The sequence below is a fragment of the Cibotium barometz genome, chromosome 37 (assembly GCF_041138505.1).
Source record: "Cibotium barometz isolate CiBa-2024 chromosome 37, ASM4113850v1, whole genome shotgun sequence".
Taxonomy (NCBI): Eukaryota; Viridiplantae; Streptophyta; class Polypodiopsida; order Cyatheales; family Cibotiaceae; genus Cibotium; species Cibotium barometz.
In genome coordinates this window covers 18,336,947-18,409,035 of record NC_141082.1, presented here as the reverse complement: position 1 = coordinate 18,409,035, position 72,089 = coordinate 18,336,947, and positions in this window count along the sequence as shown.

Sequence of the window (72,089 nt, the reverse complement as noted above, 5' to 3'; positions counted from 1 at the left end):
TCATAGTTTCTTACAAATAAACCTTGTACATTTTCAACTCTTCATCTTATGTGAGCATTTACTTATTTTTGGATACCCAAAATATCTCATATTTTTGATATTACTCATAATTTCTTACTAATAAACCTTGTACATAGTCAACTCTTCATCTTATGTGAGCATTTACTCATTTTTGGGTATCTTCTTTTACAGATTGGATTTATCTCCTCCTTACACATGGATTAATGCTATTGGCCCATAGGAATCTTAATTGGACCATAATCCAAAAATTTCTGAAAATCTAGACCCTTAGGACAAGGTCCTTTATACCCATTTCCAATAAATTCCAATTGCACATTGGAAAGTTCTTTTTGAATTTCATCATAAATGGATTTTATGCATAAGTTAGATGCATAAGAGAAATTCTTTTATTCTAAAAGAGTAATTCCTACTAAATTGAATTTACGCATAGGAAGATGCATAAAAGATTGATTTTAATGCAAAAGTGTCATTCTCATTTAAAATGAATTTATGCATAGGAAGATGCATAAAAGATGGATTTTTAATCCGAGAGTGTTAGTCTTCTTAAATGGAATTTATGCATAAATAGATGTGTAAAGGAATCTTATATCAAATATAAGAACTCTCTTGTATTCTATAAATAGGTATGAGATGTGATAGGAAGTGATAAGAGGTGTATGAGGTGTGAAAAGATGTGATAAGATGCACATGAGATGAGTTAGGATGTGATAAGATGCGTTAAGATATGATAAGATGTGTATGGGATGAGGTAAGAAATGTATGTGATGGGATAGATGTATATGGGTTGTAATAAGGTGAGAATGGATGTGATGATAAAATAATAGACGTGAAGGCATATATGATTATATGAATGGGGAATGTGGATGTGGATGTATGTATGCGGATGGGTAGGTATGGATGTGAATGTGGATGTGTATGTGTGGATGTAAGAATGTAGATGTGGATGCATGAATGTGGATGTATGGATGTGAATGTGGATGTGGATGTGTATGTATGGATATATGCATGTAGATGTGGATGTATGAATGTGGATGTGGATGTATAGATGTGAATGTGGATGTGGATGTGGATGTGGATGTGGATGCATGGATGTGAATGCGGATGTGTATGTATGGATGTATGCATGTAGATGTGGATGTATGAATGTGGATGTGGATGTATGCATGTAGATGTGAATGTATGCATATAAATATGGATGTATGAATGTGAATGTACATGTAGATGTGGATGTATGAAATTGGATGTGAATGTATGCATATAGATGTGGATGTGTATGTGTGGATGTGGATGTGAAAATGGATGCATGGATGTAGATGTGGATGTATGGATGTGAATGTGGATGTGGATGTGGATATATGTATGGATGTGAATATATGATATGTGATGTGAAGGAATCTGAAGTGACGAGATGGAAAATGATGTGATTGGATGAGTACACATATAAAAGGAATGTGGAATAAGTAAAGTGGATTGATGAGGGATAATGTGGAAAAATGAGAGTTAATATAGAAATTGTATTTGTAAACTGTTTGTAAATGGCTGTTTTATGTCAAGAATGCTGGGAAAGCATTTTGACCGTCTTGTGATTAAGGTCGTGGAGACCTAACTGATAAAGTTGCAACTGCTGACAGAGAGTCAATGGAGGACGTCTCGCGTAGCAAAGTCGGCTGAGGTCTTGACCAGCCTCGGTTCGATTAAAATGGTGAGATTCTGGTACGGTAAATGAGGGACCAAGGAAGCGGCCTATGAGTGAAGCGCTAGGTCACCTGCTGCGAAGGATCCTAGAGGGTGCTGACCATACGGTGCTCGGGCTCTGGGTCGCCTAGGATACCCACACGTGCGTCGAGGAAGATATTGGAACAAGGAGTAAGAGTTGTTTTCTGAAACCGGGCATGGATCTGGTTGATTGACCTTGCTGGTCTTCAATGGATGAGTCCATGGCTCTTTATATGGATCTGTTGGTTGATCTTGCTGATCTTCAACGAGAGTCCATCTTGATTTTTATAAGTGATTATATTGCCTAGTCTTATGGGCTAGGAACTATTGAAAAGGCCCCTGAGTGGACAGGTGGTGAGCGTTCTGGTTGCCAATGATGCCATAGATACTCTGATGAAGGAATGATGGGAAATTAAGAATAAACCGGATAAGTTGGAAGATTGTGATCAGTGATACTATGGTTGCATTAAAGGATTGTTTTAAAACTGGTTGAATCTGTGAAAAAGGCAATTTCATAATGGGTGTGTAAGTGGTGTGACTAGTTTTATTTTTGCATGAACATCCGGCTAGGGGGCCTAGGAACTCTTTTCCTTGGTACCTGGGACAAAAATCAAATTCTAAATTGAATCCCATCACTACAGTGGTTGGGCGGTTGGCTAACCCATGGGATCAAATGGGGTTAGGCTGGATTGATGGATCCGTTAATCGAGACTCAATTTCTATTATTACGATAGATAAAGTAAATCCCGGATAGTAATTGTTCTATGGATATGAATCAACGGCTGTGCCTCTTGATGGGGAAAAAAGCGTTGATTCCAATGATCCAAGTGCAAGTTTCTTCCTTGATCAGACCGAGTATTTCATGAATATTGATGATTCAATCCATTATTGGGTTAATGATCCAATTAGGGATCATTCTAATCATTCCCTTAATGATAAGCTTTATCCTTCAAAATAAATTGAGATTTATCAGTCATAGTAGCGGAGCTATGACAAAATTTTTATAAAAATTACACATAAAATAATTTCATTCAAAGCATGAAAAGAGAACTTCCTACCATATTCTAGGAATTATTATCCTAGATTAATTGAAAGAATTTTATTGTAATCATGGAGAAATTGATTTTTATGTTATGCATAATTGATAATTATTTTATTGTAAAAGTATTACTTTTATCATATTTGGATTTCATGCATAGAGGTATGCATAAAAGATTATTATTTTAATATAAAAGTGTTACTTTTATCATATTTGGATTTCATGCATAGAGGTATGCATAAAAGATTATTATTTTAATATAAAAATGTTACTTTTATCATATTTGGATTTCATGCATAGAGGTATGCATAAAAGATTATTATTTTAATGTAAAAGTGTTACTTTTATCATAATTGGATTTCATGCATAGAGGTATGCATAAAAGATTATTATATTAATGTAAAAGTGTTACTTTTATCATATTTGGATTTCATGCATAGAGGTATGCATAAAAGTTGATTATTTTAATATAAAAGTGTTACTTTTATCATAATTATATTTCATGCATAGAGGTATGCATAAAAGTTGATTATTTTATTATAAAAGTGTTACTTTTATCATAATTGGATTTCATGCATAGAGGTATGCATAAAAGTTGATTATTTTATTGTAAAAGTGTTACTTTTATCATATTGGATTTCATGCAAAGAGGTAGGCATAAAAGATATTCTTTTTATACTAAAAGTGTGATTTTCATCATAAATGAATTTTATGCATAACTTAGATGCATAAGAGAAATTCTTTTATTCTAAAAGTGTAATTCCTACCAAATTGAATTTATGCATAAGAAAATGCATAAAAGATTGATTTTTAATTCAAAGTGTCATTCTCATCTAAATTGAATTTATGTATAGGAAGATGCATAAAAGAATGGAATTTCAATTCAAAAGTGTTATTCTCATCCAAATTGAATTTATGCATAGGAAGATGCATAAAAGATGGAATTTTAATTCAAAAGTATCAATTCTCATCTAAATTGAGTTTATGCATAAGAAGATGCATAAAAGATTGAATTGTAATTCAAAAGTGTCATTTTCATTTAAAATTAATTTATGCTTAGGAAGATGCATAAAAGATTGATTTTTATTTCGAAAGTGTTAGTCTCCTTAAATGGAATTTATGTATAAATAAATGTGTAGAGAAATCTTATATCAAATATAAGAATTCTCTTGTATTCTATAAGTAGATATTTGAAGTGATAGGATGTGATAAGAGGTGTATGAGATGTGATAAGATGTGATAAGATGCATATGAGATGAGTTAGGATGTGATAAGATGAGTCAAGATGTGATAAGATGTGTATGGGATGAGGTAAGAAGTGTATGTGATGGGATAAGATGTATATGGGTTGTGATAGGGTAAGAATGGATGTGATGTAAAAGAATAGATGTGAAGGCGTATGGGGCTATATGAATGGGAATGAGGAAATGGATGTATGGATGTGAATGTAGATGTAGATGTGGATGTATGAATGTGGATGTGGATGTGGATGTATGTATGTATGTATGTGGATGTGGATGTATGAATGAGGATGTGAAAAATGGCTGTATGCATGTAGATGTGGATTTATGGATGTGAATGTGAATGTGGATGTGGATGTGGATGTATGGATGTAGATACGGATGTGGATGTATGTATGTGAATGTGGATGTATGAATGAGGATGTGAAAATGGATGTATGCATGTAGATGTGGATGTATGGATATGAATGTGGATGTGGATGTGGATGTATGGATGTGGAATGTGGATGTGTATGTATGAATGCAGATATGAATTGGATGTATGATGTGGATGTACGTACATGGATGTGTATGTAGAATAGTGAATGTGAATGTGTATGTGAAATAATGTGTTGTCGACATGAGTGAATGGATGAGAATGAGTATACATATGAATGGAATGTGGAATAAGTAATGTGAACTGAGGAGGGAAAATGTGGAAAGACGAGAGTTTGATATAGAAGCTGTATTTTATGAATTGTTTGTAAATGACTGTTTTATGTCAAGAATGTTGGGGAAGCATTTTGACCGTCTTATGGATTAAGGTAGACCTAACTGATAAAGTTGCAACTGCTGACGGAGAGTCAATGGAGGACGTCTCGCGTAGCAAGGTCGACCGAGGTCTTGACCAGCCTCGGTTCGATTTAAATGGTGAGCTTCCGGTACGGTGGATGAGGGACCAAGGAAGCGGCCTATGAGTGAAGCGCTAGGTGACCTGCGAAGGATCCTAGAGGGTGCTGACCATACGGTGCTCGGGCTCTGGGTCGCCGAAGATACCCACACGTGCATCGTGGAAGATATTAGAACAAGGCGTAAGAGTTGTTTTCTTAAAACCGGGCATGGATCTGGTTGATTGACCTTGCTAGTCCTCAACGGATGAGTCCATGGCTCTTTTATATGGATCTGTTGGTTGATCTTGCTGATCTTCCACGGAGATTCCATTTTGTTATGTGAATATATTGTCGGGTACTATGAGCTAGGAAGTATTGAAAAGGCCCCTGAGTGAACAGGTGGTGAGTGTTCTGGTTGCCAATGATGCTATAAGTACACCGATGAATGAATGATTGGAAATAAGGATTCAACTAGAGATTTTGAGGATTGTCATCATTGACATAATGGTTTCGTTAAAGGATTGTTTTAAAGTTAGCTGATGCTGAGAAAAAGGCAATTTCATATTGGGTGTGTAAGTGGTGAGACTAATTTTATATTTGTATGAACTTCCGGCTAGGGAGCCTCGGAACTCTTTTCCCTAGTACCCAGGACAAAACCTAACCAAATTCCTAATTGGATCCCATCACTACAGTGGTTGGGCGGTTGGCTAACCCATGGGACTGGATGGGGTTAGGCTGGACTGATGGATCCGTAAATCGAGACTCAATTTCTGTTATTACGATAGATGAAGTAAATCCCGGATAGTAATTGTTCTATGGATAGGAATCAACGGTTGTGCCTCTTGATGGGGAAAAAAGCGTTGATCCCAATGATCCAAGTGCAAGTTTCTTCCTTAATCTGATCGAGTACCTTTATAGGTGCAGTCGGATCAGTTTGATCAGTAATGGTCTTGACTACGTTAGAGTAAAGTGTTATCCTGGTGGAATCGCCCGTGCTTTCCGGGTAAAGGAAGTTTTTCCGGGTTTGGTTTTGGAGAAACCGACGGTTTAGTCTCTTGTCCGGATATCCGTGGGTGAGACCCCGAGTGTGGGACCCCTGTCCCACGCGAGAAGTGCTACTTCCGCTGCTAGTACCCCGAATCCGTTGCTCGGTGGGAACAGGGATCTTACAGTGACCTTAGCCTAAGGGTCTAGATTTTCAGAAATTTTTTTGATTATGGTCCTGTTAAGGTTCCTATGGGCCAATAGCATCAATCCATGTGTAGGGAGGAGATAAATCCAATTTGTAAAAGAAGATACCCAAAAATGAGTAAATGCTCACATAAGATGAAGAGTTGACTATGTACAAGGTTTATTAGTAAGAAACTATGAGCAATATTAAAAATATGAGATATTTTGGGTATCCAAAAAATGAGTAAATGCTCACATAAGATGAAGAGTTTAAAATGTACAAGGTTTATTAGTAAAAAACTATGAGCAATATTAAAAATATGAGATATTTTGGGTATCCAAAAATGAGTAAATGCTCACATAAGATGAAGAGTTGAAAATGTACAAGGTTTATTAGTAAAAAACTATGAGCAATATTAAAAATATGAGATATTTTGGGTATCCAAAAATGAGTAAATGCTCACATAAGATGAAGAGTTGAAAATGTACAAGGTTTATTAGTAAAAAACTAGGAGCAATATTAAAAATATGAGATATTTTGGGTATAATGATTCCATTTTGACACATAGGTAAGGAAGGGGAGTCCATTAAAGGAGGTGCATATTTCACATGCTTGAATGAGTTTTAAACTCATAAAAATTGAGATATTTCATCTCTCCTCTCTCCTAATTTAAGTCTAGTTGCAAAGAGTTAGCTCAGCTGACCTAAAAATGGTCAAAAATTGACCAAACTGAGTTGGAAAATTCTAGAATCAGTTTGTTTGGTTAGGAGCTCACTTTTTCCTATAAATAGAGACCTTCCCCTTTGTTGAAACTCAACAATGTTTAATGCATTGTTACTCTACTCCACCTAAGCCAAGAACTCTGAATTCATTAATAATTCACTAGTTTTTGACACTTTCCTCTTTCTTTGTAAGATCCCTATCCCCACCGCGCAATGGATTCAGGATACTAGCAGCGGAAGTAGCACTTCATGTGCGGGGCAGGGTCCCACGCTCGGGTCCTCGTTCACGGATATCCGAACAAGAGACTAATCCGTCGGTTTTTCCAAAACCGAACCCAGAAAAAACTTCCCTTACCCGGAAAGCACGGGCGATTTCACCAGGATAACTTTTTACTCTAACGTAGTCAAGATCATTACTGATCACGCTGATCCGACTACACCTATAAAGATACTCAGTCAGATCAAGGAAGAAACTTGCACTTGGATCATTGGGATCAACTCTTTTTTCCCCATCAAGAGGCACAGCCGTTGATTCCTATCCATAGAACAATTACTATCCGGGATTTACTTTTTCTATCGTAATAACAGAAATTGAGTCTCGATTTACGGATCCATCAGTCCAGCCTAACCCCATCGGATCCCATGGGTTAGCCAACCGCCCAACCACTGTAGTGATGGAATCCAATTTGGAATTTGGTTAGGTTTTGTCCCGGGTACCAAGGAAAAGAGCTCCAAGGCCCTCTATCCGGAAGTTCATGCAAACATAAAACTAGCCACACCACTTACACACCCACTTACACACCCAATATGAAATTGCCTTTTTCACAGATTCAACCAATTTTAAAACAATCCATTAATGAAACCATAGTATCACTGATCACAATCTTCCAAATTATCCGGTTGATTCTTAATTTCCCATCATTCCTTCATTAGAGTATCTATGGCATCATTGGCAACCAGAACGCTCACCACCTGTCCACTTAGGGGCCTTTTCAATAGTTCCTAGCCCATAATACTCGGCAATATAATCACTTATCAAGATAGACTCTCGTTGAAGATCAGCAACAACATCAACCAACAGATCCATATAAAGAGCCATGGACTCATCCATTGAAGACTAGCAAGGTCAATCAACCAGATACATGCCCGGTTTCAGAAAAACAACTCTTACTCCTTGTTTCGATATCTTCCTCGATGCACGCGTGGGTATCCTAGGTGACCCAGAGCCCGAGCACCGTATGGTCAGCACCCTCTAGGATCCTTCGCAGGTGACCTAGCGCTTCACTCATAGGCTGCTTCCTTGGTCCCTCATCCACCGTACCGGAAGCTCACCATTTAAATCGAACCGATGCTGGTCAAGACCTCGGTCGACCTTGCTACGCGAGACGTCCTCCATTGACTCTCCGTCAGCAGTTGCAACTTTATCAGTTAGGTCTCCACGACCTTAATCACAAGACGGTCAAAATGCTTCCCCAGCATTCTTGACATAAAACAGCCATTTACAAACAGCATTTACAAACAGTTTACAAATACAGTTTCTATATTAACTCTCATTTTTCCACATTATCCCTCATTAATCCTCATTACTTATTCCACATTCCATTTATATGTGTACTCATCCAATCACATCATTTTCCATCTCTTCACTTCAGATTCCTTCACATCACATATCATATATTCACATCCATATCCACATCCATACATCCACATCCACATCTACATTCACATCCATACATCCACATCTACATGCTTACCTCCATTTTCACATCCTCATTTATACATCCACATCCCATATCCACATTCATACATACATATCCACATACATACATACATCCACATCCACATTCCCATTCACATCTATACATCCACATCTACATCCACATACATACATACATCCACATCCACATTCCACATTCACATCTATACATCCACATCTACATCCATATTTATACATCCACATCCACATTTCCATTCACATCTATACATCCACATCTACATCCACATCTACATCCACATACATACATACATCCACATCCACATTCCACATTCACATCTATACATCCACATCTACATCCACATTCACATACATCTACATCCACATTCCCATTCACATCTATACATCCACAGCTACATCCACATTCACATCTATGCATATACATCTTCATGCATACATCCATTTTCACATTCATACATCCACATACATACATCCATTTCCACATTCCCATTCATATAACCCCATATGCCTTCACATCTAATCTTTTACATCACATCCATTCTCGCCTTACCTCATCCCATACCCATCTTATCACATCTTAATTCATCTTTTCACCTCCTAACTTATTTCATAAGCATCTTATCACCTCTTATCACATCTTATACACCTCTTATCACATCCTATCACATCTCATATCTATTTATAGAATACAAGAGAATTCTTGTATTTGATATAAGATTTCTTTACACATTTATTTATGCATAAATTCTATTTAAGGAGATTAATACTTTCGAAGTAAAAATCAATCTTTTATGCATCTTCCTATGCATAAATTCATTTTAAATGAAAATGACACGTTTGAATTAAATTTCAATCTTTTATGCATTTTCCTATGCATAAATTCAATTTAGATGAGAATGACACTTTTGAATTAAAAATCAATCTTTTATGCATCTTCTTATGCATAAATTAAATTTGGTAGGAATTACACTTTTAGAATAAAAGAATTTCTCTTATGCATCTAAGTTATGCATAAAATCCATTTATGATGAAAATCACACTTTTAGTATAAAAAGAATATCTTTTATGCATACCTCTATGCATGAAATCCAAATATGATAAAAGTAACACTTTTATAATAAAATAATCAACTTTTATGCATACTTCTATGCATGAAATTCAATTGTGCTAAAAGCAACTCTTTTATAATAAAATATTCATCTCTTATGTATACCTCTATGCATGAATTTCAATTATGCTAAAAGTAACTCTTTTATAATAAAATATTCATCTCTTATGCATACCTCTATGCATGAAATTCAATTATGATAAAAGTCACACTTTTATAATAAAATAATCATCTTTTATGCATACCTCTATGCATGAAATTCAAATATGATAAAAGTAACACTTTTATGTTAAAATAATAATCTTTTATGCATACCTCTATGCATGAAATCTAATTATCATAAAAGTAACACTTTTATGTTAAAATAATAATCTTTTATGCATACCTCTATGCATGAAATCTAATTATGATAAAAGTAACACTTTTATGTTAAAATAATAATCTTTTATGCATACCTCTATGCATGAAATTCAATTGTGCTAAAAGTAACTCTTTTATAATAAAATATTCATCTCTTATGCATACCTCTATGCATGAATTTCAATTATGCTAAAAGTGACTCTTTATAATAAAAATATTCATCTCTTATGCATACCTCTATGCATGAAATTCAATTATGCTAAAAGTAACTCTTTTATAATAAAATATTCATCTCTTATGCATACCTCTATGCATGAAATTTAATTATGATAAAAGTCACACTTTTATAATAAAATAATCATCTTTTATGCATACCTCCATGCATGAAATTCAAATATGATAAAAGTAACACTTTTATATTAAAATAATAATCTTTTATGCATACCTCTATGCATGAAATCTAATTATGATAAAAGTAACACTTTTATGTTAAAATAATAATCTTTTATGCATACCTCTATGCATGAAATCTAATTATGATAAAAGTAACACTTTTATGTTAAAATAATAATCTTTTATGCATACCTCTATGCATGAAAATCAATTATGCATAATATAAAAATTAATTTCTCTAGGCTTATAATGAATATCTTTCAACTAATCTAGGATAATAATTCCTAGAATATGGTAGGAAGTCCTCTTTTCATGCTTTGAATGAAATTATTTTATGCGTAATTTTTATAAAAATTTTGCCATAGCTCCGCTGCTATGACTGATAAATCTCAATTTTTCTAAGGGATAAAGCTTATCATTTAGGAAATAATTAGAATGATCCCTAATTGGATCATTAATCCATAATGGATTAAATCATCAATATTCATGAAATACATAAACTAAAAGCATAGAAAAAAGCCATTAATTTGACCTCAAGTATAGATTAAATTTGAATTAAGAAAAAACTTTATGAAAAGCTTCATTTGGATTGAGAATGGATCATGAGTATGACCATTTCTTGAGTGAGAGAGAGAAATTACATAAAAACCATTTGAATTAAATATAAATAAAAATTTATATAACTCTTAACTATCATTAATCAATTAACTTCAATAGCATTCATCAAATTATGTAACTCTTCACTACCATTCATCAATTAACTTCAATAGCATTCAAAAACCATTCCAATTAAGCTTCTCAAGCTTGAGAGGGGTTGAGAAGAGAGAAACCTTGAAAAATTAAAGAAAAGATCAAAATTCACCATTTACCTTACAAATTGCTTGATTCTTTGTTCACGGTAGAGGCCCCCAACCAATCAATTGGTTAAGTATGTTGATGGAGCCACCAATGGGGATTGAAGAAAGAGGGAAGCTCCAATTTCTTCAATTTGGAGAGAATTTTAGAGAATAGTAGAAACTAGCATTATTTCAGCATAACTCTAGTAAAGTAAAATTCTTTCCTTTTTTTTCAAAGGTTCATGTTCTCTTTATAGGAGAGGGAAGCTCTAACCAAAGCTAACTAAATTCTAGAATTTTCCAGATTCAATTTGGTTGAATTTGGACTAGATTTGGATCTGGTTTGATTACTTTTTGATTCGGTTTGGTTCTATTTTGATTTGGTTTGGTTTAAGAGAGAGGAGAGATAAAAATATCACATTATTTTTGAGTTTAAAACTCACTCAAGCATGTGAAATATGCACCTCCTTTAAAGAACTCCCCTTCCTTATATATGTGTCAAAATGGAATCATTATACCCAAAATATCTCATATTTTTAATATTGCTCATAGTTTTTTACTAATAAACCTTGTACATTTTCAACTCTTCATCTTGTGTGAGCATTTACTCATTTTTGGATACCCAAAATATCTCATATTTTTAATATTTCTCATAGTTTTTTACTAATAAACCTTGTACATTTTCAACTCTTCATCTTATGTGAGCATTTACTCATTTTTGGATACCCAAAATATCTCATATTTTTTATATTACTCATAGTTTCTTACTAATAAACCTTGTACATAGTCAACTCTTCATCTTATGTGAGCATTTACTCATTTTTGGGTATCTTCTTTTACAAAATTGGATTTATCTCCTCCCTACACATGGATTGATGCTATTGGCCCATAGGATCCTTAATTGGACCATAATCCAAAAATTTCTGAAAATCTAGACCCTTAGGCCAAGGTCCTTCATACTCATTTCCAATTAATTCCAATTGCACATTGGAAAGTTCTTTTTGAATTTCTGTTTTTGGGGAACTTATTTTAATAAGATGAGAAATTTTTCTATCTGTAAATATTCAAAATCTGAATATTCTCTCTCTAGAATATTCTCTCTCTCTAAGTCAAAACAGTTAGAAACAAGGTCTTTTATATTTCTGAAGAGGGGATTGATTACAAGGGAAGATACTGGACAGTTGGCTGGGGAGGAATCTTACATTCTTCAATCCCCATTGGTGGCTCCATCAACATACTAAACCCATTGATTGGTTGGGGGCCTCTACCGTGAACAAAGAATCAAGCAATTTGTAAGGTAAATGGTGAATTTTGATCTTTTCTATAATTTCTCAATGTTTCTCTCTTCTCAACCCCTCTCAAGCTTGAGAAGCTTAATTGGAATGGTTTTTTTTGAATGCTATTGAAGTTAATTAATGAATGGTAGTGAAGAGTTACATAATTTGATGAATGCTATTGAAGTTAATTGATTAATGATAGTTAAGAATTACATAAATTTCCATTTATGCTTAATTCTAATGGTTTTTATGTAATTTCTCTCTCTCACTCAAAGAATGGTCATTCTCATGATCTATTCTCAATCCAAGTGAAGCTTTTCATAAAGCTTTTTCCTAATTTAAGATTAATCTATGCTTGAGGCCAAATTAATGGCTTTTTTCTAGGCTTTTAGTTTATGTATTTCTTGAATATTGATGATTCAATCCATTATGGGTAAATGATCCAATTAGGGATCATTCTAATCATTCCCTTAATGATAAGCTTTATCCTTCAAAATAATTTGAGATTTATCAGTCATAGCAGCGGAGCTATGGTAAATTTTTTATAAAAATTACACATAAAATCATTTCATTCAAAGCATGAAAAGAGGACTTCCTACCATATTCTAGGAATTATCATCCTAGATTAATTGAAAGATATTCATTGTAATCATAGAGAAATTGATTTTTATATTATGCATAATTGATTTTCATGCATAGAGGTATGCATAAAAGATTATTATTTTAACATAAAAGTGTTACTTTTATCATAATTGGATTTCATGCATAGAGGTATGCATAAAAGTTGATTATTTTATTATAAAAGTCTTACTTTTATCACAATTGAATTTCATGCATAGAGGTATGCATAAAAGTTTATTATTTTATTATAAAAGTGTTACTTATATCACAATTGAATTTCATGCATAGAAGTATGCATAAGAGTTGATTATTTTATTATAAAAGTGTTACTTTTATCATATTTGGATTTCATACATAGAAGTATGCATAAAAGATATTCTTTTTATACTAAAAGTGTGATTTTCATCATAAATGGATTTTATGCATAACTTAGATGCATAAGAGAAATTCTTTTATTCTAAAAGTGTAATTCCTACCAAATTGAATTTATGCATAGGAAGATGCATAAAAGATTGAATTTTAATTCAAAAGTGTCATTTTCATTTAAAATGAATTTATGCATAGGAAGATGCATAAAAGATTGATTTTACTTCAAAAGTATTAATCTCCTTAAATGGAATTTATGCATAAATAAGTGTGTAAAGAAATCTTATATCAAATATAAGAATTCTCTTGTATTCTATAAATAGATATGAGATATGATAGGATGTGATAAGAGGTGTATAAGATGTGATAAGAGGTGATAAGATGCTTATGAAATACGTTAGCAGGTCATAAGATGAATTAAGATGTGATAAGATGTGTATGAGATGAGGAAAGAAGTATATGTGATAGGATAAGATGTATATGGGTCGTGATAGGGCAAGAATGGATGTGATGTAAAAGATTAGATGTGAAGGCATATGGGGATATATGAATGGGAATGTGGAAATGGATGTATGTATGTGGATGTGTGAATGTGGAGATGGGAGTGTGGATGTGTGAATGTGGAGATGGGAGTGTGGATGTACGAATGTGAAAATGGATGTATGCATGAAGATGTATATGCATAGATGTGAATGTAGATGTAGATGTGGATATATGTATGTGTGTGGATGTATAGATGTGAATGGGAATGCGGATGTGGGTGTATGTATGTATGTGGATGTAGATATGAATGTATAGATGTGAATGGGAATGTGGATGTGGATGTATGTATGTATGTGGATGTGGATATATGAATGAGGACGTGATAATGGATGTATGCATGTAGATGTGGATATATGGATGTGAATGTGAATGTGGATGTGGATGTGGATGTATAGATGTAGATACGGATGTGGATGTATGTATGTATGTGGATGTAGATGTGGATGTATAGATGTGAATGGGAATGTGGATGTGGATGTATGAATGTGAATGTGGATGTGGATGTGGATGTATGGATGTGGATATGGATGTGTATGTATGAATGTGGATATGGGATGTGGATGTATAAATGAGGATGTGAAAATGGATGTATGCATGTAGGTGTGGATGTATGGATGTGAATGTGAATGTGTATGTGAATTAATGTGTCGTCGATATGAAGAAATGGATGAGAATGAGTACACATTGAATGGAATGTGGAATAAGTAATGTGGACTAAGGAGGGATAAAAGACGAGAGTTCAATTTAGAAACTGTATTTTGTGACTGTTTGTAAATGACTGTTTTATGTCAAGAATGCTGGGGAAGCATTTTGACTGTCTTGTGGACTAAGGTCATGAAGACCTAACTGTTAAAGTTGCAACTGCTGACGGAGAGTCAATGGAGGACGTCTCGCGTAGCAAGGTCAATCGAGGTCTTGACCAGTCTCGGTTCGATTAAAATGGTGAGCTTCCGATACGGTGGATGAGGGACCAAGGAAGCGGCCTATGAGTGAAGCACTAGGTCACCTGCGAAGGATCCTAGAGGGTGCTGACCATACGGTGCTCGGGCTCTGGGTTGCCCAGGATACCCACGCGTTGTCGTGACGTGGACGGTGTCGCTGGGAAAGTACGAGACTTCTAGCTGTGAGAGTAGGTACCAAACTCCACAAGGAAACTCACACACAAAATTCTCCAAGGAGCATAGGACATATCCATTTTTAATGACATATACATGTGTCAGTTCACCTCAATACATCCTTGAATTCAACCTGTTAATTGCACAAAAATTGTGTACCAAGTGCTTGTGCTTTTCCAAGCATAGATTCACTGGCTCCTCTTTCCAAATCCCTCAAAACCCATCACATGTCGGCATAACATAACCTTCAAATATTTCCAACATACATGTGACCATTTACATTCCATACATCCAGTGTCATCAAATTCATCATCTCATGATATTTTTTATCACCTGAAAACCTGCTCTTAAATTCTAACATCTCACAAACAAAAGACGATATATGGCATAACTATTACATGCTCACATGATTCTAAGAAATCCCATGACTTGCACTCCGAATCCATTTGGGTAGGAAACAAAATCAAATTTCTAGATTCCTTACTACATTTTTGATGTCTTGAATCCACGCATTTTTGATGCTTTGATATCACAACACTTCATATCCAAGTTTTTCTTGATTTACAAAACCTTTAAAGGTTTTAAAGCTTTACGATTTTCCAAATCGTAGGTAGGATAATCAATAAAAATAATAAAAAAAACCCACCACTTATCGGAAAGTATTAAGATGAATTTCTCTTGATTTTTGCTAATTTCCATTCGATCGTTTTGCTGCAGACGGCGTGTAGTAGGATACATGTTTATGAAGAAAGCATATCACTGGGTAGTACTCATTTTACTCTTCAATCCAAACTCCTACATGCCATGGACAGTCGCCGCCAGCCTAGAATTAAACTCTCTGGTCGAAGGCGCTTCTGGTCGTCTTTTTTCTGCAGACCGCTCTCTGATATCTGCACCTCCCCCACTTCTCTGATTTTTCTATACTTTCCCCGCAAGGAAATCGCGCCCCCCCAACCTTTTGCAGCCCAAAAGTTGGCATTTTCCAATTTAAAATATTGCGCCTGCTTATATTCACGCAAGCCGCCACCCGCATATATATTTCCAGCTGGCGCTTTGGGAAGCTTCTCAAACACTTCTTGTGCTTATGTTACCACGTATATGGATGTCCCCTTGGGTGTATTAATCAAGGCACACGCAAGAGCCAACAACTCACTGTGCCTTTACAACAACTCTCTCTTAACATCATCTGAAATGCTGTGTGACACCCAATGCAAACCTGAGTCATACCCTTCTTTTGCCACTTTGAGTGAAAGATCTTCTAGCTGCATGTTCGAAGATATGGCGTCCAAGCTCGGCATTGCCCCATGTTCGACAAGCTCCCAACACAGTATGCCAATTCACAATATCAGGATGAAATGACATCTCCTTAATTAAAGCTACCACCTTGTCTACATGGCCTGCTCGGCCAAGGAGATCAACAATGCAAGTGTAATGCTCAAGAGTTGGGATGAGACCATAGTCATTGCTAATGGCCTCAAGGTATAACTGGCCTTTTTCCATTAGACTGCATGACTGTATGCATTTAGAACACTACCAAATGTAACCAGATTTGGCTTGATACCTTCCCCGATCATTCTGCCGAGCATATGAAAAACATTTTCACTCTCTCCAAGTTTAAAGTCTTCTTTGCATTTCCATATATGTTAAGAAGGGTGTTCCCTACTACAAGGTCTACCATATGCATAAAACTCCATAATTCATACCACACTTATGTACAGAGGCTTTGAGACCCGGCTCAGCCTCAGCTCGTCTTATTGAACCTCATTTACAATATGAACATATGTACTCAGGCATCATATAATGACTCGTCATGGCACTTAACCCCATGCATCTGGATTTGCATTTGATGGCCTCACATGCATGGTTTCACACCATAGACGTGCCATGGCACGACATCCACCCCCTCTAAACCTGCACATCCTCTGGTATGTGCCAAATCATCATCAAGATCCACATATAACTGGATGTCATCTTCTTCTTCTACATTGCCAGGAAAATCATCCTCTTCCTCTTCAGCCATATCCATGTTTTCACTATCAAGCCTCTCATCCTGAGTTCCCTGTGAATCAAAAGGATCATTGTCAAGCCTTCTTTTAAACATCTTGATCCTTTTGCCTGCTACAAGATTCTTTATCTCTGTTCCATCAAGCTCACACAGAGTATACGTGGCATTTCCATGCACATGCTTGACAATGTAAGGGCCAAACCATCTTTTTGCAAACTTCCTTTGAACAGTGAACTGGTTGTCAAGACTACTATCATACATCAGGACCCAATCACCTTCTTCAATAGGTTTTGGCCGGAGTCTGTGTCTTCTATCAAATCTTTCTTTATTTTTCAACCTTGCATCTTTCAAGCGAGCTTTAGCAAGCTCTACATCTTCAGGCCTCCTCTCCAACTGCCTTATTCGCAATGCAAGGAGGTCTTCCCTGCTCAATCCTTCCATCCAGGGCAATACATTCCAATTTGGAACTACTTCTTCAACTGGCATTACTGGCTTCTGACCATACATTAATTCTGCAGGCATGTATCCCGTCACTGAGCTATGAGTTGTACGGTCAGCCCACAAAGCATATGGTAGCAGCCTTGGCCACTCTCGCATTCTTTCTCTGCATGCCTTAGCCAAAGCTTTAATGATTGGAGGATGTCCTCGTTCACTTTTACCATTGCCCTCAGGATTGTAAGCACATGTTAGGGATAGTTTGATGCCAATTCTAGAGAAGAATTCCCTTGCTTCTTCAACATCTAGCTCACCCCTATCAGCTGTTATTTTCCCAACACAACCATACCGACAAATCACATCTTCCAAGAGAAATTTGCATACTGTTTCCGTACTCTTTGTTCTAAGAGCACGCCCCTCTACCTGATTTGTCAAATCTTCTCTTGCAAGTGCTATGTACCGCATCTGCCAAATTCCCAAAGGCATTGTAACTAGATCCACTACCCATTTGTAGTGCATGGCAGGTGGGTAGGTTGGTTGCAAGCCATCACGATGTCGCACATTTGAGTACATTTGACATATCATGCATGTTTCCACATATTGGGAAATATCCTTGTACATTCCTTTCCACCAATATTTTTTCATTATTTTGGTAAAGGTGGCCCACACACTTCGATGTCCAGCCCAGAGACTCTCATGGAATTCTTTCACAAGCTTCCCTTGAGTCTCTTTATCACATATGACTCTCTGTGGCATAGCATTCCTCTGCTTAGGATGCTTCCAGAGGTACCCATCCTTTAGAAAATAACCATATGCTTTTCTGTGGATCCTCTTAAATTCTGAGTCAGACCAACTTCCCTGTCTTGTCAGAGTACTCAAGTATGACCAATAAGCAACCAATCTCCTTCATACATTTCCTCAGTAAAAGACTCAAGTGCATTTGATAGGCAAATATGGTCCCCCTTTGCATATGCAGTAGTGTAGAACTTTGTACCCACATCATCAATGTCACTAATCATCTCTTTTTCATCTTCATACCTGGCTCTTGATAGCATATCTGCAACTGGATTATCTTTTCCCGCAATATGCTCAAACTCAGGATTTAGTGACTTGATATAAGCAATCCACCTAAGCATAGCAATATCTGGAGTGGTACAACTTGCTATCATCCCAAGAAGTGGCAAACAATCAGTTTCCACAAGTACAGATGCCCCAATAAGATATTCTTTTTCACATTTTAGAGCAGTGACTATTCCCCATAACTCTCTCTTGATCTGTGGATACTTTCATTGTCGAAAGCTTAATACCTTTGCTCCAAATCTGATTACATACCTGTGATCATTCTCATCATCTTGCCCTACTGCCCATCCTATCCCAGTAGGACTAGTGTCAACTGTAACAATCACAGGCCTACCACACTCATAATCTGCCTTCCTTAGAGTAGGTGACGATTGAAGCAGATATTTCAGCTTTCGCATAGCTTTAGTATGTCCTACATTCCACAAAAATTTTTGATTTTTTCTCAAGAGTTGATAAAGAGGATCTGCTACATGCGCATAATGTGGGATCCAAATAACATAAAAGACACATGCGCCAAGAAATCTCCTCAGCTCTGTAACATTAATGCATGTCTCTTTCATTCTTTGTATTGCATCTATCTTGGCTGGACAAGGTCGGCGTCCACTAGTACTACAAAGATGTCCCACTAGTAGCACTTCACCAACCCCAAACACTGATTTCAGTCTAGACAAAGTAAGATTCACTTCTTCAAGCCTAGATAGAATCATATCACAATCCTTTATATGATTTGCCACAAACTTGCGGCACCCCTTTGAATCCAAATCCTCATCTTTGTCTTTCTCATCACAGCCTTTTATTGGCACCATCCAGAAATGTCATAGTTATTTGTGGTATGAAGTCTCGTAAGACTTTATTTATTCCATTTATCATATGTGCCACCGAGTTGGTGGCTCCCTGTGGTAAGGTACACATCCTTACTAATCCCAAAGGAGTTCTCATTGTGGTCAAGTCCCTGCTTTGTATATCCAGCTGGAACTGATCATATCTCAAATACAGATCACCCATAGAGTATATAGCTTTCCCTGCAAATGCTTCTGCAAACTCATCCACAATCGGACTTGCTCCCACATTCCAGGTTGCATGTCTTGAATAAAGCGCAATGTCCCATTTTTCTTTGGCACAGTAAACCATCTGTTGGAATATGGAGCGCATGATGGCTCCAAAATTCCCATCCTGATCTTTTCTTTTAGTAATTCCATCAGCTTTGGCAAGAGAGCCTTTGGTACTGGAATTGGCCGCAGGTTCCAGGGCACATGTGGAACAGTAAAGATCACCATTGGTGCTGTTACACTTGGATCAACACAGCCTATCTCATGCGGCTGAAAAGCAAAGGCTTTCCCATGTTTCACAAGCATTTCCTCAAAGCATTTCTTTTCAACTGGCAACAGAAAATCCTTCTCACCAATCTTCAGCTCTTTTAGAGTTTCCTGTGTAAACTTATGCCCAATTTTCTTCGGATCTCTAAGATTCGGTTGCATAGAAGCTTCATCTATTTTCTCCTTGCTTCCTGGTGGCAAAGGCAAGGCAACTGGTTTCACCTTCTTTGCAACTATTTTGTACTTTGTATCAACATGAGCATCCATCTCGCAATTCATGTTTTTACATTCCACCCCCTCAAATTCCCGGATTATATCATACATCTCCACAGATGACACGTCTATCATCTCATTTCCACCCTGTAAGCATGCTCTTCTCATATCAAAAAGCACATCCATAGTATTTACAAATGACACCTCATCAAGCACCCCTGAAATAAACTCATTCTTCTCCAAAAGACCACACTGCTCAAGACTTTTTTGTTCATTTTGTATATGTTTACGCATGCCACGCTTCAAATCCTTGCTTTTTACAAAGACCAGTGACCCATAGCTAGAGAATCCCTGAAAATTTGCTGAAAAGTTATTTACATTGATTGAGTCCTGCGAGAACTCATTTTCCCTTGTACCATTGGAATCCCGCTTTACAATGGCACCTGGCCAAAATCCCTCATCTCCCTGTAATTCATGAATTCTCTATTTATCTTTGGGAGTGACTGTGCTCGAAGAGACTCACGATTCCTTTCATGGTTAATGCAAACTGTCAAGAACTGAACAGCTTTCTTGCCATCTTTACTCCTTATTCTCGCATATGCCGAGCCATCATCCAAAACCTTTGTTTCCATCCTTACAGCTGTAATGTAGGGTTGCCCAAGGATAAGGGGATACGATGACATCTCCTGAACAAAGAAGTTCTGATCATCTTTCACATCCCCTATAGTTACCCTTACATTTGGACATGCTGCATAGAGCTCTCCAGATGAGTTATTAGCTGCTTTAATCATCCACCCATGATCTACATCCATTGGCCACTTACATTTGTTGTAGAGATTTTTAGCCATAAGATTTATTTCAGACCCATGATCAATTAGAGCGACATATGGCTCTTCCAAATCTCCTATTTTGACAAGGGTTTCAGTGGTTGCTCTTGCCCAATGGCTCCTGGAGTAATGACTCTTTGTAAGAACTTCTTTTTCATCATCCTCTTCCACAAAGCGCACTTGTGCCCCATCAGCAGAGTGATTACATTCCACCACATTTTCCCTCTCTTCCTTTTGATGTACCAGTACTCCATGAGTCTTGGAAGTGCTTGCCTCCCCTTGTGATGGAATAGATTCAATTATGGATTGCCTTTTCCTTCGTATAATATCAATTATCTCATCATGGAATTCTTTCTTTGCAATTCCCAAGACTTCCCCTAGTGTAAATTCCACCCTGCTGTTTAGAATCCTCTCTTCAAGCACCTTTTTGAGATCTGTTGCGGCTTCAATATCAGATTGAAGCTTGTAGAGTGGACTTTTCCATTTACCCTTCTCCTTCTCATGCTTCATTTTTGCTGGCACTTCTTCCATTGATACTTCCTATGGAGGTCTGCTATCCGCTGGAGGCATATGTAATGGCCCAGGATCCTTCTTTTCACTTCCATGTGTAACTCTTTTTGATGGCCCTCCTTCCTCATTTTCCCTTTTACGCTTCTCCTCTACCTGTGCCTCATTATTTTGGCATTTAGCAATGTAGGCATGAACAGATAAAGAATCCACAGGCTCCTCCCAGCCAGTCTCAAGACGTATACAGTCACCTGCCTCATGCTGTAAGATCCCTGTTCCCACCGAGCAACGGATTCAGGGTACTGGCAGCGGAAGTAGCGCTTCTCGCGCGGGACAGGGGTCCCACACTCGGGGCCTCGCCCACGGATATCCGGATAAGAGACTAATCCGTCGGTTGTTCCAAAACCGAACCCGGAAAAACTTCCTCTACCGGAAAGCACGGGCGATTCCACCAGGATAACTTTTTACTCTAACGTAGTCAAGATCATTTCTGATCGAGATGATCCGATTACATCTATAAGATACTTAGTCAGTTCAAGGAAGAAACTTGCACTTGGGTCATTGGGATCAACGCTTTTTTCCCCATTCAAGAGGCACAGCCGTTGATTCCTATCCATAGAACAGTTTCTGTCCGGGATTTATTTTTTTTTTCTATCGTAAAAACAAAAGTTTGAGTCTCGATTTACGGATCCATCAGTCCAGCCTAACCCCATCCGATCCCATGGGTTAGCCAACCGCCCAACCACTGTAGTGATGGGATCCAATTAAAAATTTGGTTAGGTTTTGTCCCGGGTACCAAGGAAAAGAGTTCCAAGGCCCCCTAGCCGGATGTTCATGCAAAATAAAACTAGTCACACCACTCACACACCCAATATGAAATTGCCCTTTTTCAACCAGATTCAACCAGTTTAAAACGATCCTTTAATAAAACCATAGTATCATTGATCACCATCTTCCAATTTATCCAATTGATTCTTAATTTCCCATCATTCCTTCATCAGAGTATCTATGGCATCATTGGCAACTAGAACGCTCAGGAGCCGTTTCGATAGTTCCTAGCCCATAATACTTGGCAAATATAATCACTTAACAAGATGGACTCTCGTTGAAGATCAGCAAGATCAACCAACAGATCCATATAAGGAGCCATGGACTCATCCATTGAAGACCAGCAAGGTCAATCAACCAGATCCATGCTCGATTTCAGAAAACACTCCAACTCTGTTCCAATATCTTCCTCGACGCACGCGTGGGTATCCTAGGCAACCCAGAGCCCGAGCACCGTATGGTCAGCACCCTCTAGGATCCTTCGCAGGTAACCTAGCGCTTCACGCATAGGCCGCTTCCTTGGCCCCTCATCCACCGTACCGGAAGCTCACCATTTTAATCGCACCGAGGCTGGTCAAGACCTCGGCCGACCTTGCTACGCGAGACGTCCTTCATTGACTCCCCGTCAGCAGTTGCAACTTTCTCATCACGACCTTAATCACAAGACGGTCAAAATGCTCCCCCCAGCATTCTTGACATAAAACAATCATTTACAGACAGCATTTACAAACAGCATTTACAAACAGTTTACAATACAATTTCTATTTTAACTTTCATTTTGCCACATTATCCCTCCTCAATCTACATTACTTATTCCATATTCCATTTATATGTATACTCATCCCATCACATCATTTCCATCTCATCACTTCAGATTCCCTCACATCACAATCGTATATTCACAACCATACATCCACAACTATATGCGTACATTCACATCTACATGCATACATCTACATCCCTATGCATACATTCACATCCACATTCACATTCACCTCCATACACCTACATCTACATGCATACATCCACTCCACATTCACATCCACATCTATACATCTACATCTACATGCATACATCCACTTCTACATCCACATCTACGTCTATACACCTACATCTACATGCATACATCCACCTCTACATCCACATCTACGTCTATACACCTACATCTACATGCATACATCCACCTCTACATCCACATCTATGTCTATACACCTACATCTACATGCATACATCCACGTCCCATGCATACATCCACCTCCACATTCACACTCACATCCATACATCTACATCTACATGCAACATCCACATCTCCATGCATAATAAAATTCTTTTAATTAATCTAGGATGATAGTTCCTAGAATATGGTAGGAATTCCTCTTTTTATACTTTGAATGAATTTATTTTATGCGTAATTTCTATAAAAATTTTGCCATAGCTCCGCTACTATGACTGATAAATCTCAATTTTTTTCTAAGGGATAAAGCTCATTATTAAAGAAATAATTAGAATGGTCTCATCAATCCATAATGGTCTCTAATTGGATCATTAAGAAAACAATTAGAATGGTCTCTAATTGGGTCATCAATCCATAATGGTCTCTAATTGGATCATTAAGAAAATAATTAGAATGGTCTCTAATTGGGTCATCAATCCATAATGGATTGAATCATCAATGTGCATAACCTAAAAGCATAGCAAAAGCCATTAATTTGGCCTCAAGCATAGCTTAATCTTGGATTAAGGAAAAGCTTTATGAAAAGCTTCATTTGGATTGAGAATGGGTCATGAGTATGACCATTTCTTGAGTGAGAGAGAAATTATAAAAACCATTAGAATTTAAATATAAGTGAAAATTAACTTCTATAGCATTTATTAAATTATGTAACTCTTCACTACTATTCACCAATTAACTTCAATAGCATTTAAAAAAACCATACCAATTAAACTTCTCAAGCTTGAGAGGGGTTGAGAAGAGAGAATCATTGAGAAATCATAGAAAGATCAAAATTCAATATACTTACCTTATGATTTGCTTGATTCTTTATTCACGGTAGAGGCCCCCAACCAATCAATTGGTTTAGTATGTTGATGGAGCCACCAATGGGGATTGAAGAAAGAGAGAAGTGTCAAAAACTAGTGAATTATTAAAGAATTCACAGTTCTTGGCTTAGGTGGAGTAACATAGCATAAGACACTATATATTTTGGCTTAGATGGAGTAGAGTAACAAGGCATAAGATTCTATATTTTGGCTTAGGTGGAGTAGAGTAACAAAGCATAAGACTCTATATTTTGGCTTAGGTGGAGTAGAGTAACAATGCATAAGACATTATATTTTTTTCAACAAGGGGAGGCTTCTATTTATAGGAAAATTTGAGCTCCTAACCAAACAAACTGATTCTAGAATTTTCCAAGTCAGTTTGGTTGAATTTGGACTAGATTTGGACCTAGTTTGGTTACTTTTTGATTCGGTTTGGTTCCATTTTGATTTGGTTTGGTTCAAGAGAGATGAGAGATAAAAATATCACATTATTTTTGAGTTTAAAACTCATTCAAGCATGTGAAATATGCACCTCCTTTAAAGAATTCCCCTTCCTTACATATGTGTCAAAATTTTATTGCTCATAGTTTTTTACTAATAAACCTTGTACATTTTCAACTCTTCATCTTATGTGAAATGTGCACCTCCTTTAAAGAACTCCTCTTCCTTACATATGTGTCATAGTTTTTTTACTAATAAACCTTGTACATTTTCAACTCTTCATCTTATGTGAACTATGCACCTCCTTTAAAGAACTCCCCTTCCTTACATATGTGTTTATTTACTAATAAACCTTGTACATTTTCAACTCTTCATCTTATGTGAAATATGCACCTCCTTTAAAGAACTCCCCTTCCTTACATATGTGTTTATTTACTAATAAACCTTGTACATTTTCAACTCTTCATCTTATGTGAGCATTTACTCAATTTTTGGGTATCTTCTTTTACAAATTGGATTTATCTCCTCCCTACACATGGATTGATGCTATTGGCCCATAGGAACCTTAATTGGACCATAGTCTAAAGATTTATGAAAATCTAGACCCTTAGGCTAAGGTTCTTTATGCCTATTTTCAATTAATTCTAATTGCATATTGGAAAATTCTTTTTAAATTTCTGTTTCAGGGAAACTCATCTGAATTATAAGAGATATTTTTCTATCCAAAAATATTCAAAATCTGAATATTCTCTCTCTAGAATATTTTCTCTCTCTAGGTTAAAACAGCCACAAACAAGATCTCTTATATTTCAGAAAAGGAATTGATTACAGGAGAATATACTAGACATCAAAAAGGGGGTTGGGGAAGGAATCTTACATTCTACCCCACTTAAAAGACGCGAGATGTCCTCATCTCGCAACTTGGAATAATTTTGCAAGATGCACGAATATGAGACTTAGAGAAAAATTTTAATCACGATTAACCACCAAGAAAAGTCTTAAAGAGAGCAAGATTCAAAATAAGAACAAGATTTAAACTTTATTCATTCTCGGAACTTATACAGTAAAGATAGAGAAACTCTTTACACTTCCATAAGTCCGTCCAACATATGGTCACAAAAGCAGTCCTCACAAGCTGCACAAGTATAGGGTAACTCATCTATGGGAATGATTCTGCTGGTTATTGCCGCACCTATCTCAGTGGTATGAGGTGATCGAACAAAAGGACCTCTGAGAGGCAAGCCAAAAACGGGGTAAAGGCATATCTTCTCATGAGGAAGAAAACACGCCAGTAAGAAGACCCGCTCAGAAAACCCAAGATGCCTTGATCTCATGACGCAGTAGTATCGGGGACCCAAACCCAAGGCTTCGATAACCATGGCCAAGCGGACATTGTTACGAAAGTGCTGCTGTCCCCAGGGTGTTACCCTAGTTATGTTTTGATAGGTCCGCCATTTGGTCTGCGCTACAGAAGTTCCTAGGTGAGGAAAAAGTGAGCGCTCATACTGTTCTATAAAGTCTTTCTTCACAGACTCTCTTGCGTCTTGAAGGTGAGAAATCATCAGGGATAAAACTAATTCCTGTTGCCAAGCCATGAAGGAGATTAAGAAAGAAAGGAGATTGATGGGAGTAAGATTACTGTGAGCGACAAGTAAAAGTTACGACTTATATAAAGGAAGGAGCTAGCGTAACCTAGAAGCCAACGGTAACTTGCCACTGAAGTTTTACCGTCTTTCCATGATTTGTGTTTGACACATTTTTCTATAGAAGGCATTGAGAATTTTGAGATGAGGAGATAAAAGAAACTTGTAGGCTAAGTCACCTACTTTCATTGAATTCAGATACAAGGATCACAATATCTGGGGGATAACTTCTTATACTCCCCAAGAGATAAAGAACTTCTTTTGGGCCGTACTCGAATGAAAACCAAAACCGTGGTATCCAAAACACCGATTCTCACTTCTAAACTCATTGTTCTAAATCCTTAAAACAGGCGTGACTCCTGAGAAGTATTCTAGGAAAAGGGTCTTCCTTTTTTAAACAGAATTTTTTTTTTTATTTTAGAGAGGGAATAATTATAAGATCAGAAAGGAAGATTCTTACTCCAGTATACCTCGAAGGCTGGGGAGGAATCTTACATTCTACCCCACTTAAAAAATGCGAGATGTCCTCATCTCGCCAAGTAGAGGACAACTCTTTTTCTTAAGATCCAATTTATTCTGGGGTTCCTTATATTCTGGTCAACCCAACAGAACACTGGGATAAATATCCCTTATATAGAACTCATTATTAAATAACAATTCATTCAGATCATATCATTCATATCTTTAACATGATAATGGTCCATTAGACCGAAAAGTTTCCTTCGAAACATTCCTCCACGGAAATTTCAGTCAAGCAAGTTCTCAATTTGACATCCCTTAACTTGATCTACCGGTCAAATATTAACAGTAGCAATCTAACAGCACACCCATTAACCTCATAGTGATTTGCTGAATTCATTATCATCATTCTAGTTATGAATATCATTACAGGGATTCGTCCCATTCCCCCTCATTGTGGTTTCATTATATTTCAACTAATTTTTTAAAAATCAACATTTTTCAATCAGCATTTTCAATCAGCATTTTCAATCAGAATCCAAATCAATTCATCCATTCTCAAACAGAATTAAAAATCATATCAATCACATGCAAAATCATCATCTGGATAGCATTAACGGTTATAATTTCAAGTCTTAGATTTACTCGTATATACTGTCAGTAAAGAGCTGCAGTATACTCTCGGTATATACGGGTAGTCACGGTCCTTGGAATTATAAGGTAAATACTATCATGTCTAGGCCTCAAGCAGTCGGGGATTCTATATAATTGCGGTACTTCCATCTGAAGACCCAATTACCAAATTACGAGTTTCAGTTTGAATATCAAATTGTATGAATTATATCACACAATTATAACCTTTTTGTGTTTCTTGATAAATTTTTGACATATTTGTCTTCTCAGGTGATCTTTATTAACCAAAGGCTCTGATACCAACTGTAAGATCCCTGTTCCCACCGAGCAACGGATTCAGGGTACTGGCAGCGGAAGTAGCGCTTCTCGCGCGGGACAGGGGTCCCACACTCGGGGCCTCACCCACGGATATCCGGATAAGAGACTAATCCGTCGGTTGTTCCAAAACCGAACCCGGAAAAACTTCCTCTACCGGAAAGCACGGGCGATTCCACCAGGATAACTTTTTACTCTAACGTAGTCAAGATCATTTCTGATCGAGATGATCCGATTACATCTATAAGATACTTAGTCAGTTCAAGGAAGAAACTTGCACTTGGGTCATTGGGATCAACGCTTTTTTCCCCATTCAAGAGGCACAGCCGTTGATTCCTATCCATAGAACAGTTTCTGTCCGGGATTTATTTATTTTTTCTATCGTAAAAACAAAAGTTTGAGTCTCGATTTACGGATCCATCAGTCCAGCCTAACCCCATCCGATCCCATGGGTTAGCCAACCGCCCAACCACTGTAGTGATGGGATCCAATTAAAAATTTGGTTAGGTTTTGTCCCGGGTACCAAGGAAAAGAGTTCCAAGGCCCCCTAGCCGGATGTTCATGCAAAATAAAACTAGTCACACCACTCACACACCCAATATGAAATTGCCCTTTTTCAACCAGATTCAACCAGTTTAAAACGATCCTTTAATAAAACCATAGTATCATTGATCACCATCTTCCAATTTATCCAATTGATTCTTAATTTCCCATCATTCCTTCATCAGAGTATCTATGGCATCATTGGCAACTAGAACGCTCAGGAGCCGTTTCGATAGTTCCTAGCCCATAATACTTGGCAAATATAATCACTTAACAAGATGGACTCTCGTTGAAGATCAGCAAGATCAACCAACAGATCCATATAAGGAGCCATGGACTCATCCATTGAAGACCAGCAAGGTCAATCAACCAGATCCATGCTCGATTTCAGAAAACACTCCAACTCTGTTCCAATATCTTCCTCGACGCACGCGTGGGTATCCTAGGCAACCCAGAGCCCGAGCACCGTATGGTCAGCACCCTCTAGGATCCTTCGCAGGTAACCTAGCGCTTCACGCATAGGCCGCTTCCTTGGCCCCTCATCCACCGTACCGGAAGCTCACCATTTTAATCGCACCGAGGCTGGTCAAGACCTCGGCCGACCTTGCTACGCGAGACGTCCTTCATTGACTCCCCGTCAGCAGTTGCAACTTTCTCATCACGACCTTAATCACAAGACGGTCAAAATGCTCCCCCCAGCATTCTTGACATAAAACAATCATTTACAGACAGCATTTACAAACAGCATTTACAAACAGTTTACAATACAATTTCTATTTTAACTTTCATTTTGCCACATTATCCCTCCTCAATCTACATTACTTATTCCATATTCCATTTATATGTATACTCATCCCATCACATCATTTCCATCTCATCACTTCAGATTCCCTCACATCACAATCGTATATTCACAACCATACATCCACAACTATATGCGTACATTCACATCTACATGCATACATCTACATCCCTATGCATACATTCACATCCACATTCACATTCACCTCCATACACCTACATCTACATGCATACATCCACTCCACATTCACATCCACATCTATACATCTACATCTACATGCATACATCCACTTCTACATCCACATCTACGTCTATACACCTACATCTACATGCATACATCCACCTCTACATCCACATCTACGTCTATACACCTACATCTACATGCATACATCCACGTCCCATGCATACATCCACCTCCACATTCACACTCACATCCATACATCTACATCTACATGCAACATCCACATCTCCATGCATAATAAAATTCTTTTAATTAATCTAGGATGATAGTTCCTAGAATATGGTAGGAATTCCTCTTTTTATACTTTGAATGAATTTATTTTATGCGTAATTTCTATAAAAATTTTGCCATAGCTCCGCTACTATGACTGATAAATCTCAATTTTTTTCTAAGGGATAAAGCTCATTATTAAAGAAATAATTAGAATGGTCTCATCAATCCATAATGGTCTCTAATTGGATCATTAAGAAAACAATTAGAATGGTCTCTAATTGGGTCATCAATCCATAATGGTCTCTAATTGGATCATTAAGAAAATAATTAGAATGGTCTCTAATTGGGTCATCAATCCATAATGGATTGAATCATCAATGTGCATAACCTAAAAGCATAGCAAAAGCCATTAATTTGGCCTCAAGCATAGCTTAATCTTGGATTAAGGAAAAGCTTTATGAAAAGCTTCATTTGGATTGAGAATGGGTCATGAGTATGACCATTTCTTGAGTGAGAGAGAAATTATAAAAACCATTAGAATTTAAATATAAGTGGAAATTAACTTCTATAGCATTTATTAAATTATGTAACTCTTCACTACTATTCACCAATTAACTTCAATAGCATTTAAAAAAACCATACCAATTAAACTTCTCAAGCTTGAGAGGGGTTGAGAAGAGAGAATCATTGAGAAATCATAGAAAGATCAAAATTCAATATACTTACCTTATGATTTGCTTGATTCTTTATTCACGGTAGAGGCCCCCAACCAATCAATTGGTTTAGTATGTTGATGGAGCCACCAATGGGGATTGAAGAAAGAGAGAAGTGTCAAAAACTAGTGAATTATTAAAGAATTCACAGTTCTTGGCTTAGGTGGAGTAACATAGCATAAGACACTATATATTTTGGCTTAGATGGAGTAGAGTAACAAGGCATAAGATTCTATATTTTGGCTTAGGTGGAGTAGAGTAACAAAGCATAAGACTCTATATTTTGGCTTAGGTGGAGTAGAGTAACAATGCATAAGACATTATATTTTTTTCAACAAGGGGAGGCTTCTATTTATAGGAAAATTTGAGCTCCTAACCAAACAAACTGATTCTAGAATTTTCCAAGTCAGTTTGGTTGAATTTGGACTAGATTTGGACCTAGTTTGGTTACTTTTTGATTCGGTTTGGTTCCATTTTGATTTGGTTTGGTTCAAGAGAGATGAGAGATAAAAATATCACATTATTTTTGAGTTTAAAACTCATTCAAGCATGTGAAATATGCACCTCCTTTAAAGAATTCCCCTTCCTTACATATGTGTCAAAATTTTATTGCTCATAGTTTTTTACTAATAAACCTTGTACATTTTCAACTCTTCATCTTATGTGAAATGTGCACCTCCTTTAAAGAACTCCTCTTCCTTACATATGTGTCATAGTTTTTTTACTAATAAACCTTGTACATTTTCAACTCTTCATCTTATGTGAACTATGCACCTCCTTTAAAGAACTCCCCTTCCTTACATATGTGTTTATTTACTAATAAACCTTGTACATTTTCAACTCTTCATCTTATGTGAAATATGCACCTCCTTTAAAGAACTCCCCTTCCTTACATATGTGTTTATTTACTAATAAACCTTGTACATTTTCAACTCTTCATCTTATGTGAGCATTTACTCAATTTTTGGGTATCTTCTTTTACAAATTGGATTTATCTCCTCCCTACACATGGATTGATGCTATTGGCCCATAGGAACCTTAATTGGACCATAGTCTAAAGATTTATGAAAATCTAGACCCTTAGGCTAAGGTTCTTTATGCCTATTTTCAATTAATTCTAATTGCATATTGGAAAATTCTTTTTAAATTTCTGTTTCAGGGAAACTCATCTGAATTATAAGAGATATTTTTCTATCCAAAAATATTCAAAATCTGAATATTCTCTCTCTAGAATATTTTCTCTCTCTAGGTTAAAACAGCCACAAACAAGATCTCTTATATTTCAGAAAAGGAATTGATTACAGGAGAATATACTAGACATCAAAAAGGGGGTTGGGGAAGGAATCTTACACATGCAAAGCTTGCTTAGACACCTTCTTTGATGCAATTAATTCCATTGTTGATGGCCAAAAGTCTTCATTCTCATAATCTTCATCATTCTCAGATCCCTGCTTTGATTGACCAGCCTTTAATCCATAGGTTGCTGCCTCAACCATAGAGATGGCATGACTAGCAGCCATATCTTCAACCAGCTTTTTCATCCCTCCCTTCCCAAAGTTTGTACTCAATGGAAGTCCAGTCTCTGTAAGGTGGATTTTCCCATCTTTGAAAAACACAAGTTGATTTTTAAGGGCTTCTTTATAGCTAGCACAATCTTTCTTTGCGTGTTCTGGGTCATCACACCATATGCATCTGTATGTAAACCCTTCTTTACTTTGAGGCCTTTGCATAGACGCCTGCCCTAATGGTAGCCCCTTTTCTTCAATCCTGGACATCTTCAATTTTAAGTCCCGCATGCCCTTAATAAGTTCTTCCATCGGCCCTTCTACCTTTGGGATTGCAGCAGTTGGTTTTGGTAGATTCTCAGGGGTAACAGCAGTTATAGGAGTTCCCGAGCTCATCACCATTTTATCCCTCCTTCGTTGCCGCTTTGCTAGCATAGTGACCGCATCCTCAACATCATTCCAATCACTCTTTAGTCCCTGCTCTGTATCCTTGTCCTCAAGGAGAATTTCCAGTTTTTCTTGGAGATCTTTCCCAGCTGCTTGTAAGAAGAGCTCTGTTTTTTCTCTGTCCAAAGTTGTGCGCTCTATCCTTGACAGCTGGGCATAGCGCTTCTCAAACTCTCTTAGCAGCTCTGTGGGTGGCAGAAATTCCCATTTTAGGTTTTGTGACCCATTCCAAGAAAGTTCGTTTGGTCACTCGCTTAGAATCCTCCATGAAATATTCGTCCTTTAAAGCAAGCTTGAACTCCTCCCAATTTCTGCCACCATGTGCTGTCTGCAATCCTCTTATGCGCTCTCTTATTTCAGGAACACATACCAGCTCAAAACTTCGAACCATATCCTCCTCAGTCACCCTGTTTAGCTCCATTTCCTTTATGTAATTGCGCAGGTACTTTGTGATATCCTTTCCATCAAATTGATCCACCTTTTTCACAATTGATTGTAGTGCTTTGGTTGTGGAAATTTGTCCCCTCTCAGCAGCTTGCTGCTGTTGCATGTACATAGTAAACATCTGAAACATCTGCATAACTCCGGGATCAAAATGAACCCCCTGACCCTCAGAATTCTCAGCCATAGCTTCCCTGTATATTTCACCACACTCTCACCCCAGCAGTTTCACGTCGGGTTCACCAAAGAGCTGTCGTGACGTGGACGGTGTCGCTGGGAAAGTACGAGACTTCTAGCTGTGAGAGTAGGTACCAAACTCCACAAGGAAACTCACACACAAAATTCTCCAAGGAGCATAGGACATATCCATTTTTAATGACATATACATGTGTCAGTTCACCTCAATACATCCTTGAATTCAACCTGTTAATTGCACAAAAATTGTGTACCAAGTGCTTGTCCTTTTCCAAGCATAGATTCACTGGCTCCTCTTTCCAAATCCCTCAAAACCAATCACATGTAGGCATAACATAACCTTCAAATATTTCCAACATACATGTGACCATTTACATTCCATACATCCAGTGTCATCAAATTCATCATCTCATGATATTCTTTATCACCTGAAAACCTGCTCTTAAATTCTAACATCTCACAAACAAAAGACGATATATGGCATAACTATTACATGCTCACATGATTCTAAGAAATCCCATGACTTGCACTCCGAATCCATTTGGGTAGGAAACAAAATCAAATTTCTAGATTCCTTACTGCATTTTTGATGTCTTGAATCCACGCATTTTTGATGCTTTGATATCACAACACTTCATATCCAAGTTTTTCTTGATTTACAAAACCTTGGTTTTAAAGCTTTACGATTTTCCAAATCGTAGGTAGGATAATCAATAAAAATAATAAAAAAACCCACCACTTATCTGAAAGTATTAAGATGAATTTCTCTTGATTTTTGCTAATTTCCATTCGATCGCTTTGCTGCAGACGGCGCGTAGCAGGATACATGTTTATGAAGAAAGCATATCACTGGGTAGTACTCATTTTACTCTTTAATCCAAACTCCTACATGCCATGGACAGTCGCCGCCAGCCTAGAATTAAACTCTCTGGTTGAAGGCGCTTCTGGTCGTCTTTTTTCTACAGACCGCTCTCTGATATCTGCACCTCCCCCACTTCTCTGATTTTTCTATACTTTCCCCGCAAGGAAATCGCGCCCCCCCACCTTTTGCAGCCCAAAAGTCGGCATTTTTCAATTTAAAATATTGCGCCTGCTTATATTCACGCAAGCCGCCACCCGCATATATATTTCCAGCTGGCGCTTTGGGAAGCTTCTCAAACACTTCTTGTGCTTATGTTACCACGTATATGGATGTCCCCTTGGGTGTATTAATCAAGGCACACGCAAGAGCCAACAACTCACTGTGCCTATACAACAACTCTCTCTTAACATCATCTGAAATGCTGTGTGACACCCAATGCAAACCTGAGTCATACCCTTCTTTTGCCACTTTGAGTGAAAGATCTTCTAGCTGCATGTTCGAAGATATGACGTCCAAGCTCGGCATTGCCCCATGTTCGACAAGCTCCCAACACAGTATGCCAATTCACAATACCAGGATGAAATGGCATCTCCTTAATTAAAGCTACCACCTTGTCTACATGGCCTGCTCGGCCAAGGAGATCAACAATGCAAGTGTAATGCTCAAGAGTTGGGATGAGACCATAGTCATTGCTAATGGCCTCAAGGTATAACTGACCTTTTTCCATTAGACGTGCATGACTGTATGCATTTAGAACACTACCAAATGTAACTAGATTTGGCTTGATACCTTCCCCGATCATTCTGCCGAGCATATGAAAAACATTTTCACTCTCTCCAAGTTTAAAGTCTTCTTTGCATTTCCATATATGTTAAGAAGGGTGTTCCCTACTACAAGGTCTACCATATGCATAAAACTCCATAATTCATACCACACTTATGTACAGAGGCTTTGAGACCCGGCTCAGCCTCAGCTCGTCTTATTGAACCTCATTTACAATATGAACATATGTACTCAGGCATCATATAATGACTCGTCATGGCACTTAACCCCATGCATCTGGATTTGCATTTGATGGCCTCACATGCATGGTTTCACACCATAGACGTGCCATGGCACGATAGCGTGCGTCGAGGAAGATATTGGAACAAGGAGTAAGAGTTGTTTTGTGAAACCGGACATGGATCTGGTTGATTGACCTTGCTGGTCTTCAATGGATGAGTCCATGGCTCTTTATATGGATCTATTGGTTGATCTTGCTGATCTTCAATGAGAGTCCATCTTGATTTTTATAAGTGATTATATTGCCCAGTATTATGGGCTAGGAACTATTGAAAAGGCCCCTGAGTGGATAGGTGGTGAGCGTTCTAGTTGGCAATGATGCCATAGATACTCTGATGAAGGAATGATGGGAAATTAAGAATCAACCGGATAATTTGGAAGATTGTGATCAGTGGTACTATGGTTTCATTAAAGGATTGTTTTAAAGTTAGCTGATGCTAAGAAAAAGGCAATTTCATATTGGGTGTGTAAGTGGTGTGGCTAGTTTTATGTTTGCATGAACTTCCGGCTAGGGGGCCTTGGAACTCTTTTCCTTGGTACCCGGGACAAAACCTAACCAAATTCCAAATTGGATCCCATCACGACAGTGGTTGGGCGGTTGGCTAACCCATGGGATCGGATGGGGTTAGGCTGGATTGATGGATCCATAAACTGAGACTCAATTTCTGTTATTACGATAGATGAAGTAAGTCCCGGATAGTAATTGTTCTATGGATAGGAATCAACGGCTGTGCCTCTTGATGGGGAAAAAAGCGTTGATTCCAATGATTCAAGTGCAAGTTTCTTCCTTGATCTGACCGAGTATCTTTATAGGTGCAGTCGGATCAGTTTGATCTAATGGTCTTGACTACGTTAGAGTAAAAAGTTATCGTGGAGGAATTGCCCGTGCTTTCCAAATAAGGGAAGTTTTTTCGGGTTCGGTTTTGGAAAAACCGACGGATTAGTCTTCTGTCCGGATATCCGTGGACCGAGTGTGGGACCCTGCCTCGCGCAAGAAGTGCTACTTCCGCTGTTAGTACCCCGAATCTGTTGCGCGGTGGGAACAGGGATCTCACAGTTATGCCTTGATCTCATCAGACAATAGTATTGGGGACCCAAACCCAAAGCTTCAATAACCATAGCCAACTGGACATTGTTACGAAAGTGCTGTTGACCCCACGGTGCTACCCTAGTTATGTCTTGATAGGTCCGCCATTTGGTGTGAGCTACAAAAGTTCCCAAGTGAGGGAAAAGTGAGCGCTCATACAGTTCTATAAAATCCTTCTTCACAGACTCGCTTGCATCTTGAAGGTGAGAAATCATCATGGATAAAACCAATTCCTGCTGCCAAGCCATAAAGGAGATTAAGAAGAAAGGAGATCGATGGAAGTAAGATTACTGCGAGCGACAAGTAAGAGTTACGACTTATATAAAAGAAGGAGCTAGCGTAACCTAGAAGCCAATGGGGTATCTTACCACTGAGGTTTTACGGTCTTTCCATGATTTGGTTTTGGTACATATTTCTATAGAAGGCTTACATGAGATACATTATGAACTTTGAGATGAGGAGATAAAAGAAGCTCATAGGCTAAGTCACCTACTTTCTTTGAATTCAGATAAGGCCCACAATATCGGGGGGATAATTTCTTATACTTCCTAAGAGATAAAGAACTTCTTTTGGGCCGTACTTGAATGAAGACCAAAACCTTGATATCCAAAACATCGATTTTCACTTCTGAACTCATTGTTCTGAATCCCTAAAACAGGTGGGACTCCTGCGAAGTATTCTAGGAAAAGGGTCTTCCTTTTTTAAACAGAATCTTTCTTTTATTTTAGAGAGGGAATAATTATAAGATCAAAAAGGGAGATTCTTACTCCTGTATACCTCGAAGGCTGGAGAGAAATCTTACGTTAAGCTTCTCAAGCTTGAGAGGAGTTGAGAAGAGAGAAACATTGAGAAATTATAGAAAAGATCAAAATTCACCAGTTACCTTACAAATTGCTTGATTCTTTGTTCACGGTAGAGGCCCCCAACCAATCAATTGGTTTAGTATGTTGATGGAGCCACCAATGGGGATTGAAGAAAGAGGAAAGTGTCAAAAACTAGTGAATTATTAATGAATTCACAGTTCTTGGCTTAGGTGGAGTAGAGTAACAATGCATTAAACATTGTTGAGTTTCAACAAAGGGGAAGGTCTCTATTTATAGAAAAAAGTGAGCTCCTAACCAAACAAATTGATTCTAGAATTTTCCAACTCAGTTTGGTCAATTTTTGACCATTTTTAGGTCAGTTGAGCTAACTTTTTGCAACTAGACTTGAATTAGGAGAGAGGAGAGATGAAATATCTCAATTTCTATGAGTTTAAAACTCATTCAAGCATGTGAAATATGCACCTCCTTTAATGGACTCCCCTTCCTTACATATGTGTTAAAATGGAATCATTATACCCAAAATATCTCATATTTTTAATATTGCTCTTAGTTTTTTACTAATAAACCTTGTACATTTTCAACTCTTCATCTTATGTGAGCATTTACTCATTTTTGGATACCCAAAATATCTCATATTTTTAATATTGCTCATAGTTTTTTACTAATAAACCTTGTACATTTTCAACTCTTCATCTTATGTGAGCATTTACTCATTTTTGGATACCCAAAATATCTCATATTTTTAATATTGCTCATAGTTTTTTACTAATAAACCTTGTACATTTTCAACTCTTCATCTTATGTGAGCATTTACTCATTTTTGGATACCCAAAATATCTCATATTTTTAATATTGCTCATAGTTTCTTACTAATAAACCTTGTACATAGTCAACTCTTTATCTTATGTGAGCATTTACTCATTTTTGGGTATCTTCTTTTACAAATTGGATTTATCTCCTCCCTACACATGGATTGATGCTATTGGCCCATAGGAACCTTAATTGGAACATAATCCAAAAATTTCTGAAAATCTAGACCCTTAGGCTAAGGTCCTTTATACCCATTTCCATTTAATTCCAATTGCACATTGGAAGTTCTTTTTGAATTTCTGTTTTAGGAAAACTTATTTTAATAAGATGAGATAATTTTCTATCCAAAAATATTAAAAATCTGAATATTCTCTCTCTAGAATATTTTCTCTCTCTAGGTTAAAACAGTTAGAAATAAGATCTTTTATATTTCTGAAGAGGGGATTAATTACAGGGGAAGATGCTGGACATTTTGAGACACTGGGGAGGAATCTTACATTCTCTTCCACTTGAAAAACGCGAGATGTCCTCATCTCGCAAACTGGGGGTAATTTCGCAAGATACACGAATATGAGATTGAGAGAAAATTTAATTAAGATTAACCACCAAGAAAAGTCTCAAAGAGAGCAAGATTCAAGACAAGAACAAAGATTTTAACTTTATTCACTCTTGGAATATATACAGTAAAGATAGAAGAACTCTTTACACTTCCATAAGCCCGTCCATCATATGGTCACAAAAGCAGCACTCACAAGCTGCACATGTATAAGGTAACTCATCTATGGGAATAATTCGGCTGGTTATTGCCGCACCTACCTCAGTGGTATGAGGTGATCTAACAAAAGGACCTCTGAGAGGCAAGCCAAAAACGGGATAAAGGCATATCTTCTGATGAGGAAGAAAACATGCCAGTAAGAAGACCCGCTCAGAAAACCCAATATGCCTTGATCTCATCACACAATAGTATCGGGGACCCAAACCCAAAGCTTCAATAACCATAGCCAACCGGACATTGTTACGAAAGTGCTGTTGACCCCACGGTGTTACCCTAGTTATGTCTTGATAGGTCCGCCATTTGGTCTGAGCTACAGAAGTTCCCAAGTGAGGGAAAAGTGAGCGCTCATACAGTTCTATAAAATCCTTCTTCACAGACTCGCTTGCGTCTTGAAGGTGAGAAATCATCATGGATAAAACCAATTCCTGCTGCCAAGCCATAAAGGAGATTAAGAAGAAAGGAGATCGATGGAAGTAAGATTACTGCGAGCGACAAGTAAGAGTTACGACTTATATAAAAGAAGGAGCTAGCGTAACCTAGAAGCCAACGGGGTATCTTGCCACCACTGAAGTTTTACCGTCTTTCCATGATTTGGTTTTGGCACATATTTCTATAGAAGGCTTACATGAGATACATTATGAACTTTGAGATGAGGAGATAAAAGAAGCTCATAGGCTAAGTCACCTACTTTCATTGAATTCAGATAAGGCCCACAATATCTGGGGGATAATTTCTTATACTTCCTAAGAGATAAAGAACTTCTTTTAGGCCGTACTCGAATGAAGACCAAAACCTTGATATCCAAAACACCGATTTTCACTTCTGAACTCATTGTTCTGAATCCCTAAAACAGGTGGGACTCCTGAGAAGTATTCTAGGGAAAGGGTCTTCCTTTTTTAAACAGAATCTTTATTTTATTTTAGAGAGGGAATAATTATAAGATCAAAAAGGGAGATTCTTACTCCTGTATACCTCGAAGGCTGGAGAGGAATCTTACATGTTCAAACTTCTAAATGAATTGAACAGGGTCTGTTGTTCTGTCGTATTTGCCCATAATTTTGAAAGTTTGTACGGCCATATTTCTATATGAGTCATTTAGGCCATATGTGAGTGCTCTTGTTGGAAGAGACTCACTGAGTCCTTGGCTACCAGCCTTTCTAGACTATTCGGTATTTCAAGGTGTGGGCATCTAGGAAAGGGTTGGTACTTATAGAATTTGCAAGAATGTTAGGTAAAGGACCAAAGCATGCTGGTGGGATCAAAGTCATAGGGGGTGTAAAACCTGATGACACGCTTTTTATAGGCATGGTCAATGGCATGGGGAGGTGAATTGGCAGCGTGGATCTCAATGGCTCAAAGATGTCAGCCATTGGGTTCAGTCCTTGTGTAATTGCAGGGCAATCCCTCTATTGTGGCCATGTGTAATTGTGAGCAATCTCTCTATTGTGGCCATGTCAGAGTTCCTAAATGCTCCTTTACTGAGCAATCATAGTTTTTTTTTTGTGTTTTACTTTCCCAGAGCATGTTACAGCCTCAAGAGGCTTGGTGTACTCTTCGTTGGATCAAACGGGTGTCCGTTTGCCCTAATTAGCTTAGGCGCTATACGCACGTGTCTTACAAATATTTTTCTAGAAAAAGCGTATGCTAGGGACGTCCCATATGGAAGAGGAGGTCCTAAAACCTATTTTCCATCACTGTCTCAAGACGAAAAAAGTTTCCAAGAAATTTTTTCCCTGTTTTGCAGCACGTTTTTGAGGATGTTCCAAAAGGAATTTTGAAAAACTCTGTATGAGAGAGTTGTAGTATTTTTGGAGTACTACAACTTTGTTTCCTTGAGCCGTCCATGATGTTGTTGTTTAGACCCTCCAAAAGTAGCTCGAATATGGCTCTTCGTCATTTTTACAATTTTTCGTGGTTTTTGGGTTGTTTTTTGCCTCGATTTCCGGGTCAAATTTTGAGGTTGCTGGTCGGAGGCCAAAATGATCAATTTTGACTTTGGACGAACAAATCCAAAGTCGAAGAGCTTGATGTCAGCTTTCCGATGAGCCCTAGAGCGCCTTCATCGGATACAGAGTTTAGGAGATACATGCATCCAAATAAGGGTGGTTTCTAGAGTCGCCGCGTGAACTTTTTTTTTTGGCTGCCGCATGAACTTCACGTGAAGAACTCCACCCGTGAACCGGACTTCACGTGAGAATTAAATTTCTTTTTTTTTTGGCCGCAGCCTGAACTTTTCATCACGCCGTGAAAAACTATTCACGCGTGAACCGGACTTCACGTGAAAATTAAATTTCAATTTTTGTTTTTGGTCGCGTGAACTTCTGTTTCACACCGTGAGAACTCTTCACGCGTGAACCGGACTTCACGTGAGAATTAAATTTCTCTTCTTCTTTTTTTTTTTTGCTCTGTGAACTTTTGTTTCACGCCATGAAAAACTGTTCATGCGTGGATCGGACTTCACGTGAAAATTAAATTTTGTTTTTTTAATTATCGCGTGAAATTTTTTGCAAGCTGTGAAAAACTCGTTACGCATAAATCGGACTTCATGTGAGAATTAAATTTCAAAAAAAAATTACCGCGTGAACTTTTGTTTCACGCCGTGAAAAACTCCACATGTGAATTGGACTTCATGTGAAGATTAAATATTTTTTTTGGCCCCGTGAACTTATGTTTCATGTCATAAAAAACTCATGCATGAACCAAAATTCACGTGAGAATTAAATTTTGATTTTTTTGATTTTTTAAATTTTGTTATTATTTTTATTTTTCCCACGTGAAGTGCTAAGACGTGAAACACTGAGGCGTGAAAGACCATATGTGAATGTCATGACGTGAAATAGCAGACGTGAAAGTCATGACCTGAAATAGCAGACGTGAAAGTCATGACGTGAAAATCTAAGACGTGAAAGTCATGACGTGAAAGTGCAGGCGTGAAAGTCATTATGCAAAGATCCAAGACATGAAAGTATAGATGTGAAAGTCTTGACGTGAAGATCTAAGACGTGAAAGTGTAGACGTGAAAGTCATGCCGTGAAAGTCCAGGGGCTGACATGGGCCATGACTTCAACTGTGTTTGCACTTGCTAAGGATGGATCATTTATGATTTCTAGAGGGCTGACAAGAACATTGTTAATTTGTTCTTGATGTGCTCTTAACTCTCCATATTTGATCTTGAATTTGTTGTTGAAATGATGTCCAGGCAGTAGGGAAGACTGTTGATTGTTTGCTTGTACACACAAGCTCTTGTGTTGGTGTTGGATGCCCGAGAGTGGTTGAGGGATTTGCTTGCTCTCTCTTGGGCCTCCATTCTTGTCAAACTATAGGTGAAGTTGTTGGGGTTGAAGTTGGTGGTGATGTTTTCTTCACATTGTTCGATTTTGGCAACCATATGATGGAATTACAATCATAGTATCCTTGTTGTTGAAGTACATGCACAAGCACCCATCTTTGATGAACAATGTAATTCAATTGCGGATGCGCTTGGTGTTGAGGCTTTCTTTGTGCAAGCTTAGGCGACTTTGTGATGCTCTTGGGGACCCAAGCTTTGGTATTTCTTTAGTAGTACCCTTGTGCTTGCAGTAATTTTTTTGATACCCACACTTGTTGCATTGGTGGAGTTCTTTGAGGAACTCACATAGGCATTTGTGGACGGTGTTATGGAGTACTTTTCTTCTTCCTTGGCTTTCGAGTGCTACGTTGAGGAAGAGGTTTTGACTGTCGAGGCACCCGAATGTGATTAGCACCCTTGAGCTACAAGTAGATGCTTTTCCACCCACATTTTGATATTATTAAGATATCTCGATTGTGGTTGTCATGGTGGAGTTTTCTTTTGGGGTGATGTGGAAGGTTTGGGGCCCTCCTTGTCTTTGGTTGGCAGGGAGGCTGCAGTTTTGAGACTCATGGGCATTGTTGATGATGAGATTAGAGTCTCTTGTTGAGTGGCTATCGATACGAGGCCTTTGAGCATGTGGCTATCGATACGAGGCCTTTGAGCATGTGGTTATCTCCTTTGTTGAGGTTTGTCGATGAAGATGCATAGGATCTCGGGCCTTTCCTTTGAGTTCCTTGTTAGAGTTAGATGGTTGGCTCTAGGAAGTTCTTCAAGAATAGCTGCTAATTGTGAGGTTTTGGCATCAAACTTTGAAGGTGAGGATAGGATTGAAGGAGTAGATGCTTTATTGGAGTCGGTCATTGACACAGATGGTAGGTCATGGTGTAGATGGGATTTTGTGGAAGAGGCTATATCCTTTTGCGTTCGACATCATAGATATCCATTAAAGTTGGATATTCTTCCTCGTACTATGGTACTGTCAACTTCTTGTCATTGACCATCATGATGACTCTATCGCTAGCAAAGCACACTGGTGCTTGGGCCAGCCAACAGTCCATTTATGACCCAAGATTCAATATGCTTCCAACACATACTCAACCAAAAAAAGCTTGCAAGTGGGGGGGTTAGTTTCAATATACATTGTATGTTCAAAGTACCCCAGACATGGCATGTTCAAGTCTTGTGTAAAGGTAATCCTTTCAGGATGTGCCGTGAGTGTTGGTTGACCTAACAAATTCTATAGATCAAGGGTCATGAGATTGTGTTCTTGTTTTGGATAAAGCTATGCTTGATCTGTGGTGATTTCATTTGAAATTTCCAATCCAACCAAAATCCTAGGGATCTTTTTAGTAAGATATGTTTGAAGTTCCGGCTCTTGCAAGGTTTCTTCCTCCCGTAATAGAAATTGTACATTGCATGTAGGAGTGTTCCAGGTGACTGTTTGCATGAATTCATCTAGTGAATACAACGATTCACTTATCCAAGGTCGACCAATGATGACATCGTACTCAAGGGAATCGAGGGTGACATGAAATGTAGATTCCATATCGTCATCGATTGTTCGAGTAGTGTATCTAAAGTAACCTAGAGCTTCAATGTTTTGTTTATTGCATGCAGGAGTGTTCCAGGTGACTGTCTGCATGAATTCATTAGTGAATACATTGATTCACTTATCCAAGGTCGACCAATGATGACATCGTACTCAAGGGAATCGAGGATGACATGAAATGTAAATTCCATATCGTCATCAATTGTTCGAGTAGTGTATCTAAAGTAACCTAGAGCTTCAATGTTTTGTTCATTGGTTCCTTTTGCAAGACCATTGCTTGTCGGGGTGAGTTCAGGTTGTCCCAATGACACCCAAGTGTCTATTGTCATGATGTTATTACTCAATACGTACAATGGCACACTTGGCCCTCTGACACTTCTTAATGAGGGCTCTTTGGAAACTTGCGAATCCTAACATTCCTGTTTTATGTAGTTTGTTATGACCTTGTATAACTCTGGTTGACCCATTAAAGGTGCAAGTGTTGATATGATTTTGGCTTTATGAAAGAAGAGCATTCCTCCGTATGAGGTTTTGAGAGACTGTTTTAATCTTGTAAGGGAATTATCAAATTCCGTACGTGATTTCTTGAGCCTATAGTTTGTATAGTCTGTTTTAAATGACTGTTCCGTAGGGAGTATGTCTTCCTCTTGAAAGGGAAAGCGGTACTCCTCTAGGTTTTGTATCTTGGTTGCTGTTTGACTTTTGGCATTATGAGGCTTAATCACAATCGGTGACTCTGTAAGACATTCAACCACACTAAGCATGCTCTCTTGAGCTCGTTTGTTGCATTCTGCATATGTCATGTGATCATTATTATCCATTTGGGGTGGTTGGGCGGGTTCTAGTTTCGTGATTGGTCTATGTGGTGCACTGAGTGAAGAGTAAGAACTTTTCTCATCCTCACTTAGTGATATACTAGAACTTGCTTCATTCTCTGACTTCCTTTGGTTTGTCAATTTTTCACTATGTTTACCCATGCGACGGGATCGAATTTTCTTTTGGGTTTTTGTATCCTGTGTCGCACATATGGGTGTTGAAATTTGTGTGGTGGTCTTTGATGTGGATGCTTCTGCATCATGTATATCTTTTTGGCTCTTTTGTATTTATGTTCCCTTTTGGATTTATGTCCTTTATAGACTTGCCACATTGTTCACCATCGCAAGGTGTCAGTGACTATAGGTATGGAAGTATTCTAGTCTGTGCAGTTTGCCACCTTGTGAGGTCCATGACAATAGAAACACTGAAGTGTCTGATTAGCTACCTCGTGAGAAGTTTCTACCCTTTGGATTGTTTTTGTTTGGTGCACGGGAGATGGAGGTTTTGAGTCCATTGTGGATGAAGCGAGACACTTTTTACTATCATGGTCAAAGGTTTTACAATACATGCAATATAGAAAACCAGGTGCCTTCTATGCACAATGAGGATTGGGATGGTCATAGTGATTGTATTTAACACAAGGAATTTTTCTCGTAATTTTTATAGGCAATAAGGATGTCTGATTTTGAAGGTTTTCTTCAAGATGTTGGCTGTAAGGTTTTAAGCAAGGCTGCATAAAATTTTGGAAATGCCAATTCAGAGATCGATCTTTCTTTTGCCATTGCTTCATATGGTTTAGATGAGTAACATCTCGTAGCATGATCATCTTCTAGCATGTTGTCATCTAAACGTATTGCTTCTTTATAACATTGATCGAATGTTTCTGGATTGGATACAATGATCAAGTTGTGTAAGTTGTTATTCTTTAAGCCCATCATGAAACATCTCCTCAATTGAACATCGTTAAATTTTTCCCATGACTCACAACGTGAGTCCAAGAGTATTATCCGAAGGATAAAATATCTAATGGATTCATTTGGTTGACGTTCAATTGAATAGAGTTGTGTTGTTGCACTCCACCAATCACCTTGTTTAGAAAAATCATGTATAAAGGTTGATTTCAAAGTTTTGAAGTTGGTCTTGATCACTGACATCAATGCGATGAACCATTGACTAGCTTTTCCCTCTAAGCATAAGTTCAATGCATGCACCTTAGTGGGGCAGTTAGGATTTCCAAAGGCTTCACATCTCTGTTCAAACTCTTAAATGAATTGAACAGGGTCTATTGTTTCGTCGTATTTGCCCATAATTTTGGAAATTTGTACGGCTGTATTTCTATATGAGTCATTTAGACCATATGTGAGTGCTCTTGTTGGAAAAGACTCACTGAGTCCTTGGCTAACCCCTTCCTAGACTAGTCAATATGTCCAAGGTGTAGGCATCCACGAAAGGGTTGGTACTTATAGAATTTGCAGGAATGTTAGGCAAAGGACCAAAGCCTGGTGGGATCAAAGTCATAGGGGGTGTAAATCCTGATAACACGCTTGTTATAGGCATGGTCAATGGCATGGGGAGGTGAATTGGCAGCGTGGATCTCAAATGGCTCAAAGATGTCAGCCATTGGGTTCAGTCCTTGTGTAATTGCAGGCAAACCCTCTATTGTGGCTATGTCAGAGTTCCTAAATGTTTCTTAATGAGAAATGACAGATTTTTTTTGTTTTTTATTCTTTCCCACAACCCATTACAGCCTCAAGAGGCTTGGCGTACTCTTCGTTGGATCAAACGGGTGTCCGTTTGCCCTAATTAGCTTAGGCACTATATGCACGTGAACCTTACAGATATTTTTCTAGAAAAGGCATATGCTAGGAACTTCCCAGATGGAAGAGGAGGTCCTAAAACCTATTTTCTATCACTGTCTCAAGACGAAAAAAGTTTCCAAGAATTTTTCCCTGTTTTGCAGCACGTTTTTGAGGGTGTTCCAAAAGGAATTTTGGAAAACTTTGTATGAGGGAGTTGTAGTATTTTTGGAACTACAACTTTGTTTCCCTAAGCCGTCCGTGACTTTGTTGTTTAGACCATATGTGAGTGCTCTTGTTGGAAGAGACTCACTGAGTCCTTGGCTACCCCTTTCTAGACTAGTCAGTATGTCCAAGGTGTGGGCATCCACGAAAGGGTTGGTACTTATAGAATTTGCAGGAATGTTAGGCAAAGGACCAAAGCCTGGTGGGATCGAAGTCATAGGGAGTGTAAATCCTGATGACACGCTTGTTATAGGCATGGTCAATGGCATGGGGAGGTGAATTGGCGGCCTGGATCTCAATGGCTCGAAGATGTCAACCATTGGGTTCAGTCCTTGTGTAATTGCAGGCAAACCCTCTATTGTGGCTATGTCAGAGTTCCTAAATGCTTCTTAATGAGAAATGACATATTTTTTTTATTTTTTATTCTTTCCCATAACCCGTTATTACAGCCTCAAGAGGCTTGGCGTACTCTTCGTTGGATCAAACGGGTGTCCGTTTGCCCTAATTAGCTTAGGCGCTATACGCATGTGAACCTTACAGATATTTTTCTAGAAAAGGCATATGCTAGAAACTTCCCAGATGGAAGAGGAGGTCCTAAAACCTATTTTCTATCACTATCTCAAGACGAAAAAAGTTTCCAAGAATTTTTCCCTGTTTCGCAGCACGTTTTTGAGGGTGTTCCAAAAGGAATTTTGGAAAACTTTGTATGAGGGAGTTGTAGTATTTTTGGAGTACTACAACTTTGTTTCCCTAAGCCGTCCGTGATTTTGTTGTTTAGACCCTCCAAAAGTAGCTCAAATATGGCTCGTCGTCGTTTTTGCGCTGTTTTTTTGCGATTTGTCGTGGTTTTTAGGCTGTTTTTTGCTTTATTTTAGGGTCGAATTTTGAGGCTATTTGTCAGAGGCAAAAATGATCAATTTTTACTTCGGATGAAGAAATCCAAAGTCGAAGAGCTCGATGTCAGCTTTCCAATGAATCCTAGAGCACCTTCATTGGATACGCGGTTTAGGAGATACACGCCTCCAAAGAGGGGTGGTTTCTAGAGTTGTGCCACGTGAACGTTTTTTTTTAATGCCGCCGCGTGAACTTCTATTTCACGCTGTGAAGAAATCCTCACGCATGAACCGGACTTCACGTGAGAATTAAATTCTGTTTTTTTGGCCCGCCGCGTGAACTTTTCACGCATAAACCGGACTTCACGTGGAAATTAATTTTTAATTTGTTTTTGGCCGCGTGAACTTTTGTTTCACACCGTGAAGAACTCTCCACACGTGAACCAAACTTCACGTGGGAATTAATTTTTTTTTCTATCGTGTGAACTTCTGTTTCACGTCGTGAAAAACTCTTCACGCGTGGACCGGACTTCACGTGAAAATTAAATTTTCTTTTTTATTTTTTTACTGCGTGATCTTTTGTTTTAGGTCGTGAAAAACTCTTCACGCATGAACTAGACTTCACGTGAGAATTAAAATTTGATTTTTTTTACCGCGTGAACTTTTGTTTCATGCCGTGAATGAAAAACTCTTCACGTGTGAACCAGACTTTACATGAAGATTAAATTTCATTTTTTTTCTTGGCCGCGTTGTCATGACGTGGGCGGTGTTGCTGGGAAAGCGCGGGACTTCTGGCTGTGAGAGTAGCTTCCAAAATCCCAGCAAGGAAACACAACATATATCTCTTCAAGGGGCATAAGGCATCTCCATTTTTATTGACATGTACTTGTGTCAATTCACTTCAATACATTCCCAAATTCAGCTTGAAGATTGCATACAAGTCATGAACCAAGAGCTTGATTAAATCAAATCACAGATCACCTGTCCCTTTACCCAAGTGCCTCATACATAACACATGTAGGCATAGCACAATCTTCAAAAGATTCCCCTTTACATGTGACCATTCACATCACATGTTTCACATAATGTTTTTGAGGCTCAAACTATTATGATAGTTAAACGCAAGCATGACAAGTCAGAGATCAATGTAAGTCTATGAAGCATCAATTACAAGCTTTTATTGAACAAAGGACATTTTGGCACCAAATCACTCCTCATATACAAATTTCCCAAGGATGAAGGTCTTCTTGACTCTCCTCATCATAACACGGGGAGGAGGATGACTCTGTTCTGTCGACACCTTAGTAGAGACAGAGATGCTGGTTGACTCTTTCTTACTTCACTTTGATATGGAGGTGGATGTTCCCTGCTAGTAGCATCAGTGCTAGATTAGTTCAGTGGCACTCTTCTCGCCAGTGAGCGCTTCCATCCTATGATGCTTTACACACGTATGCAGCCAACAAATGTCAAAACCCTTGTCATAATCATATTCCTTTGAGATTGCTTTCAACTCATCCCAACCAGACATAGGTCGTCCAGGACATCTTTTGGAACTATGTTGCTAGCTGCTAAAAACAGTCCCAAGAGTCGGCACCCACAGCTGGCGTCCTCTTCCGTGTTTACCTGCAGCTGCGCTGCTCTTCAGAGTCGCCTCCATCACCAGTAAAGATGCATCACAACCAAAATGCCTTATAAGTTCCTCAGGCGATCCAGATGGCTTCTTTGACCCTGAATCTATTGATGAAGCCCAGCACTGCAGTACACCAACCCGAAGGAAAAGTCAACCCTAATGATATGCCCAAACCTAGTGTAGACGAGTAAGTTGCTTGCTGATCACCAGCCCCAACTCCAAGGCAGAACCAACCTACTCAGCAACACCACCACCACCAACCGCAACACTGTACTGAACCTTACTTCATCTGCTTCGGGGCGAGAGGGGCATAAACTTAAGCAAGACCGAGGTAAACAGATCCGCCCCGTGAGTGCACCTATTGGGAAATCACGCTGAACTCCATCCTAGGCAGCAATCCACAGGCTTCCCAAGCTTGCAAGCGCATAGACTTTGGCAGGAGAACCGGGCAATGTAGTAAGGCTTGAGGAAACTGCAGTAGATCTGACATGAAACTCCAAAGAGGGAAAGCCAGAGACCACCCCCAGCTACAAACCTCACCTTAAACCCGCACCACCAAACACAAACACACATATATAGGCCAACAGCCCGCATATATATTTCCAGCTGGCGCTTTGGGAAGCTTCTCAAACACTTCTTGTGCTTATGTTACCACGTATATGGATGTGCCCTTGGGTGTATTAATCAAGGCACACGCAAGAGCCAACAACTCACTGTGCCTATACAACAACTCTCTCTTAACATCATCTGAAATGCTGTGTGACACCCAATGCAAACCTGAGTCATACCCTTCTTTTGCCACTTTGAGTGAAAGATCTTCTAGCTGCATGTTCGAAGATATGGCGTCCAAGCTCGGCATTGCCCCATGTTCGACAAGCTCCCAACACAGTATGCCAATTCACAATACCAGGATGAAATGGCATCTCCTTAATTAAAGCTACCACCTTGTCTACATGGCCTGCTTGGCCAAGGAGATCAACAATGCAAGTGTAATGCTCAAGAGTTGGGATGAGACCATAGTCATTGCTAATGGCCTCAAGGTATAACTGACCTTTTTCCATTAGACGTGCATGACTGTATGCATTTAGAACACTACCAAATGTAACTAGATTTGGCTTGATACCTTCCCCGATCATTCTGCCGAGCATCTGAAAAACATTTTCACTCTCTCCAAGTTTAAAGTCTTCTTTGCATTTCCATATATGTTAAGAAGGGTGTTCCCTACTACAAGGTCTACCATATGCATAAAACTCCATAATTCATACCACACTTATGTACAGAGGCTTTGAGACCCGGCTCAGCCTCCACTTTCATCCGATCCTAATCACGTGTGACCCTCACCTACTTCCTTGACAACTAGTATGTCTTCTTCTTGTTCTTCTTGTTGTTCAATAGGTGGTAGTGGTGTATGCTCAACCATCACATGATGTGGGAGGAGTTCCTCAGCATCAGTCAACTGCTATTTTCACCTCTTCAAATATTTATTTTCCACGTGGATTTATTTGGATCACAAACAACCATTTATGATCGGTCGGGTCTTCCACAAAGATGACTTGCTCACAGTGCTCTGCTAGCACAAATGTGTCCCTTTGGTTAGTCCATATCTTTATGTGGCCTACTTGAAGAAATCCACACTTGTCTGTGCGTACAATTACTTGCGCCCCTTGAGTTACCAACTTGAACCATTTCACATCAAAACTTGAACATATCAAACTTTCTGAATCCAACCTTGATAATATCTTGGATTGTTCCACAATAATCTAGCATGCCTACTTCAGTATTGCCATCACTTGCACTTGAATGACTTTCTTGCATGAAATTAGCCTTCACACCACAATCAAATGTTTTTCTCTTTTTATCTATTTCTTCTACTCGTCGAAAGTGGCGTCCGCGTGACTATATTACCCCAAACTTACAATACTGAAAGCACAATAAGTAAGTACTTTTATTGTATAAATTCACGAAAGCACAACATAAAAGACAATGCATAGATATCTCTCAATGTTGGCGCACGTTGTCCAAACCTCTGGAATATCATGAACTTCAATGCCCTCCTATAGAACACGAGGCTTCTCAACTAAAGGGGCTAAATACACATCCATGTTCTTCACCTTGTACTTTCCAGGAACTATCAAAGACAATAAAAGATGTCCTAGAACCTCTCTTTTTTTGTGCTTTTTTTCATGTGCATGTGTTTTGCTTCCTCACTAGGTATGCCTCTAGGATACCTCACTCCTCCTCTTGGTTACATGTACATGTGATGTAAAATGTGATGTAAAATGTCTGTGTGTGTAATTATGAGTAATTTTCTTGTTTTGTTGCTTTCTCATTTGTTTTGCAGGTTCTTAATCTCTCCCAAGCTCTTCTCCACCTCCTTCTTTGCCCTCTCTCCCCTCTCCTCTCCTCCCCTCTCCTCTCCTCTCCTCTCCTCTCCTCTTGGTTGTTAAATTGGTGTGTGTGTGTTGAAGGATAAATCTCCTTGTGTATCCATGCTATTCACACTTTTAGGGTTTTGTATTACTAATTCTTTTCTCAACTTTTTGTTTTGTTTTGTAGGTCTTCTAATCCTCTCTTTCAACTTCACCAAAAAGAGGTAAATTCCTTTCTCTCTTTCCTCTATTTTTATCTACCAAAAAGAGGGGTTTTGTTTTGTAGGTCCTCTTATGATCACGAGCGTGGAGTGCTTCGGGTGCTAGATGGGGAAGGACGCTCACGTGGGGACGTAGACCCATCCATGCCCCCACTTGGACAACAACCGCCTCCACCTCCACTAAAAAGCGTCTTGTATGGTTTTTGTAGGGACTAATGCCTGATCTTGAGTGAGGGCTCCACATAGAGTGGCCTTTCCCATGTCTTTCCCCTTATACATACACATTTTGGTCAGCTCACATCTTTGTTTGAGCTTGTATAGATTGTATGGAAATTTTGGCTTATCTCGTTAGAGAGCTTGATATGTAAATTTCAATTTTGTCTTATCTCGTCAGAGCTTGATATGTAAATTTCACATCTTGCATTATAATTTGGCCATTATTTGCACTTGTGTGAATTGTGTACCTACTTTGTAATGTCGAAAACGTTATGGCACTCTCTCTAACTTTTTCAACAAATTTGCTTCGTTATTCACATCAGAGTATAGTTGCCTTTGGTACACTATAAATTTGGCATAATGGTGCATCCAACTACAAGACTACAGCTGGATGCACCATTATGCCAAAAATAATTTAATACCTGCACGCGTCGAAATAAGCGTCGAAAGTTTCCTGCATCCGTCAAAAACAGCGTCAAAAGTTTCCTGTATCCGTCGAAAACATTGTCTAAATGATAGTCAAAATAAGTGTCGAAATATGCATCCAAATTGTAGTCGAAATAACCGTCGAAATATCAGTTAAGATAGTCGAAAAGTGCGTGGCAAAATTACTTTTTTTTTGACTCCTATTTCGACGCTTATTTCGGTGCCTATTTCGACGTTTCTATTTCAATGCTTTTTTCAACGGGTATTTTGACGTATAGGGGATTTTAAGCTTAATTCTAAAGCATCGAAAAAAGCGTGGATAATGGCCTCGCCTCCTCTTGTAGTGGGTATCTAGTGATGTGTCCTCTGGCCATCTTGAAATGGGGTCTTATTCAGCCATGTGGCCTCTAGGGCCTCTAGCAAAGTTTCTCGTGGCCATATCATCACTCTCTTCTTCTTTTATGTGTTGGGTTATTCTAGGCTTACCATTTAATTATAAACTACAGGGATGGACATCATAGAGGGGGATATAGTATACATGTATGTTGATGGCAAACTGGTTGCTCTATCGGTAGTGTGTGTGTGACGGATCCATGTGGCTTCTATTCTAGTGTGCTAATTGGGGAAGGCAATGTATCAATTGTGATTGAGGTGTGTTTTGGAAATGATGCAATCTTAGCTTTTCCAATAATGATTGCTACAAGGATTTGGGAAGCATTTCATAGTATTGTCGAGTGGAGTATTGGGTCATTACAACATGCGCATGTTACGCAAAGGGGTGAGACTCATATGTCAGGGGAGAATGCGACAGGTGAAACACATGTTGCAATATTCAATGGGTTTAGCTATCAAGAGACTTGGAAGGAAAAAAGAGTTCAATTATGCGATGAGGGAAAGTCAAAGAAGTTGGGAGAGGGAGTTATCATGTATGTGTATCCACATGATCTAGTGAACTTTGATGTGTTGGGTGAGAATAGCATAGAGGTTGGTGTTGAGATAGTGAAAAGTGGTGATGATCACACCCCCATTGATGATATTGGCAACATTAGTCTTGTCAAGTTGCCAATCAAACAAGTCACTATGATATATGAGTACTTGCATAATTTGAATGACACTGATGAGATGCACATTGATCATGTTGCCTTGGTAGATCCACTCTCAGAGAAGGGAAAGCATTGCTTCTATCAAAGAAATCAAAAGATAGTTTCATTTTCATCTAATAAATGAGAAAATGTGTCATTAGAATCTATACAATTGGTAGCTACTATCAATTGTAAACACAACCAATTGTCAACGTGCAAATCGTGACAATATTCAAGCTTTGCGCAAGGCAAAACCCACAAAAAAGAATGGACTATGTATATGAAACTCCCAATGTGGGTTTTCATTGAATCATGAGGAGGTGTGTTGTAGAGCTTGGTACAAAATACATGGTATTTCAAAAACATCATTTTATTGATACAAGGAATAGTTTGAGACATCTTTGCATGCATGGTAATATAGGACTTATAAGAAAGGGGCAAGACCACACAAATGGGAAGGGAAACGATACAAAATGTGGATAATTGCTTTCAAACAATGCCACATAAGAGTAGATCAATGCTTGATGGCACCACGAAGACCGTGCTCTTCACACCTACTATGTTTAAGCAAGTTGACATTCTATAAGAGTTTAAAATTTCACTTAAGCAACTCAAATATAAGCTAATGTCTGTTAAAAACATGGTATGAGCTTAATGATTTAATGAATCAAGCAGTAGAAAAGATCATCACCTAGCCAAACTCACACCACTAGAGCAACACATGCCACCACTTAGATAATAATGAAATGTAGCCAATGAGAAATAGAGTGTACTTAAGGTCACCAAAAAGAATCACATAAACACATACTAATGGAAAATGCAAAGAGGAGAGTATTTCCACAAAGGACCACTTATTAGTATTTTGATCACTAATCAAGTACACAAAGCGTTACACTCTCCACTTAGCTCTCTACTTAGCTCTAAAGTGTGAGTAGTATACCTTGTTTATATAGGCTCAAGAGAAGGAGGTTCCTAGGGCCGATGAATCTCTCCACATCCCTTATATTTCTCACCAGAATCACCTAAAAGGTGATGCCCCAATCATAGGAAAGTATCTACTAGACCTAAACTCAGTTACTCAATAAATGATCCTTCTAACCATAGACCAAGACACTCTAAGGTATCACTAAGGAAATCACACCAATAATGGAAGCGCATGCTCCACTAGAACTAGTGTTGAAGCTAAAGCTTTGGAACCCTCCATGCCGGTTTCCTCCAAAATGAGGGAAAATTTCACTAAGGCTAGAGTATTATTGGTTTGATTAGCTATCTTTGAGAGACATTGCTCATAACAAGGAGACATGCTCGAGAGAAACACATATGTGGCCTTCTCTTCACATTAATGATAACATCTGCACCACTAGGTTGATCAATCATACAACAAATGTCATTGACATGAGAAGAAACAATGACTTTGTCATCCTTTTCAATCCTATAAAGCTTCTTCCTTAAGAAGAACCTAGTAGCTGCATTGGTTTGCCCAAAGATGGACTTGAGCCTAAGCCATGCTTCATTTGAAGTCTTGCTGAGCTCACTTAATGGAGTTTTCTATCACCTATCCCACAAATGATGAGAGATAATTATTTGGAGTCTAAATTGGTCCACTTAGTGATGAGCTCTGGATCTCTAGTTGGCCTCTTCTCTCCTGGGTTTGACCCTGATATCTCTTAGGTGGAGGAAGGCTGGAATCACCTTCTGGGAATAAAAACTTTTGAAAGGTGATGGTGTTGGCTTTGGCGGGACTTTGACATCAAAGGCTTTGGCAAAATCCTTCGCCACATCCAAACTGCTTTGGCCATGGAAATAGGTTTGGCATTCTTGACTAAAGTATCCAATGGCTCGTTCATTCCCCAAATGAACCTGGCCATCAGCTGCTCTTCATCCAATTGAGGGGAATATTTAAGGAGAAGGGCAAAAGCCTGATGGTACTCTTCAATTGTCCGGTTTTCGTGCTTTAGTTCTAAGAACTCATTCATCTTAGTTTCAATAAAGCCTGGGGGACAAAACCTCTTTCTGAGGTAGGCCTTGAGATTGCTGGGTATTTTGGTCGAGACGGTTTGTGTCGCAGTGATTCCTCCATGCAACCCTGGCCGTTTCCACAATCTTTAACCTGGCGAGAGCCATCTTGCTTCTCTCATTGTAGCCAGTTACATCAAAATATTCCTCCATGGCCTCAATCCACTTTTCTACAACTTCACCTAACTGTTCCCCTTCACCCTTGAAGGAACCAGGCTGTGAACTATGAAGAGTTTTACGAACATCCAGGTCGAGCTCTTCTTCATCGAGTTGGGGGTTAACATTTCTACCACGACGACCTCCATCCATGTTCCTATCAATACAAAAATTCTTGTTAAGTTTCTTTATTTATGATTCAATCCGATTTTTGATTCAACTGATTCTGGGGTTCTTTAAATAGGTCGGCTCCCCACATAATCAAGGGATAAAGATACTCATATAGAATGCATTATCATTAATTCATTCAGAATATCTCATTCATATCTTTAACACAATAATGGTCCATCAGACCAATTTTTTCCATCTGAACAGTCCTCCATGGGGATTTTAATTTTTTAGATTTTTAATTTATCATTCCTTAACTTGATCCACTGATCAAAAGTTAATAGTAGTAATCTACCAGCACAATCCACTAATCTCATAGTGATTGGTTGAAGTCATTAACGTCATTCCAATTAAGAACATCATCACAAGGACTCATCCCATTCATCCTCATTGTAGTTTTGCTCAGTTTATTACATTTCAACCAAATTTCAGGGATCATCATTTTTCAATCAGAATCCAAATCAACTCATCAGTTCTCAATCAAAATTTAAAATAATATCAACCACATTCGAATTCATCATCTAGATAGTATTAATAATTATAATTTCAAGTCTTAGATTTACTCGTATATACTGCCAGTAAAGAGCTGCAGTTATACCCTCGGTATATACGGGTAGTCAAGGTTCTTAGAACTATAAGGTAAGTACCATCATGTCTAGGCCTCAAGCAAGTCAGGGATTCCATACAATTGCGGTACTTCCATCTGAAGACCCAATTACAAATTTACAAATTTTAGTTTGAATATCAAATTGTATGAATTTTATCACACAATTACAACCTTTTAGTGCTTCTTGATAAATTTTTAACATATTTGGCTTCTCGGTTGATCCTCATTAGCAAAATAGCTCTGATACCAACTGTAAGATCCCTGTCCCAACCACACAACAAATTCAGGGGTGTTAGCAGCGAAAGTAGCACTTCTTGCATGGGGCAGGGTCCCACACTCGGGGTCTCACCCACCACGGATATCCGGACAAGAGACTAATCCATTAGTTTTTCCAAAACCGAACCCGAAAAAACTTCCTTTGCCTAGAAAGCACGGGCGATTCCACCAGGATAACTTTTCCCTAACCTAGTCAAAAGCCTTAACTAACTGACCTCATCTGACCGAACCCGTAAGTCCCATAGTCAGATCAGGGAAAAAGACTGTACTTGGATCATAGAGACCAACGCTTTTTTCCTCATTGAGAGGCATGGCCGTTGATTCTTTTCCATAGAAAAATTTTTGTCCGGAATTTATTTCATCTATCGAACTAAACAAAAATTGAGTCTCGATTTATAGATCCATCACTCCAGCCTGACCCCATCCAGTCCCATGGGTTAGCCAACCGCCCAACCACTGTAGTGATGTGATCCAATTAGGAATTTGGTTAGGTTTTATCCCAAGTACCAGGGAAAAGAGTTCCCAGGCCCCCTAGTCGGGTGTTCATGCAAACGTAAAACTAGTCACACCACTTACACACCACTTACACACCCAATATGAAATTGCCTTTTTTCTTAGCATCAGCTATCTTTAAAACAATCCTTTAAAGAAACCATTGTCACTGATCACAATCCTCAAAATCCCTAGTTGAATCCTTATTTCCAATCATTCCTTCATCGGTGTACTTATGGCATCATTGGCAACCAGAACGCTCACCACCTGTTCACACAGGGGCCTTTCGATAGTTCCTAGCTCATAGTAACTGGCAATATATTCACATAACAAAATGGAATCTCCGAGGAAGATCAACAAGATCAACCAACAGATCCATATAAAAGAGTCCTGGACTCATCCGTTGAGGACCAGCAAGGTCAATCAACCAGATCCATACCCGATTTCAGAACACAACTCTTACTCCTTGATTCAATATCGTCCACGATGCACGTGTGGGTATCTTCGGGGACCCAGAGCCCGAGCACTGTATGGTTAGCACCCTCTAGGATCCTTCGCAGGTCACCTAGCGCTTCACTCATAGGCCGCTTCCTTGGTCCCTCATCCACCGTACCGGAAGCTCACCATTTAAATCGAACCGAGGCTGGTCAAGACCTCGGTCGACCATGCTACAGGAGACGTCCTTCGTTGACTCTCCGTCAGCTGTTGCAACTTTATCAGTTAGGTCTCCACAAGGAGGTCAAAATGCTTCCCCAGCATTCTTGACATAAAACAGTCATCTACAAATAGGTCACAAATTCAATTTCTATAATGAACTCTCGTCTTTCCACATTATCCCTCATCAATCCACATTACTTATTCCACATTCCATTCATATATGTACTCATTCTCATCCAATCACATCATTTTCCATCTCATCACCTTATATTCATTCACATCACATATCATTTATTCACATCCCAATTCACATGTCATTGACATCTCATCCATTCTCTCATATCGACGTCACATCATTTCACATACACATCCACATTCGTACATCCACATCCATACATCCACTTCCACATCCGCATTCATACATACACATCCATACATCCACATCCACATTCATACATCCATACATCCACATCCACATTCATACATCCACATCCATACATCCATTTCCACATCCATACATCCATACATCCATTTTCACATCCACATTCATACATCCACATCCCCATTTACATTCATACATCCACATCCACATCTACGTTCATACATCCACACATCCATTTTCACATCCACATCCACATCCACATTCACACATCCACATCCACATCCACATCTATACATCCACATCCACATCTACATCTATACATCCATTTCCTTCAACCCACATCATTCACACATCAAACCACATCATTTATACATCCATCCACATTAATCTACATCATTCACATATCAAACCACATCATCTATACATCCATCCACATTAATCTACATCATTCACACATCAAACCACATCATCCATACATCCATCTACATTGATCTACATCATTCACACATCAAACCACATCATCCATACATCCATCTACATTGATCTACATCATTCACATCCTAATTCACAGGACATCACATCCATTCACCCATTTACATTTATCTAATTCATATCACTTCCATCCATCCATTCATAGAATGTAAGAGAATTCTAATTTTTTTTGATATAAAGATTCTTTATGCATCTAATTAGGCATAAAGACAACTTTAGTAGGAATAACACTTTTATAAAAACCCTTTTATGCATAAATTTGATTTTAAGAAAAATAATACTTTCGAAATAAAAATCAATCTTTTATGCATCTTTCTATGCATAAAATCAAAATTGATAAGAATAACTCTTTTGGATTAAAAATAAAATTCTTTATGCATCTCAGACTCGAGTATGCCCCAAAAGAAGTTCTCTATCTCTTGGGAAGTACAAGAAGTTATCCCCCAGATACTGTGGGCCATATCTGATTACAAAGAAAGTAGGTGACTTAGCCTATGAACTTCTTCTGCCTCCTCATCTCAAAGTACATAATGTATTTCATGTTAGCCTACTTAAGAAGTATGTACTTGTAAGATTCCTCCCCAGCCTCTCAGGATAACCAGTATCTTCCCATGTAATCAAGTTTCCCTGAAATAGAAGTTCAAAAAGAATTTCAGAAGGTGCATTAGAAATCAAGTATAATCTGTTCAAGAGGCCTTATCCTAGGGGGGGTCAAGATTTTTTTGAAATTTTAAATTAAGGTTCCTATGGACCAATAAGATTCATCCACATGTAAGGAGATAAATGAAAGAATAAAAGAAAAATCTCCCAAAAATGAGTAAATACTCACATAAGATGAAGAGTTGACTAAGGACAAGGTTAATAGTTAAAAAAGAGAGATATTTAGAAGAAATGATGCATTTTTGACACCTCAGTATGGGGGAATTTTCCTCATGAAGGAGGCACCTATTTCACATGTGTGGGAGAGTTTTAAACTCCCAAATAATGAGATATTTTTATCTCTCCTCTCTCCTGTTTCAACTAGATCCAAAAAGTGGACTAAACTGACCCAAAAATGGTCAAAAATTGACCAAACCGATCTGGAAAATTCTAGAATCAGTTTGCTTAGTTAGAGGCTCACTTTTTTCGATAAATAGAAGCCTCCCCCTTTGCTGAAGCTTAATAGTGTTTTTGCACTATTACCCTGCTTCTCCCAAGAGCCAAAAACTGTGAATTTACTCATAATTCATTAGTTTTTGACCTTTCCCTCTTCTAAAGATTGGTGGCCACTCTTGTTTCAAACAAGAGTAGATCCCTCAAACCATCAAGCCAAAGGAAAGCTCTCAAATTCTCCTTGTAAGTTGGAGATTCTTCTCTTTTCTATTTCATTTTATGGTTTTTATGATTTTTGTCTTCTCTAAAATGAATATGATGTTATGCCTCATTGAAAAAAGGCATTCCCCTCTCTTCTTTAGTAAATCCAACCATTCTTTATCCTAGATGAATGATTAATGGATAAAATCAAGTTTTTCATAATGTTTCTCTTAAATAAGTAGAAAATGTTTACATTAGAATGATTTAAATACTCTTGGTGAAATTCTAATTAATTTTAGAGAGTTAAAATTTGAAAAATGGTCAGCCATACAAAGGAGGTTATGGCAAAACTTTCTAAAATTGTGTAAAAATAGTTTTACTTTTTTTATTCAAAAAGAGTAATTCCCATCGTATATGTATTCTTAAAGTGTTATTTTTCATCCTAGGAATAGAGAAATGCATACTAAAAATATTTTATTTAAAAAGTGTTACTTTCTTTAGAATTAAATTCTATGCATAGAAGGAAGCATATTGAAATTGTTAATTTGATTATAAAAGTGTTATATTCATCATAAATGATTTGTATGCATAAACATATGCATAAAAGATAATTTTTATATTAAAAGTGTGATTTTCATCATAAATGATTTTTATGGATAAATGGATGCATAAAAGAAATTCTTTTATATTAAAAGAGTGATTTTCATCATAAATGATTTGTATGCATAAACATATGCATAAAAGATTTCTTATATATTAAAAGTGTGATTTTCATCATAAATGGATTTTATGCATAATTTAGATGCATAAAAGAAATTCTTTTATATTAAAAGAGTGATTTTCATTCTAAATGATTTGTATGCATAAACATATGTATAAAAGATTTTTTTTATATTAAAAGTGTGATTTTCGTCATAAATGGATTTTATGCATAAATTAGATGCATAAAATAAATTATTTTATTATAAAAGTGTGACTTTCATCCAGAATTGAATTTATGCATAAATAGATCCATAAAAGAAAGTTTTTATTTGAAAAGAGTTATTTTTCATTGGACTTAGTTTTTATGCATGGGAAGATGCATAAGAGAAATTCTTTTATTCTAAAAGTGTAATTCCTACTAAATTGGATTTATGCGCATAAAGAATTTATTTTAATCCAAAAGTGTTATTCTCATCAAATTTGATTTTAGGCATAGAAGGATGCATAAAGAAATCCAGTTTTATTTCAAAAGAGTTATTTTCATCAATTTTGATTTTATGCATAGAAAGATGCATAAAGAGTTATTTTTATTTCAAAAGAGTTATTTTCATAAATTTTGATTTTATGCATAGAAAGATGCATAAAGAATTTTATTTTCAATTCAAAAGAGTTATTTTCATCAATTTTGATTTTATGCATCTCGACCCTAATCAATGGGTCGGACCAAGTTAATGGTGTTAGGCAGTCTTGTCCATACAGAGCTTTGAAAGGGCTCATCCCGATACTTCAGTGAGATAAGAGGCATTGTAGGCAAACTCGACTAGGTGCAGATAGCTTAGCCACTTCTTGGGTTCCCTACCACAGCATGACCGAAGCATATGTTCGATTACTTGGTTCACCCTTTCTGTTTGACCATCGATCTCGGGGTGGTAAGCTGTGCTGAGATCCAAGATGTAAGATCCCTGTTCCCACCGAGCAACGGATTCAGGGTACTGGCAGCGGAAGTAGCGCTTCTCGCGCGGGACAGGGGTCCCACACTCGGGGCCTCGCCCACGGATATCCGGATAAGAGACTAATCCATCGGTTGTTCCAAAACCGAACCCGGAAAAACTTCCTCTACCGGAAAGCACAGGCGATTCCACCAGGATAACTTTTTACTCTAACGTAGTCAAGATCATTTCTGATCGAGATGATCCAATTACATCTATAAGATACTTAGTCAGTTCAAGGAAGAAACTTGCACTTGGATCATTGGGATCAACGCTTTTTTCCCCATTCAAGAGGCACAGCCGTTGATTCCTATCCATAGAACAGTTTCTGTCCGGGATTTTTTTTTTTTTTTCTATCGTAAAAACAAAAGTTTGAGTCTCGATTTACGGATCCATCAGTCCAGCCTAACCCCATCCAATCCCATGGGTTAGCCAACCGCCCAACCACTGTAGTGATGGGATCCAATTAAAAATTTGGTTAGGTTTTGTCCCGGGTACCAAGGAAAAGAGTTCCAAGGCCCCCTAGCCGGATGTTCATGCAAAATAAAACTAGTCACACCACTCACACACCCAATATGAAATTGCCTTTTTCAACCAGATTCAACCAGTTTAAAACAATCCTTTAATAAAACCATAGTATCATTGATCACCATCTTCCAATTTATCCAATTGATTCTTAATTTCCCATCATTCCTTCATCAGAGTATCTATGGCATCATTGGCAACTAGAACGCTCAGGAGCCGTTTCGATAGTTCCTAGCCCATAATACTTGGCAATATAATCACTTAACATGATGGACTCTCGTTGAAGATCAGCAAGATCAACCAACAGATCCATATAAGGAGCCATGGACTCATCCATTGAAGACCAGCAAGGTCAATCAACCAGATCCATGCTCGATTTCAGAAAACAACTCCAACTCTGTTCCAATATCTTCCTCGACGCACGCGTGGGTATCCTAGGCGACCCAGAGCCCGAGCACCGTATGGTCAGCACCCTCTAGGATCCTTCGCAGGTAACCTAGCGCTTCACGCATAGGCCGCTTCCTTGGCCCCTCATCCACCGTACCGGAAGCTCACCATTTTAATCGCACCGAGGCTGGTCAAGACCTCGGCCGACCTTGCTACGCGAGACGTCCTTCATTGACTCCCCGTCAGCAGTTGCAACTTTACCATCACGACTTTAATCACAAGACGGTCAAAATGCTCCCCCCAGCATTCTTGACATAAAACAATCTTTTACAAACAGCATTTACAAACAGCATTTACAAACAGTTTACAATACAATTTCTATTTTAACTTTCATTTTTCCACATTATCCCTCATCAGTCTACATTACTTATTCCATATTCCATTTATGTGTATACTCATCCCATCACATCATTTCCATCTCATCACTTCAGATTCCCTCACATCACAATCGTATATTCACATCCATACATCCACAACTATATGCGTACATTCACATCTACATGCATACATCTACATCCCTATGCATACATCCACATCCACATTCACATTCACCTCCATACATCTACATCTACATGCATACATCCACTCCACACTCACATCCACATCTATACATCTACATCTACATGCATACATCCACCTCTACATCCACATCTACGTCTATACACCTACATCTACATGCATACTTCCCCATCCACATCCACATCTATATCTATACATCTACATCTACATGTATACATATACATCTCCATTCACAACTACATCTACATGCATACATCCATATCTCCATTCCCATCTACATCTATACATCTACATCTACATGCATCCATCCACCTCCACATCCACAACTACATCTATACATCTACATCTACATGTATACATCCACATCTCCATTCACATCTACATCTATACCTCTACATCTACATGCATCCATCCACATCTCCATTTACATCCTCATCTACACATCTATTTCTACATGTATACATCCACATCCCATGCATAATAAAATTCTTTTAATTAATCTAGGATGATAGTTCCTAGAATATGGCAGGAATTTCTCTTTTTATACTTTGAATGAATTTATTTTATGCGTAATTTCTATAAAAATTTTGCCATAGCTCCGCTACTATGACTGATAAATCTCAATTTTTTTCTAAGGGATAAAGCTCATTATTAAAGAAATAATTAGAATGGTCTCTAATTGGATCATCAATCCATAATGGTCTCTAATTGGATCATCAATCCATAATGGTCTCTAGTTGGATCATTAAGAAAACAATTAGAATGGTCTCTAATTGGGTCATCAATCCATAATGGTCTCTAATTGGATCATCAATCCATAATGGTCTCTAATTGGATCATTAAGAAAACAATTAGAATGGTCTCTAATTGGGTCATCAATCCATAATGGATTGAATCATCAATGTGCATAAACTAAAAGCATAGCAAAAAGCCATTAATTTGGCCTCAAGCATAGCTTAATCTTGGATTAAGGAAAGGCTTTATGAAAAGCTTCATTGGGATTGAGAATGGTTCATGAGTATGACCATTTCTTGAGTGAGAGAGAGAAATTACATAAAAACCATTAGAACTTTAAACATAAATGGAAATTACTTCTATAGCATTTATTAAATTATGTAACTCTTCACTACTATTCACCAATTAACTTCAATAGCATTTAAAAAACCATACCAATTAAACTTCTCAAGCTTGAGAGGGGTTGAGAAGAGAGAATCATTGAGAAATTATAGAAAGATCAAAATTCAATATACTTACCTTATGATTTGCTTGATTCTTTATTCACGGTAGAGGCCCCCAACCAATCAATTGGTTTAGTATGTTGATGGAGCCACCAATGGGGATTGAAGAAAGAGAGAAGTGTCAAAAACTAATGAATTATTGAAGAATTCATAGTTCTTGGCTTAGGTGGAGTAGAGTAACAATGCATAAGACACTCTATATTTTGGCTTAGGTGGAGTAGAGTAACAAGCATAAGACTCTATCTAATTTGGCTTAGGTGGAGTAGAGTAACAAAGCATAAGACTCTATATATTTTGGCTTAGGTGGAGTAGAGTAACAAGGCATAAGACACTATATATTTTGGCTTAGGTGGAGTAGAGTGACAAGGCATAAGACACTATATATTTTGGCTTAGGTGGAGTAGAGTGACAAAGCATAAGACACTATATATTTTGGCTTAGGTGGAGTAGAGTGACAAAGCATAAGACACTATATATTTTGGCTTAGGTGGAGTAGAGTGACAAAGCATAAGACACTATATATTTTGGCTTAGGTGGAGTAGAGTGACAAAGCATAAGACACTATCTTTTTTTGGCTTAGGTGGAGTAGAGTGACAAAGCATAAGACACTATATATTTTGGCTTAGGTGGAGTAGAGTGACAAAGCATAAGACACTATATATTTTGGCTTAGGTGGAGTAGAGTGACAAAGCATAAGACACTATATATTTTGGCTTAGGTGGAGTAGAGTGACAAAGCATAAGACACTATATATTTTGGCTTAGGTGGAGTAGAGTGACAAAGCATAAGACACTATATATTTTGGCTTAGGTGGAGTAGAGTAACAAAGCATAAGACACTATATATTTTGGCTTAGGTGGAGTAGAGTGACAAAGCATAAGACACTATCTTTTTTTCAACAAGGGGAGGCTTCTATTTATAGGAAAATTTGAGCTCCTAACCAAACAAACTGATTCTAGAATTTTCCAAGTCAGTTTGGTTGAATTTGGACTAGATTTGGACCTAGTTTGGTTACTTTTTGATTCGGTTTGGTTCCATTTTGATTTGGTTTGATTCAAGAGAGATGAGAGATAAAAATATCACATTATTTTTGAGTTTAAAACTCATTCAAGCATGTGAAATATGCACCTCCTTTAAAGAATTCCCCTTCCTTACATATGTGTCAAAATTTTATTGCTCATAGTTTTTTACTAATAAACCTTGTACATTTTCAACTCTTCATCTTATGTGAAATATGCACCTCCTTTAAAGAATTCCCCTTCCTTACATATGTGTCAAAATTGTATTGCTCATAGTTTTTTACTAATAAACCTTGTACATTTTCAACTCTTCATCTTATGTGAAATATGCACCTCCTTTAAAGAACTCCTCTTCCTTACATATGTGTCATAGTTTTTTTACTAATAAGCCTTGTACATTTTCAACTCTTCATCTTATGTGAAATATGCACCTCCTTTAAAGAACTCCCCTTCCTTACAGATGTGTTTATTTACTAATAAATCTTGTACATTTTCAACTCTTCATCTTATGTGAAATATGCACCTCCTTTAAAGAACTCCTCTTCCTTACATATGAGTTTATTTACTAATAAACCTTGTACATTTTCAACTCTTCATCTTATGTGAGCATTTACTCATTTTTGGGTATCTTCTTTTACAATTTGGATTTATCTCCTCCCTACACATGGATTGATGCTATTGGCCCATAGAAACCTTAATTGGACCATAGTCTAAAGATTTCTGAAAATCTAGACCCTTAGGCTAAGGTTCTTTATACCTATTTCCAATTAATTCCAATTGCACATTGGAAAATTCTTTTTAAATTTCTGTTTCAGGGAAACTCATCTGAATTATAAGAGATATTTTTCTATCCAAAAATATTCAAAATCTGAATATTCTCTCTCTAGAATATTTTCTCTCTCTAGATTAAAACAGCCACAAACAAGATCTCTTATATTTCAGAAAAGGAATTGATTACAGGGGAAGATACTAGACATCAAAAAGGGGTTGGGGGAGGAATCTTACATTCTACCCCACTTAAAAAACGCGAGATGTCCTCATCTCGCAACTTGGAATAATTTCGCAAGATGCACGAATATGAGACTTAGAGAAAAATTTTAATCACGATTAACCACCAAGAAAAGTCTTAAAGAGAGCAAGATTCAAAATAAGAACAAGATTTAAACTTTATTCATTCACGGGACTTATACAGTAAAGATAGAAGAACTCTTTACACTTCCATAAGCCCGTCCATCATATGGTCACAAAAGCAGTCCTCACAAGCTGCACAAGTATAGGGTAACTCATCTATGGGAATGATTCTGCTGGTTATTGCCGCACCTATCTCAGTGGTATGAGGTGATCTAACAGAAGGACCTCTGAGAGGCAAGCCAAAAACGGGATAAAGGCATATCTTCTCATGAGGAAGAAAACACGCCAGTAAGAAGACCCGCTCAGAAAACCCAAGATGCCTTGATCTCATGACGCAGTAGTATCGGGGACCCAAACCCAAAGCTTCAATAACCATGGCCAAGCGGACATTGTTACGAAAGTGCTGCTGACCCCAGGGTGTTACCCTAGTTATGTTTTGATAGGTCCGCCATTTGGTCTGCGCTACAGAAGTTCCTAGGTGAGGAAAAAGTGAGTGCTCATACTGTTCTATAAAGTCTTTCTTCACAGACTCTCTTGCGTCTTGAAGGTGAGAAATCATCAGGGATAAAACTAATTCCTGTTGCCAAGCCATGAAGGAGATTAAGAAAGAAAGGAGATTGATGGGAGTAAGATTACTGTGAGCGGCAAGTAAAAATTACGACTTCTATAAAGGAAGGAGCTAGCGTAACCTAGAAGCCAACGGTAACTTGCCACTGAAGTTTTACCGTCTTTCCATGATTTGAGTTTGATACATTTTTCTATAGAAGGCATTAAGAATTTTGAGATGAGGGAATAAAAGAAACTTGTAGGCTAAGTCACCTACTTTCATTGAATTCAGATATAAGGGTCACAATATCTGGGGGATAACTTCTTATACTCCCCAAGAGATAAAGAACTTCTTTTGGGCCGTACTCGAATGAAAACCAAAACCTTGGTATCCAAAACACCGATTCTCACTTCTGGACTCATTGTTCTAAAGCCTTAAAACAGGTGGGACTCCTGAGAAGTATTCTAAGAAAAGGGTCTTCCTTTTTTTAAATAGAAACTTTCTTTTATTTTAGAGAGGGAATAATTATAAGATCAGAAAGGGAGATTCTTACTCCTATATACCTCGAAGGCTGGGGAGGAATCTTACATCCTACCCCACTTAAAAAGTGCGAGATGTCCTCATCTCGCAAGGTAGAGGACAGCTCTTATTCTTAAGATCCAATTTTATTCTGGGGTTCCTTATATTCTGGGCTGTCAACCCAACAGAACACTGGGATAAATATCCCTTATATAGAACTCATCATTAAATAACAATTCATTCAGATTATATCATTCATATCTTTAACATGATAATAGTCCATTAGACCGAAAAGTTTCCTTCGGAACATTCCTCCACACGGAAATTTCAGTCAAGCAAGTTCTCCATTTGACATCCCTTAACTTGATCTACCGGTCAAGTATTAACAGTAGCAATCTGACCGCACAACCCACTAATCTCATAGTGATTTGCTGAATTCGTTATCATCATTCTAGTTATGAATATCATCACAGGGACTCGTCCCATTCCCCCTCATTGTGGTTTCATTATATTTCAACTAATTTTTAAAAGTCAACATTTTTCAATCAGCATTTTCAATCAGAATCCAAATCAATTCATTCATTCTCAAACAGAATTAAAAATCATATCAATCACATTCGAAATCATCATCTAGATAGCATTAACGCTTATAATTTCAAGTCTTAGATTTACTCGTATATACTGTCAGTAAAGAGCTGCAGTATACTCTCGGTATATACGGGTAGTCACGGCCCTTGGAATTATAAGGTAAATACTATCATGTCTAGGCCTCAAGCAAGTCAGGGTTTCTATATAATTGCGGTACTTCCATCTGAAGACCCAATTACCAAAATTACGAGTTTCAGTTTGAATATCAAATTGTATGAATTATATCACACAATTATAACCTTTTTGTGTTTCTTGATAAAATTTTGACATATTTGTCTTCTCAGTTGATCTTTATTAACCAAAGGCTCTGATACCAACTGTAAGATCCCTGTTCCCACCGAGCAACGGATTCAGGGTACTGGCAGCGGAAGTAGCGCTTCTCGCGCGGGACAGGGGTCCCACACTCGGGGCCTCGCCCACGGATATCCGGATAAGAGACTAATCCATCGGTTGTTCCAAAACCGAACCCGGAAAAACTTCCTCTACCGGAAAGCACAGGCGATTCCACCAGGATAACTTTTTACTCTAACGTAGTCAAGATCATTTCTGATCGAGATGATCCAATTACATCTATAAGATACTTAGTCAGTTCAAGGAAGAAACTTGCACTTGGATCATTGGGATCAACGCTTTTTTCCCCATTCAAGAGGCACAGCCGTTGATTCCTATCCATAGAACAGTTTCTGTCCGGGATTTTTTTTTTTTTTTCTATCGTAAAAACAAAAGTTTGAGTCTCGATTTACGGATCCATCAGTCCAGCCTAACCCCATCCAATCCCATGGGTTAGCCAACCGCCCAACCACTGTAGTGATGGGATCCAATTAAAAATTTGGTTAGGTTTTGTCCCGGGTACCAAGGAAAAGAGTTCCAAGGCCCCCTAGCCGGATGTTCATGCAAAATAAAACTAGTCACACCACTCACACACCCAATATGAAATTGCCTTTTTCAACCAGATTCAACCAGTTTAAAACAATCCTTTAATAAAACCATAGTATCATTGATCACCATCTTCCAATTTATCCAATTGATTCTTAATTTCCCATCATTCCTTCATCAGAGTATCTATGGCATCATTGGCAACTAGAACGCTCAGGAGCCGTTTCGATAGTTCCTAGCCCATAATACTTGGCAATATAATCACTTAACATGATGGACTCTCGTTGAAGATCAGCAAGATCAACCAACAGATCCATATAAGGAGCCATGGACTCATCCATTGAAGACCAGCAAGGTCAATCAACCAGATCCATGCTCGATTTCAGAAAACAACTCCAACTCTGTTCCAATATCTTCCTCGACGCACGCGTGGGTATCCTAGGCGACCCAGAGCCCGAGCACCGTATGGTCAGCACCCTCTAGGATCCTTCGCAGGTAACCTAGCGCTTCACGCATAGGCCGCTTCCTTGGCCCCTCATCCACCGTACCGGAAGCTCACCATTTTAATCGCACCGAGGCTGGTCAAGACCTCGGCCGACCTTGCTACGCGAGACGTCCTTCATTGACTCCCCGTCAGCAGTTGCAACTTTACCATCACGACTTTAATCACAAGACGGTCAAAATGCTCCCCCCAGCATTCTTGACATAAAACAATCTTTTACAAACAGCATTTACAAACAGCATTTACAAACAGTTTACAATACAATTTCTATTTTAACTTTCATTTTTCCACATTATCCCTCATCAGTCTACATTACTTATTCCATATTCCATTTATGTGTATACTCATCCCATCACATCATTTCCATCTCATCACTTCAGATTCCCTCACATCACAATCGTATATTCACATCCATACATCCACAACTATATGCGTACATTCACATCTACATGCATACATCTACATCCCTATGCATACATCCACATCCACATTCACATTCACCTCCATACATCTACATCTACATGCATACATCCACTCCACACTCACATCCACATCTATACATCTACATCTACATGCATACATCCACCTCTACATCCACATCTACGTCTATACACCTACATCTACATGCATACTTCCCCATCCACATCCACATCTATATCTATACATCTACATCTACATGTATACATATACATCTCCATTCACAACTACATCTACATGCATACATCCATATCTCCATTCCCATCTACATCTATACATCTACATCTACATGCATCCATCCACCTCCACATCCACAACTACATCTATACATCTACATCTACATGTATACATCCACATCTCCATTCACATCTACATCTATACCTCTACATCTACATGCATCCATCCACATCTCCATTTACATCCTCATCTACACATCTATTTCTACATGTATACATCCACATCCCATGCATACTAAAATTCTTTTAATTAATCTAGGATGATAGTTCCTAGAATATGGCAGGAATTTCTCTTTTTATACTTTGAATGAATTTATTTTATGCGTAATTTCTATAAAAATTTTGCCATAGCTCCGCTACTATGACTGATAAATCTCAATTTTTTTCTAAGGGATAAAGCTCATTATTAAAGAAATAATTAGAATGGTCTCTAATTGGATCATCAATCCATAATGGTCTCTAATTGGATCATCAATCCATAATGGTCTCTAGTTGGATCATTAAGAAAACAATTAGAATGGTCTCTAATTGGGTCATCAATCCATAATGGTCTCTAATTGGATCATCAATCCATAATGGTCTCTAATTGGATCATTAAGAAAACAATTAGAATGGTCTCTAATTGGGTCATCAATCCATAATGGATTGAATCATCAATGTGCATAAACTAAAAGCATAGCAAAAAGCCATTAATTTGGCCTCAAGCATAGCTTAATCTTGGATTAAGGAAAGGCTTTATGAAAAGCTTCATTGGGATTGAGAATGGTTCATGAGTATGACCATTTCTTGAGTGAGAGAGAGAAATTACATAAAAACCATTAGAACTTTAAACATAAATGGAAATTACTTCTATAGCATTTATTAAATTATGTAACTCTTCACTACTATTCACCAATTAACTTCAATAGCATTTAAAAAACCATACCAATTAAACTTCTCAAGCTTGAGAGGGGTTGAGAAGAGAGAATCATTGAGAAATTATAGAAAGATCAAAATTCAATATACTTACCTTATGATTTGCTTGATTCTTTATTCACGGTAGAGGCCCCCAACCAATCAATTGGTTTAGTATGTTGATGGAGCCACCAATGGGGATTGAAGAAAGAGAGAAGTGTCAAAAACTAATGAATTATTGAAGAATTCATAGTTCTTGGCTTAGGTGGAGTAGAGTAACAATGCATAAGACACTCTATATTTTGGCTTAGGTGGAGTAGAGTAACAAGCATAAGACTCTATCTAATTTGGCTTAGGTGGAGTAGAGTAACAAAGCATAAGACTCTATATATTTTGGCTTAGGTGGAGTAGAGTAACAAGGCATAAGACACTATATATTTTGGCTTAGGTGGAGTAGAGTGACAAAGCATAAGACACTATATATTTTGGCTTAGGTGGAGTAGAGTGACAAAGCATAAGACACTATATATTTTGGCTTAGGTGGAGTAGAGTGACAAAGCATAAGACACTATATATTTTGGCTTAGGTGGAGTAGAGTGACAAAGCATAAGACACTATCTTTTTTTGGCTTAGGTGGAGTAGAGTGACAAAGCATAAGACACTATATATTTTGGCTTAGGTGGAGTAGAGTGACAAAGCATAAGACACTATATATTTTGGCTTAGGTGGAGTAGAGTGACAAAGCATAAGACACTATCTTTTTTTCAACAAGGGGAGGCTTCTATTTATAGGAAAATTTGAGCTCCTAACCAAACAAACTGATTCTAGAATTTTCCAAGTCAGTTTGGTTGAATTTGGACTAGATTTGGACCTAGTTTGGTTACTTTTTGATTCGGTTTGGTTCCATTTTGATTTGGTTTGATTCAAGAGAGATGAGAGATAAAAATATCACATTATTTTTGAGTTTAAAACTCATTCAAGCATGTGAAATATGCACCTCCTTTAAAGAATTCCCCTTCCTTACATATGTGTCAAAATTTTATTGCTCATAGTTTTTTACTAATAAACCTTGTACATTTTCAACTCTTCATCTTATGTGAAATATGCACCTCCTTTAAAGAATTCCCCTTCCTTACATATGTGTCAAAATTGTATTGCTCATAGTTTTTTACTAATAAACCTTGTACATTTTCAACTCTTCATCTTATGTGAAATATGCACCTCCTTTAAAGAACTCCTCTTCCTTACATATGTGTCATAGTTTTTTTACTAATAAGCCTTGTACATTTTCAACTCTTCATCTTATGTGAAATATGCACCTCCTTTAAAGAACTCCCCTTCCTTACAGATGTGTTTATTTACTAATAAATCTTGTACATTTTCAACTCTTCAT